General features: G+C 34.7%; 2 protein-coding genes across 8 annotated transcripts; both read right to left on the bottom strand.

The window, feature by feature from the left end:
* Positions 1 to 5,607: 5,607 nt before the first annotated feature.
* On the bottom strand, positions 5,608 to 43,512 carry LOC142337771 (uncharacterized). Of its 7 annotated transcripts, none has more exons than XM_075387273.1 (3): positions 42,904 to 43,512; positions 10,670 to 11,404; positions 5,608 to 7,144 (listed from the first exon to the last, which is right to left on the bottom strand). In XM_075387273.1, exons 2-3 carry the CDS (start codon positions 11,369 to 11,371, stop codon positions 5,783 to 5,785), a joined length of 2,064 nt encoding a protein of 687 aa, XP_075243388.1. In that variant the 5' UTR covers positions 11,372 to 11,404; positions 42,904 to 43,512; the 3' UTR covers positions 5,608 to 5,782. The 7 variants fall into 7 exon arrangements, with proteins under 7 accessions (XP_075243388.1, XP_075243393.1, XP_075243390.1 ...); XM_075387278.1 differs by lacking the exon at positions 42,904 to 43,512 and adding an exon at positions 33,315 to 33,581; XM_075387275.1 differs by lacking the exon at positions 42,904 to 43,512 and adding an exon at positions 25,391 to 26,119.
* Positions 43,513 to 44,232: 720 nt separating this feature from the next.
* On the bottom strand, positions 44,233 to 54,308 carry LOC142338526 (sister chromatid cohesion protein DCC1-like). Its single transcript, XM_075388311.1, has 3 exons — positions 53,911 to 54,308; positions 47,975 to 48,722; positions 44,233 to 44,861 (listed from the first exon to the last, which is right to left on the bottom strand). The coding sequence occupies exons 1-3, from the start codon at positions 54,278 to 54,280 to the stop codon at positions 44,636 to 44,638; spliced, it is 1,344 nt and encodes a 447-aa protein (XP_075244426.1). The 5' UTR covers positions 54,281 to 54,308; the 3' UTR covers positions 44,233 to 44,635.
* Between the last annotated feature and the right edge of the window lie 11,552 nt (positions 54,309 to 65,860).

Here is a 65,860-nt window from a genome sequence, read left to right as displayed (position 1 = left end):
ACTACAACAAAAAGCATCATAAGTGGTTTCAAACGCACCCTAGAGTCGAATCACAGGGCACTCCAAAGCTTCGTCTGATAAAGCTAGGGTGTGCTCAAAGGATACACCTCATATAACACCACCACAGGGCAAAGAGACCTTTGATCAGACGAATAATAGACAATTGTACAGATTAAAATGCGGCCCAAATTTTTCACACCCAGTTAAATTCAAGAGCAGAATGCACAAATATGCGCTGGAAGAAGGTCTGATCAGAAGTCAATTCGATCGCACCATCATGAACTTTGGGGGGGGGAGGTTGAATGTGTAAAAAAATATCACCAGTATCATACAAAGTGAACGTTAAAATCGCTAAAATCACTGCTAAAAAAACATTATTTTCTTTATCTTAGTTTTTCATTGTTGTTTTAAGTTGTAAGGAAACTTTCCTGATAGTGACTATCATCGTCGCAAGTGTGATTTTGCCTCACATTCTTTGATACAATTTGAAACATTGGATAGAATTTAAGGCAAAAATACTATTTCTTAACGTTGACTACTTCTAGAATTGGGGCATTCGCCTTCCAAACACAACCAAAATCACAGACAAGAAGTTCAAATCAACAAAAAGAATAATTTTTTAAAGTGGGGGATTCCTAAAACTCGATCAAAAAGTAGAACTCAGAAATGAAAAGGTTCAATTAAAGCTGAAAACCAAAAAAATCAAGCTACTGTTTGAATAAAGAAATGTATCCTTCCCTAATTGTATCCTCCACCGTGTGTATGTGTTTAAGCGTATGTGTAAGCCTGTGAGTGTGTACGTGCATGTGTGTGGGGAGAGTGTGTGTGTGTGAGCTTGTGTGTGTATGTGTGCTTGTGCGCGTACATGTGTTTGTGAGTGCGGATTGTGTTTGTTTGTGTGCGTACATGAGTGCACATGTATTTGAAACGCCATTTGAAACGTTTAATTGAAACACCTCTACTCCAGCGCACACTTGCCAAGAAGTAACATTTCAGGTATTAAAAAAACAGTTCCAAATATCCAATAAAATTTCCAAAATTAAAAATAAATCTTCGAAAAAATATCCGTGTTTCTATATCCCTTTTTACTTCGTTTTGGCCATCTTCATTTTGAGAGCATTCTGGGGATTAGTTGAGCAAGTAGATAAATTTAATTTTTTTCTGGTTGAGAAAAGGTTGTTTTACTGTTGCTATTGGCTCGGGTTTTAACAATAGTACCAATCCACTCCCTTGCGTTGCTTATTTCTTTGCTCCTGTAGATGTTCAAGCAATCACGAGCAGCACACACTCCAAATTTACTGAAAAACAACCCAATTGAAAAGAATTAAATAGTTTATAACAGATATTTTTCTTTAAAATTAACAGTTATGATAATAATTAGGTGATAGCAAATGACTAAAATCGCTAAAATCACTGCTAAAAAAACATTATTTTCTTTATCTTAGTTTTTCATTGTTGTTTTAAGTTGTAAGGAAACTTTCCTGATAGTGACTATCATCGTCGCAAGTGTGATTTTGCCTCACATTCTTTGATACAATTTGAAACATTGGATAGAATTTAAGGCAAAAATACTATTTCTTAACGTTGACTACTTCTAGAATTGGGGCATTCGCCTTCCAAACACAACCAAAATCACAGACAAGAAGTTCGAATCAACAAAAAGAATAATTTTTTAAAGTGGGGGATTCCTAAAACTCGATCAAAAAGTAGAACTCAGAAATGAAAAGGTTCAATTAAAGCTGAAAACCAAAAAAATCAAGCTACTGTTTGAATAAAGAAATGTATCCTTCCCTAATTGTATCCTCCACCGTGTGTATGTGTTTAAGCGTATGTGTAAGCCTGTGAGTGTGTACGTGCATGTGTGTGGGGAGAGTGTGTGTGTGTGAGCTTGTGTGTGTATGTGTGCTTGTGCGCGTACATGTGTTTGTGAGTGCGGATTGTGTTTGTTTGTGTGCGTACATGAGTGCACATGTATTTGAAACGCCATTTGAAACGTTTAATTGAAACACCTCTACTCCAGCGCACACTTGCCAAGAAGTAAGATTTCAGGTATTAAAAAAACAGTTCCAAATATCCAATAAAATTTCCAAAATTAAAAATAAATCTTCGAAAAAATATCCGTGTTTCTATATCCCTTTTTACTTCGTTTTGGCCATCTTCATTTTGAGAGCATTCTGGGGATTAGTTGAGCAAGTAGATAAATTTAATTTTTTTCTGGTTGAGAAAAGGTTGTTTTACTGTTGCTATTGGCTCGGGTTTTAACAATAGTACCAATCCACTCCCTTGCGTTGCTTATTTCTTTGCTCCTGTAGATGTTCAAGCAATCACGAGCAGCACACACTCCAAATTTACTGAAAAACAACCCAATTGAAAAGAATTAAATAGTTTATAACAGATATTTTTCTTTAAAATTAACAGTTATGATAATAATTAGGTGATAGCAAATGACTAAAATCGCTAAAATCACTGCTAAAAAAACATTATTTTCTTTATCTTAGTTTTTCATTGTTGTTTTAAGTTGTAAGGAAACTTTCCTGATAGTGACTATCATCGTCGCAAGTGTGATTTTGCCTCACATTCTTTGATACAATTTGAAACATTGGATAGAATTTAAGGCAAAAATACTATTTCTTAACGTTGACTACTTCTAGAATTGGGGCATTCGCCTTCCAAACACAACCAAAATCACAGACAAGAAGTTCAAATCAACAAAAAGAATAATTTTCTAAAGTGGCGGATTTTTAAAACTCGATCGAAAAGTAGAAATCAGAAATAAAAAGGTTCTATTAAAGCTAAAAACCAAAAAAATCAAGATACTGCTTGAATAAAGAATCGTATCCTTCCCCATTTGTATCCTTCCCCGTGGATGTGCGTGTGTATGCATTTGCGCGTGTGTGTGTGTGAGTAAGCCTGTGTGTACGCGCGTGAGAGAGAGAGAGTGCGTGCGTGTGTGTGTGCTTGTGTGTTTTATGTGTGCGTGTGCGCATACACGTGTGTGAGTGCGTGTCGTATGTGAGTGTGTGTGCATGCATGAGTGTGCATGTATTTGAAACGCCATTTGAAACGTCCAATTGAAACACCTCTACTCCATTTGCCACTAAGAAACAATTCAGGTATTCAAAAATAAACATTTCCAAATATCCCTGAGAAATTCCGAAAATAAATACAAATTTCCGAATGAATTTCCGTTTTACTTAATATCCCCTTTTACTTAATTTTGGCAGTCTTCAGCAGTGTCGCTATAGTTGATATTCTATTCTACTCATTTTGAGAGCATTCTGGAGATTAGTTGAGCAAGTAGATATATTTAAGTCTATTTCTGGCTGAAAAAAATTGTTTTCTGTTGTTATTGGCTAGGGTTTTAACAATAGTATCAATCGACTCTCCCTTTCGTTGCTTATATATTTTTTGCTCCTATAGAAGTTCAAGCAATCACGAGTAGCACACACTCCAAATCGCTGAAAAACAAATTTTTTTTTAAAATTAACAGTTATGATAATAATTAGGTAATTGCAAAGGATGTATAAGCAAATTTTGCTGAGTTATTGAAACTGAGATAGTTTAATGCTGCAGTATTAATCCCCTCAGCAGGAAACTATATTGGAGCTTTTATTAGTTTTGGTATTTCCAGAAAACTGCAACATTTACCTTTTAAACAGCAAAGCCTTTTCAATTAGGTGTTTCAGAAAACCCGGACAGAAAGGGCATGCCCGCTGACTACGGTAAAAACGTTAGTTAACTTTAGAAGCCCGCAAATAATTTTCAAGCAACAAAAACGACATCTAATAATCCTTTTCCTGTACCTATATTTTGACAATGGCGATGTTTGCTCTAGAAGAGGTCCAGAAGGACAAAACTGGATTGAGCAAAAGTTCTGCAAACTGGATGGAGCAGAACTTTTATACCGACTGTTTCCGTAGAGCATTTTCTGTGCCATTTTTGTCGAGCCTTTTATGGTCGATGTTAGGTGTTAGTGTGAGCCTGTATGTGCGTGTGTGGTGTGTGCGTTTGTGTGATCATATCCCATGACGCATATAGCGTGATTTTTAAATTTGCTTCTCAAGTACTGCGAACCCGTACTGTATCGGTCCATTTTATCAACCTTAGTAGGTGTATTTTATTTTCATGACAATGATCATAGCTTTTTATGAAAAAAGACCCAAAGCTAAAAATAAAAAATTCAGCTACTGCTTGAATAAAGAATTGTATCCCTCCCTGAATTGTATCGTTCCACGTGTGTGCGTGTGAGGGTGCTCGCATGTGTGTGTGCGTACGTTTGCGCGCGTGTGTGTGCCCACGTGTGTGTATGTCTGTTTGTTCTTGCTTACGCCTGTGCGGAAGTGTGAGCGCGCGCGTGCGTTTTTTCGTGCGTGTGCGCACGCGTTTGTTCGTGTATGTGCGTCGTGCGTGTGTGTGTGTTTGTTCGTGAATGTGTGAGTGCTTGTATGCGTGTGTGTCTGGGTTTAGTTAGCCTCCGCATATCTTAAATTTGTTATTAAGATCTTCAAATTAAAACAAGGTGTTTCGAAGGTTTGGATACGACGAGTGTTTCAACAAGGAGTAATTAAGAATTTTATAAAAGAATATCCATTGTTCTTCGCTGCCCATCATAATTTTTTCTCAGATTTTTTTGGTTTACATATTTATGAAGCGTTTTTTTACACGCATTTATTGTACTTCCGCGAAAGTCACAAAAAAATAACAGAAGACAAATAACCGCAAAAAAATGATAGCTCTAAATACCAATAACAGATATCAATCCAAATTTGTTTTTTTTTTAAAAAAAACATCATGAGACTAAAATAGCTTCATATCGCTTCATGGTTACTGGGACCCGTGAATGCTGAAAGTGGTAATATAATGGGCTATAATTTAACAACAAATTTAAAATGGCCATTAATACATACAACTTCTCGAAAAAAGATGCTTGTTTAAGTTAAACTCTACGCTTCAATTGCTTTCTAGTGATACCACACATAACTCTCTACGCTAAATATATCGATCGGCAAAAATTGACTGAAACAAACTACTTGAGCATATAGCTTCTCCCCCCACAAGTGGGTTCGGAACAACTAGTTCTTTGTTTTGGACATGTTTTATAGGGATGCACTCATTGTCTTTGTATACAATTTCTGCCATGTATTTTGTATGATTATTGGTGGGGAAACTCAACCTATATAGTTACGCACACGACAATTAAGTCTGTTGTATTTGCCTGATAATGTTCACGCTTCTGAAAGCGGCCAAATTTTTTATAGCTTATGTACTCTTCGAAGAAGACAAAGCCGATCAATAATAATATTTATCAAAACAAAACATCAATAAATTGTTTACAAATTATTGCCAATATCAACATCAATATCATAATTCAAATTAAAACACTCAATGTTATAAACATGAATGAAACCATAGCTAAAGTTAAATTAGGTTTTTCTACAAAATTACCTTTTTCTTGATTGTATTTCAGATTATCCAAAGGCACCTTTTAGATTGAAATAATTAACTTCTTCATCATTATCAGATTTTGTTGACAATATATTTAATTGGCACCGTTAATAGCTGCTAGCAACCATCAATTTGTTTATTGTATTAATCACCCCCCCCCCCTTACGAATAACAATCAATATCAATTTGTATGCCGTTAGATTGCGGTTGAACGGCAAAAACTATAACCAATTATTTTTATAATTAAGTTTTTTTAGGGATCAGTTTTATTTGTCACCAAAATCGAAATTATATTTTAAATTACTGAGTGTTTTTAATTTTAAGTAGTTGGGTTGAATCATTTGGCATTTGGCGAATATACACAAGTAGTTTGAGGACTGTAATTTATAGGGCTCGACTTAGCGGAACTGGTGTCGAAAACCGAGTTATTACTGTTCGAGTAAAGCTTTGTGTATTCATTAAGTTTCATCTTTTTCGCCATGAAATTCCCGGCGGCGCGTTTTGGTTTTGGTTTGTATTTATAACTCGGGTATTTTTCTAGATGCTGTTTCGCAAGCCGAGCTTGTTCGTCGTAATAGGGCTGCTTTTCTTGCGGGTTCATATTTTTCCATCTTGCGCCCAAAATTTTGCTTATTGCAGAATTGTGCATATCGGGGTTGCTTGCCAGAATTTTCCTTCGCTCAGCTTTCGCCCAAACCATGAAAGCATTCATAGGTCGTTTTATGTGACTAAGTGCCTCGGCTGAAAGCGGCGGGCTCTCTGAACTTTGGTATTCGCCCGAACAATTCGAAATCAATTGTTGCTGTTGTTGGTCAAAATTATTTTCATGTGGTTCATGTTTCGGCACGCTGGGTTCATCACATTTTTGATCGAATTTCTGACTTTCAATGTTTGAACGAATAACTTGTTCAGTTGCAATTTTGCTGGCGATATTGTTCACGGTCTTAGCAATTGGTTCAGTTTGCATTCGAACTGTATTCTCGTAAGTTTTGAAGTCATTATTGTAGAAATTGACCTCTTTTTCCTTTTCAACTTGAACCGAAGGTTGTCGTTTTGCTTTCATTTCTTCTAAGTAGATGGCCGGATCGGGCATTGTTTTTGCAGCTAAAACATTCGCTTTTGTACTGCTTAAGTTTTGCTCATTTTGGCTGTAAGTAGTTGTGTTAACATGACCTGAGAGGCTATTTGGCGAAATTGAAGTTAAGTTTTGAATTATTTGCTGGAGAGGGTTGCTCGAGTTTGTCGAGGTGTTTCCAGAATTAGCCAGAATCTGGATTTGCTGCGCTGGCAACAGTAAACTGGCTGCTAAACTTGCGGCCGCCGCGTGCTGTTGTGCTTGATTAGGCGTTACCTGTGACTGATTAACAGAAGCAACCTTGCTAGCTTCTGAAATCAATTTTTGTTCGTGAAGATTCAAGCCGTTACCAATTTTGGATCCCAAAATGTTTCCATTGTCGGGCAAGTTGAAGCCGTTTGCTGAATTTATTGTACTGAAAAGCGGCAGCATTTGCAACAACGGAAGCTGTGACGTCATTGAAGTGATCACGTGGTTCAGCTGGGTTTGGAGTGAACTGAACTTTTGCTGTTGGAGAAATATCTGCTGTTGCATCAAGCACAGTTGTTGCTCACTTTGTTTCTTCAGTTCCAAGAATTGGTGTTCTTGTTGTAGCTGACATCTCCGCACGTGATTTACTTCTTCCTAGAAAACAAAAGTTAATCAGTTTTCATGAGGACGGGTATAAAATTATGTCCTGAATGATGCGCACAAGTGATATGTTCTACTAATGCTATTTTAACGAGCTTATTTTGTTAAAACTTTTGTTCCCGCTGATTGGCAGCTCAGTTCGGTCACTTAACTATTCCCATTATTCACTGAAATTGTTATCTATATATTGAGGCCAAACAACGCGAGAGATCCGACAAAAATTATTACCAAACGAGAGAAAAAAATGTTTCGTAACATTGTTTTGGTTGTAAATGAAAAGCGAATATTACATAGCACCAACCAAATCCATCATTTTTTTTCTGTCTCAATTCTTTATTTCTTGGCAGTAGCTTCACAAGCAGTGATATAATAAAATTCTTTGAAGAAAAATTATCGACGCAATTATGGTGGCTGGTGCGTTATACTCAGTTGAGTTATAATCAGTTATACTTATCTGTACTAAGGGATTGAAAATAACAATGTTTTGACAAAGCATCTTTATAGAGCAATTTTAAAGCATCAAAATAACTTCTAAAGCAACAAAATAAATAAAGTTATGAATCTAAAATCAACGCAATCAAAAACTACCTGTTTGAGCTAAGTATATAAAATGCATAAGCAAGACTTTAAGGTGCCAAACAAGTTTAACAAAGAGTTTGCCTCCAAAACACCAGATTCAGATTTTCCTGAAAGAATAACTTTCTACTGATATCAATGACCTAGTTTCAGTCCGTATTCAGTTGCCAAGTTTATTCCGAAGTTATTACAATTGCCATATCTGCAAATAATACGCCATGAAAATTAATTTTTAGGCTGAATGAAGTGTGTGTGGCAAAGAAGTTCCAAAAAGTTATCGTGATAGATTGAATTGATCACTCAAAAAAGTTCAGTCAAATTTAATCTGATTCTGAACAACTCGGTATGTTCACGTCACCTCAAACATTTGAATACGAGACATGAAAGCACTGGTATGCTCTGCCCATAAAATCTCAGAATTTAAACAGAACATTTGTTAACACACCAGAATTTGATTAATATTTTTTCAACTAATAGTTGCTCGTTGTTTGATTAAACATTTAATGCTTAACATTTATCGAAGATCTGCATAAAAAGTTTGTCACTCATCAAGATAAATCAAATATTCATCGTGAGACCTAGAACAAATTATAAAAACAATTATCAAAAACCTTAATCAGGCTGTCTCAGGTGGTTCAAACCCTTCTTTCTGAAAAGTTTGGCAAATATAACTCAAACAACATGAACCGCTGCTTCGAGCACTAGTTTATTAACTGGCGATTAAAACTAAACAGCGCTACTGCAGAAAAGTTAAGAAAACATAGCCAGTAGAATACCGGAAACGACTCAAAGAGTCGTGCAATAAAAACTTTTACCAAATCCAACCAAATTTAGAAGTAACAAAAAAGCAAACACGAATAATTACTACATAGTTAGAAAAAACAACCCTTTTTAGTTAGGAATCTGGGTCAGTGGCAGGTGTAGATGGTAGGCGGTTGGGGAAGTAGTTGGAGGGGGGTAGATTGGTGCTGGTGGGGGTAGATTTTTTGGGTGAGGTGGTAAGGCATGGGGTAGATAGGTTCCCGGGGGTAGGTAGCTAGGGGGTAAGTGCTGGGCGTGATAGCTGGGGGGCGGAATAGGTCGGGGTAGCTTAGATAGGTAGGAAAGACTGACCTTTGCCTAAGCTACTGTTAAAGTCCAATCTTCGAAAACAGAAGTCAATGTTCGAAATTCAAGTCATGAAAAAACTTGCGTCAACTAAAAAACACAACCAGTAGATTATCGGAAACAAGAGTCGTGCAAAATAATTATTAACATAACTTTACCTAGAAAAAAGAAATATCAAATAAAAGAGATAATGAAGAAATTAACAGCCCAATTAAACTGAAGGCTGGTTATAAAAAATGAGGACACAGTTTTTAGTTTAGGGGTCTGGATAGGTGGGGTGTAGGTGGGAGGGGGAAGTTTCTTTTTTGGGTGGGGGTAGGTGGGTTGTGGGTTAGTTGCGGAGAGTTCAGTAGGTTGGGGGGGGGGGGGGGGTGGGTGGGTTGTGTCTGTAGTTTGAATTGGAAGAAGAGGCTGTTATGGGAAGAAAGCTTCGGATAATGAACTGTTCAACTTAAGTAATGCCAGTAGCTGCTAATTTCTATGTATTAGTACCTAAGCTATTGTTTAAGTCCAATGTTCGAAAACAGAAGCCAACTTTCTAAAACAGAAGTCAATGATCGAAAAAGTTCAGGTCATGAACAAATTTGCGACAGCTTAAAAAACCTGTAGAATCTCAATACTCCTCTTCGAGTCGTAAAAACGTGTAGAATATCAATACTCCTCTTCGATTCCTAAAAACATGTAGAATACCAATAATCATCTTAGAGTTGTAAAAAACCTGTAGAATACCAATACTTCTCTTCGCGTCGTAAAAGCAAAAATGATTTCTAACAACGTCTTAGTTTGAATAATTAAATTAACTAGGGTGCACATTTGACATTTTATTTTCATACTAAATTGGTGCCCATCAAGCAAAACAATTGTCGTTAATTGTTTTAAATCTTAAGAAGTCAACATCAGACACACGAAAATCGAAAACACATGTTTGTGTTGAAATAACAAATGTTGAAAACACATGTTTGTGTCGGAAAAATGACAACCAATTTCTTTAAATTTTCCTCGTAAATTACTCGACGTAAATTACTCACTATATCAGCAAAAAATGATTGTGACTAAAATTCTGGTTTTCCTGCAATTGGTCCTATAAAATGTGTATGCAGATGTTTATAATATTATAACTGCTTTTACGTCAATGCATTGTTTATTTTTCTTGCTTCCCTTTGAAGCTTGAGTTTTTTTATGCTTCACCTTGAGAAGCTGCATTCACGAGATTTTGTTTTCTTTTGGAAGCATTTGAACACTTGATCATAGTCGATAATTGTCACTCACTCAATCTATGTCCACGGAGGACGATAACTGTTGAAAATTTCTGTGCCACGCACAGACTTGCACTAGTCGTCTAGTTGAACAATTTACACTTTGCGCAAATTTTGCGTGATCAAACTTGATTACTGTCTCCGGTGAAATTTGATTAGCAAAGCCTAAAGCGAGTACAAATCATTACCTTTGAGTGAAACCTCCGTCAAGGTATTTCATTATCAGTAATTGTCTCTAATAATCACAAATAAAAAACATTGCCTAACTCTTGTTCAGGAGACGAATTTCCATCAACATAGTTTGACTTTAGGGCTGATGGGCATTTCCGAAAAGATTAAATAGTGATTACCATTCAAAAATAATGCGAGGCTGCCGTGTTTGCGCAAAAAAAGAAGCACGAGAAAAAATTTTTGCTTGAGGCACGAAATGAAGTACAAGAATTAACAGAACTCATCAATTCTGTGAGTTCTTTAAGCCCGGTTTCATTAATCATTGGCAAAAATACATAAACATTTTGGTTCGTTTGAAGGTCACCGTAAAACAGTCCAGAAAATTTCCTCATCAACGTAGATCTATTACCTGTAGAATTGCAATCTTGCGCAGACATTCACTGTTGACACATCTACTTGCGTCACCATCATCAACCAAACCAACGTCCATTGCAATTGCGTCATCAGTAGAACCTTGATCAACAACCAGAGCACCGCAAGGCTCGTAATCTGAAGTGCAATCATTGCAGAGATCTTCTTGTTTCACTTCTTGAGGTTCGGGGGTCACTTGAACAAGTTGTCTACGAGGTGAACATGGTCTTTTATTGCTGATCAGACTCATATCGAGAGATCCGGCTTCGTTGCTTTGTTTCTCGACGTTTCGGATCATTGCTAGTTCCTGGTTGCTGTTTTCTGCATTATTTACAAAACTGTTTAATTTTGCAGCTGAATGTGTAATTAGAATTTGGACCCCAGGTGGAGGCGAAATTGTTGTTGTTTTTAATTCAAGGTCTTCAAATTGTTGACGTCTGTTCATTTCGTTCACTTTTGCCTCCTCTTTTGAATTGTCCAAAAATGCATCAGAAGTCACACGTGTATTTTCACTTGTACTTTCTTTAGTTTCCAAAAGATCACCCTTTAAATCCATTACAGGATCATTTTGGGTTTCGAGTGCGGGAAAAGGAGGTACACCTTCGTTTCGGGGCTCAATTTTGGGAGATTGAGATTCGGAATTGTCGGTCGTTAGAATCGATTCTGAGTCGTTCACACTATTTGATTGTTCATTTGACATCACTGAAGGTTGCTTTTATGTAGTTATATGGAGCTAAAACAGAAACAAAGGGCTAGTTCCCAAATTTACCAAAGAATATTAAGTTCTTTTTAGTAAAGCTAGTTGTATGAGAAAGTGCAAAAACACCGGTTGGCATTCTGCTATGTTTTGAAGAGTGCTTGCTGTGCCCTAAATCAGACCTCAAAAATACCCAAAATTTCTTGTGGGGGAATTAACATTGACAAACAATTCGCAATCCAAATTTCTAGATTGAGCTAAGCATATTTACAGAGAGGCATTGCATGTGCTTAGCAAGCCATTCTTTGATGATTCAATCCCTTGAAGCAGTCTATGTGAGGTTGAACTCTAAATTAACCAAAGCTTCAGGTCAACCACAGCCTGAATAATCTCGGCTGGTATCAGTGAACGTTTTATACTCAAAAAAGTGGCCGCAGTCGCCATAAAATAGCAATGATTCCCAAAAAGTACACTCTAAATTGTGGGAAATGACAGAAAGAAACAGCTGAAAAAAGGCTTCTGTTAATCTTCCATGAGTGAAAAAAGCCTAATGCTGTTCGGCTGCAACTACCAAGAAACAAAGCAATTTATAATTAAGAAAGTATTTTAATGAGTCGAGTAAAAACTAAAGTTGGCGGAGGTCGAACAAAAAACCAATAGTTTTGTACAACGGAAGCTGAAATACGGTTCTAGATGCCAAGAAAAATTCAATATGTTTCTTGAGGACCTGTTAGCTTTCAACAATAAAAAAATCAATTTGGCTAGAGTGGACTGAATGAGAAGCAACATTTAGGAAACTCTCCATCAGTCACACTCGTAGAAAATGCTTTAAAATTTGGTTTTTAAGACCGCAAAATTTGGGTCTGAAAGCTTTAGAATGTTGCCCGCCCAGTGTTTACAGACGCGTTCCTTATAATCACTGATAATTTAAAAGCTTTGACAAATCTTTACACCTTTGTGTGATTCAAAATAATGTCATTTTCTTATGTCATTTTAAAAAATATATAAGAAACAAAGCATCTAAGGCAACAATTAGACAAAGTCAATTTCCACATCAAGGCCACAAATTTCAAAATAAGTGAGTACGGGATAAACTCACTCTGGGTGAACTCTATGACAACAATTTTATCACAATGAGGATAAACTGCGCATAAAATTTAAAATACACTTGGTATTCAATGTATCAGGATTGAATTTTAGTTTCATTGATGATCTATGCTGGTTCAGCGCTGAAATGCTCTGAGACTCAGGGTAAAATTCAGGGTAAAGTCAGGGCAAAATTATTTTGCCGAAAACAAAATTTTGAGGTCCGGCCGATTGTTTTGCTGATTCGATGCATTTTTCACAGCAAACATACTTCATACACTTTGTTGTAGGCCTATCCTGTGTTGTGAGCGTTAAGAGGGAGGGAGAAGAAACAAATGTTAATTGTGGGTAATATAATCCTGTCATAGCCCGACAAGAATCTCTACTTGTTCAACTTAAATTTGGCAGCATAGATGCGCCTCGAGGGGCAAGAAAGAACAAAAGAATGAGATAAAAAGCTTGAATTTCAGAGCTAAAGACCACTTGATGTAATGGTTAGCAAGCTCAGCTAACAAGTGAGAGCTACTGGTTCCAATGCAGTTTTGGTCCGTGTTCGCAGTATTTCCGCTTACTTAAACTCCCCGAAGAAACAAAAAAGCAAAAAAACTAACCTTAAATTGATTTCGAATCCTTTAAATCAGATAGCATTTTTCGTGGCGTGTCGGACACAGCAATCAAATTAGTAAATGACGTTTTGTCAATGCTAGGGAGAAAATTTGAAAATGTTTGCGAGGTAGCGAGACATTGTGAACAATTGATAATGCATTATTGTGTGTGTGGCGCTTTTTGGTCGCAAACAAAGGGCGTTTTTGATTGGAATTGAATGGAACAAAAGGAATCAAATTGACTATTGTCCCTCTAACTAAAGCCTCATGCGCTGTTGTCTCTACACACAACCATCATATCTTACTCTTGTTAATACTACTCCCTGTATTACAATACACTTTTGTATTAGATTAGGTACCTACAAGCATACACAATACTTAATTGCAAGAAAGACTGAGCCTATAATTTATAACTAACTCTCAAAGGTCCAAGTTTCTGCATTAACAGCTGCGTTTTCTAGGAAACAGTTTTCCAGGAAATGAAAATTGAATGAGATACTGAAGGTAGTAAGATTCAAGTTTGTTTATTAACAGCAGAGACGTTTTTCAATTTTAAAACATGTGAAACTTTTTGAATGGGAAACATAATTTGAAAGAACTTTGAATAATTGGGTATTTACTTTTTTATGAACAAATCCATAAATACATATTGAGCTTTATACTATATTATGTAAAGTGAGCAATTATAGATCAAATGCAAATAGAAAAATGCCCCTTAACTTCGAGGACTTTTCTAAGGAGTTGTTTTTCAAATCGCGCTGGCTAACCATTATTGGAGCTAACCATTATTTAACCATTATTGGAGCTTCTCAGAAATAAACTTGGTCTGAAAAGAATCGGCTAATTTACGTGTTCGGCTAATTAGATGTGAATTGTGAGTTAGAACAAAGAATTGTACGGAAACAAAGAGCAAAGGGGGTTTAGATCTAGAAGAAAAGAATAAGACATATAGAACAGATATAAAGATAGGAAAGAAAGAACGAATTGATAGTGGTCCATAGAAGGAACAAAAGAACACAAATTGTATTGTGCAATTTTCAATTGAGAATTAGGAACCTTAATGACAAAAGACGAACAATTGACTCAAATACAATAATGCCAAAACGGGTTTCTTTTGTTCCACCTAATCAAACCCCAGCTCCCTCCCCCAAACAAGGCCATGAACACTGTAATATTAAGATCATAGCTCTTTTTAGGAAAATAATAATTTCATAAAGCTGGATGAATAACGTCATGTTATTTTGAGCGGGTCTTGCCCACGGGCAAAAAATGTGGCTGACTACATTGCAGTTGAAAACGTAATATTTACTCTAAAATACTGTAGCGAGTGTTCAAATTTAAAAACCTGAAACCACATCAGATCAAGATTTTTGGGGAAAGTCCCACCAACAATTTTTCTGTTACACAGAACCCACTTTCGAAATACCGTCTGGGAAAATTATGCTACCGTTATTTCCTTCTGAGCAAGTCTAATCAACTCCGGGATATTAATGTCATATATATAACGTGCTTTATAGTATGATCCGTGAATGACTTTAACGAAATCATAAATGATCGTTATGGCAGTTCACCAGAGAAAAACATTCGCAAAAGCTTATTATAATGAGACATAATAGCATTTTCATGATGTGACTTGTGTGAAACCATTTGTAATCACTGTCTGATTACTAAAGAAATCACATATGATTTTTTTATGACCTCTAAAAATATGCTTCCTTAGTAGTCATACAAAGATCCTATAGGACTACTGTATGACTATCACGATATGATATTTGTATCACTACTGAGAAGTCATGAATGCTGTTAAATAAGCCATACAATAGATTCTTCAATCGAAAACAGACAAGTTCGGAAAGTATGCGATCAAATTTCGGAATTTTTTTTTTCGAGTAACTACTGAGGTCTAATACTAATGAAGAGAACTAATGATGAACGGTAAGGCATATCTTTAGAAGCCTAGAAGAAAAAAATAAACAAAAGATGCTTACAAAAGATGTGTTACATTAAAACAAAAACTTAATTTGTACACTTTTTTTTGCAAAAGACAGGTCACTTTATTTTGCCGTAAAAACAGAACTGATAGATTATTTGTATAACTACTGAGTTAATTCATATAACTTTCGAGATTAATTTGATAACCTTTCCCGATAACATAATCCCGGAAACCCATGTTTACTCGATCTAATTTATTGCATTTTAGATGTTTCGAGGCAAAACAGTACAACCAAGCAATTTTAGCCTGGCTTAATATTTTAAATGCGCAGCTACTTTTTGTTTTTTGGAACCAACTTAAAAACTTTCCATGATGTAGGAAAACCTCAATTGAAAAGATAAAAACAATTATCTTAAAACCAAACTATAGAAAACCTGAAAACGAAAGAATTATTCATAATAAAAGCGACAATCAAATTGATGTTAATATTGAAAACGTTATACAAACGCTATAATATAACACAATTGATAAATTTTGAAGTCTTTATTGTCCAAAATTTTTGACAAAATAAAACCTTTACGAACTTTTTAGATTTTTGCGATAAAATGCTTATTTTCCAAAGATGAGTTTAATGAAATTTTATCGCCTTTGTTTTGACGAGCTTAACTAGCTGTCCGTCCCCTTACCAGCTTTGTGTTTTTATAAGGAAACCAAACGCTCAAGGGAGATAGGTAAATTTTTAATCTCAGCAAAATTAAAACGACACTAATTCGAAAATGTTTGCTCAGGAAAAAATCAATTTATTGAGTGTCCAATTCTAGCGTGATACAAATTACCACAATAAAAACTTAACAAGGACGCTCGGTAAGGTAAATTTGCACCTAAAGTTCCGACACCGCTCATCCACATTTTTGGCATAAATGTCTACTAAATGAGGAACAGATAGAAAACCCCCAAAAAATCAAGGATTTGCTCAAAAGCAAAAATGTGTATGAACAAAAGATCGACTCCAACGCAAAAAACTCAGCGGAGTAAAACATGCCGCATTAGATTGGTTACATCATTAGTTACATCCAAAACTGTGTCAATTTAAAAAAACTTCTAACAAGGTCAAAATAGCGTCAGAAAAAACTGAAACTAAACAAAATAACTTATTTTTTAATAGAAAAGATACGGTACCACTCAATAAGTAAGCTCGCTAACAATAAGATAAAAACGAACAAAAAACAGCAATAAAAAATTAGCTTCTATTTTTAAAAACAACTGATTTCAAAGTAATGACAACCATTAGATGGCAATTGAGAACATCCATCATGTTAATGAGTGTTAATGAGCCCATACGCCTCTATATGAGGTTACTCCGAACTGTCATTATTCAAGTTTTTAAGCGGTAACAAAAAGAACAATAAATAGAGACAACAAACAAAAATAAAATTAAAACATGCGATAAAACGCTGTCGAAGCATTAAAGCCAAATTTCGCCACTGAAAAAATGTTCAATTGAGACTTCCCTAAACACCAGTAATGTGGTATGCCTCTCATTAAGGTGAATAGATATCAAGCAGAAGCAAAAACAGAAAAAAACGGCAACAATAAGTAATACTTTTGTATTTATCGAAAACAATTCTTTAAGTCATGAAGGCCATTAGATATAAAACAATTAAATAAAATGAAATATTGGCCCAAAAGAAGCGTTTGAGAACACTAATTATTCAGAATATGTCTTCCGTCTACAAAAAGAACATCAAATATAGACAAAAAACAGTTTAATTTTTTGCGAAAAACCCGTGTCGAAGCCAGTAAATTCTAAAAGAATTCTTTTAAAACATTAGATTTTGTACATTTGCAGCTTTCCTCGACAACAATAACCTCATATGTGACCTGTAATTAACAAGACTAGGTCGCAAATATGCAGAAAAGAACAAAATGCGAAGTTAAAAAGTGTAAGACAGTCTCATACATCTGTCTTTTTCCAGGAAAATTCATACTGCTAAAAAAAACAAAGTAAAAACAACAGTTAAAGACAAATGTAGAACTTTGAATTAAGTTCTTCGAGAAATGATTGTCGAAGCCGTTCAAACCATAACCTATGCCTTTAAAGGCTTTTGTATGTTCAATTGTGCCTTATGTTGAACGTTAATAATGTAATTTCTTAACTGTCAATATTATGATAATAAGACAAAACGAGAAAAAGAGCGAAAAATGAGCAGATGTCAATTAAAAAAAATTGTGAAATGTAGTACCATCAAAGCCAGAAAACCAGTTTAAAGCGTATAGCAGAGAGAAAGATTAAATCAATTGATTAGAAAGAAGAGGAAGAAGAAGCATTCTTTCTTCGCTGAAACTAAGCTACAAGTTGACCAAATTAAAAGAAAAATAGTGGCCAAGTTCAATTAGCCATTGTTTACTTAAAAATCAAACACTTTTAAAAATCAAAACGAGCAGAATCTTTCGAGTGAAGAAACTAAATACCTTAATCTTGAACTCATTGGAAAGCCAATTGGACGTATCAACAGTGAGCTTCGATGTGAATTGTTTTGTTTATTAATTAACCTATAAAAAAATTGATTTTTTTTAAAAAAAGACCGACTGATTACAATCTGAATTATTTGTTGATTGTAACATTCCAGTATTGGACCAAAACCATCCCTGCTACTGCTGTTTGTCTATTAGGAACACTCCATTTTTTCGAACGTTATCGATCTAGATAAATTGCTAGTTGAAAGATCAAAAATAATTGCCGCGTTTTTGATAATCATAGAGTATAGTTAGCAAAAAACGGCTAAATTTTAATTCCAAACTATTCTCAATGGAACTGAAAGTAAGACTAGCTCCCTTTGTAGTTTGCAAAGATTGAGTTAGCTGGTTTTGAGTGCGTACTTCCAAAAAATTTAATCAAAGTGGACTAAAAAATTCTTATTTCGGGAAATTTTGATGAAAAAGGCTGAACTTTGAAATATTTAGCCAAAATTTTAGTAAAAAAATTAATTTAAAATAGTCAACATTACTTTTCCGTCTCTAAAAAATTCAACAGTACTATTAAAACATACATTTTTTACATAAATTAGCAAAATTGACGAAACTTTAGGCAAAAATTCCCGAAAATGTGAATAAAAATAAAGCAAATCGGTCTAATATTCACAAAAATTTTAACAACAATAACTCGGTCTAGAAAACAAAATTCAAAAACTTTTTTTAACTCTATATTCTACGATGGACGGGCTTTTTAATGATAACGCCCACAACTCTCTACGATGAATATAACGATCGGTCAAAATTGACTGAACAAAAAAAATCCATTTGAGCATATAGTTCCCCCCTCAAGAGGGGTCGGAACAAATAGTTTTGCATCTTACAATGAGAAGTACATCAGATTGAGTTCCCAGCTAAAAAAACAACAAAACAAAAAGACAAGTGTGTATAAATTATTTTTCTGAATATTGACAGTTAATCACTGGGTTTCGAAAGTGCAATGCACATTTGTAATCAAGAGATGCAATAATGAATAGTTAATATCTAATTGACAAGAATTGCAAAATGCGGTCTGAAATAAATGAAAACGCTTACCCAATTAAGTTCAAATAGAGCTACGAACAATAGTGTTGTAGGGGTGAATACCCAATAATGGAAAACCTTAACTAGCTCTCACCAAGAAAAAGAAAGAGGAGAAAAAGAATGGAATAAAAGAATAAAAGTTGTGAAATTGAAGTAATGAGAGTTGGTGGGAAAAGTAATGGAAAAAGTCCAATTTAAAAGCTCAATTTACGCTCCAATGACTTATTATTTGGGCCTCTTTACCGCCGCTACTTTAGGGCCACCACAAAAGCGACACAACTACGAGTTCGGGTGAGCTCATGTTCCGGGCTGACGGGGGGAGGGGGGTTAAAGATAAGAACCGCGGTGGCTGTGCGTATGTAAGCTTTACCACAAAACTGTGGTAACAATAATCGGCGCACACAATAGCCGTTGTTTGCTCGCTATTGTTGGTTGAACGAAAAATAACATTTACCAGAGAAAAAGGTTAAATAATACACTTCAGTCAAAGCAGCCGAATGAAGTAATGAAAGAATGAAATAGGTGTTAAAAAAGTGAAAAACAAATTACAAATAAGAGTGAAAATTGAGCGAGAGCAACGAGAAAAAAGAAAAAAAAAACAGTTAAAAATCGCCGGTTAAAAGAAAGGGACTTAGAATAATACTAATAAACGACAATAGCTCTCGCTATATGGCAATCTAGCACAATGAAAAAAGGCTTAAAATAAGTAAAGGCGCTCGCAGAGTATGAAGGGCTTGAAAAGACGGAGGCGAACAACTCTATAACTAACTAAGAGAGTGTGCTCTTGTGTAGTCTAGATGTATTTTATTGTTCACTTTTTATTTCTCTTTTATTTCACTCCGCGTTTCGCTATTATTCTTTTTTGTTCACATTTTTTTCGCTCTTTGTTCATCAGTCTTTTTGTCTTCAGCCTACTTTGTTCTTAAGTAGTCTAATGTCCTAGCTACAATAGCTCTTTCCCCCTCTTCCCTAATGCGGAATAAAGGGGAAAAGGCTGCATTATAGGGACTCGCTTTTGTAATTAGCACCGCGTTGGGGAAACCCTCACAAGCACAAAACAAAATGGCCCCTTTTGTTCTCTCTTTACTTTCTTTCCATTTGTCAATGACAAATAAATTCCTTTTAAGCAAACTTTTTAATACTGATTGCATTCCAAAAATATTAGACTTTGAATGATAAAACATAAATCTGATGAAAAAGAATTTTTGCTGGACTGAATTCTTTAGACACCGGTACGGGAGTACAATTAACGCCATATTTTCAGTTCTCGAAATGTTAATTGCTCTCAAACGAACTTTTTTGCAAATATCCCAGAAATACTTTTTCAAAGTTTTGAACATTTGCCTGAAATTAAGAATGAGTGTTTTTCGAAGAAACCTCATTTTTGCGTAATCAAAGTCACTCTTAATCAAAATTTTTAACAGCTCAGTTCCATTGCGCGCTATAAGTGAACAAATATCCCACAGAAAGTAATTTTTGTGAAATGTCAGCACCTGTGCCTTATCGTACTTCATAACCCATTTTCTACAGAAATTAAAGGTAGTTAATCATAAAAATATCACAATTTTGCCGATTTTAAGCCCCTATTTCCAAGATAGACTAAAATTTATTCCTTTCCTTGCCAAATCACTGAGAAAGTAATCTAAAATCTTTGTCCAAATAAAAATTGTCTTAAGTCTCATCTGAAATTTGAGATATTTTGTGAAAAAAAAATTCGTCACGCGAAATGCGTCATGCTATATTATCTTCTCACCAGGTTATTTGTACAAAAACTTAGAGCTGTCAAAAAAAAGAAAATAAAACAGAATTATTTACGTAAACTACATGAAATCGATGCTCCAAAAATATATTTAATGAATATCAAAATAAACTTTCAGTTCATTGCCGGGCAACTGCTAACCTTGTTTCAAATCTATAAAGATTTCCTTTCCTTTCCTTTCCTTTCCAAATTTCCTTTCTAAAATTTCCATTCCTTACAAAATCAATCAGAAAGTAATCTATTCATTGTCGAAAATAAAATTGTTTTACATCTCATTTGAAATTTGAGATATTTTGTGAAAAAAAAATTCGTCGCACGAAATGCGTCATGCTATATTATCTTCTCACGGGGTTATTTGTACAAAAACTTAGAACTGTCAAAAAAAAGAAAACAGAATTATTTACGTAAACTACATTACATCAATGCTCCAAAAAACATATTTAATGAATATCAAAATAAACGTTCAGTTCATTGCCGGGCAACTGCTAACCTTGTTTCAAATCTATTAAGATTTCCTTTCCTTTCCAAATTTCCTTTCTATAATTTCCATTCCTTACAAAATCAATAAGAAAGTAATTCATTGTCGAAATTAAAATTGTTTTACATCTCATTTGAAATTTGAGATACTTTGTGAAAAGTAAATTTGTCAAACAAAATGTGTCAAGCTATACTATCTTCTCACGAGGTTTTTTGTGCAAAAACATAGAATTGTTGAAAATAAATTTAATTTATATATTTAAACTAATGCTAACCTTGTTTGAAATATTTTAAATTTGTTATCAGCTGAACTGAACAATACTGAACCTGAAAAAAGTGAGGGTAATTTTACCAGTCAGCATCGGCATAAAAATGATAAAAAATGAAGCGTAATAAAAAGAGTCACATGCAAAAAATTAAAGCTGTTTCAATTTATGAAAGTTCAACACTTCTCCGAAAGTCAGTTGGAGTTTTTCTAAAACTTAAAAAATTGATTGAATTACAGTTTGACAAGTTAACTAAAAATGTTTGTAAAAAGCAGCTCGTTCTATATTGCTAGTTGGTTTTATACCTTTTTCTTTATTTTATTGCAATGATTTATAATTGAAGAAAATGACACCACTCAAATTTGCTCCAAAAAATTTGTTCTCAAACTTTTAAATAGGTCATTTCTAGATTTTACTTCACTGGGGCTGTTGTTTCTTGCGCTAAAAATGTTACTCGCTTTGGATGTTTATGTAGAGAGGTGATAAATACAAAAATTGCGATGAAAGAATTTACCAACAGTTTCTTTTCGGTTTCGCCTCATTCTGAACAGCATTAGGATTTCATGTTTTCTCCTAATTTCTCAAAAAAGAAAATAGTTGCACGTGTAGTTTTTCTTTACGCAAAAATTTAAAAGAAGTCACCATGTTGTACCTGAAAATTGTCCTTGAGTGCAAACGTGAGTCACCACAAGAGAAGTTCTGAGTTTCATGTCGGTGCACGAATTAATAAAAAATTCCAATGGTTTTCATCCAAAATTTTTTTTCTGATTTGAAGAGCTCTTCAAAACAATTTGCTCATCAAAATGGCAATCACGCAACATTTTTTAAAAATTTTCATTATAGCAGCTATTTAGTTTTGTTGTTTACAATCTCATGCCAAACATTAATTCAAGTCCCAAATCTTAAAATGAAGATGTAAATAATCTAATTAATTGTATACCGGAAAAAGAAAAAATTACTTACCCAAGTTACATTTGCTACTGAGATTGCTATTGTTACCGTATATCTATCTATACGTAGCAAAGTGAGCTTAATTATCTAATTGTGTCTGATATTTCCAGCTTAGCTGACAAAATAAACAAACGCCAGTCAATAATCTGCTTTTTAAAACTTCATAAGCTGAATACAGTTTCTATTAGCAGGTAGCTGCTTTTAATGGTTTGAACAATGAAGCTGTATAATAATGTTTAAATTGCCTCTTTTAGTTGTATTTGTTGTTCCATAGCGTGGAAAAACAACAAAAAATTTTGCGACTAAATTACATTTTATGGGAATAATTTTTGTTTGGTGTTTGAAAAATTACAACTTCCGCTGGTGCCCAATGGATTGAGTAAGAGAACAAAACAAATTGTTTATTAATTCATCTTTGAAGCCTGAAAACAAACAACAAACAAAAACAGCTACATTATGTTGTACATTTGCCTCACATTTTTTTCATCATAGGTAGTGAAAGATAGAATTTTAAGTGAACGACTTTTTTTAAGTTTTCATTTCGCTTCATTAATTTAAAATCATGAACAATAAAACAATCGCGTGTACAAGTAATTCCATATCCTGTAACGACTGCTTCTGGTCCACGCTCATTTATTTGTTTACTCTTGTTTGTTTGTTTACCTCTTTGTTGTCTTTTTCGATTTGTTGTTTTCCAAAAGTACAAGACAACAAGAACGCGCCAATAAAACTCCTTTGAGGAGACAAATCAATTGGTGTAGCTCCATGCCATTTGTTCTCTCTTATTTTTAATGAGGCGTTTAAATAATAAATTGAACTAAATATGAAATCTGTTCAAATCAAGAATGAAAAATGAAGTGATATCAGAGAAAAATAGGAGGAATAGAAAACAAAAAAAAAAAACGTTCACAAAGAGCAAAACGTAATCCAAGTAAGCCATAAACAAAAATCTTCAGAAAAGATATTGCCAACTATTCTAAAGTCAGTAACTATCTCGTACCAGGATCTGATCGGTCGGTCAAAAGAGCAATTGTCAACTGAACAGACTGCGTCGATTGAACAGTGATTCGATAGGCTATTTGGAGTCTGATCTTATGAAACTTGATAGGAACAAATTTTCAGAAATCATCCAACAATTTACAAATCAATTCCGAAAAAGTTTTAAAAAAACACAAGCATTGATTGTAATTTGATCTCAAAACGCAATTACAATTATTATGCCAAAAGAAATTATTAGATAGAATTATTTCACACTTCGAAACAAAATTTCTAATTCAAAATCCAGAATATTTCATTATGTGAAATATACAACAAATTCCGTTACCAAACTGAATTTCAAAAATATTTCACTATTTGCTCTAAAAAAAATTAAATGAATAAACTATCAGAATAAAACCATAAATTTCATCAGAAGTTTACATTCTCTGACCTATTTATATTACGAGTGAAATAGGCTGCACATTAAAAATCTTGATACATGGACTCTGTATCAGCCGAAGAAGCTTGAACTCTATTTCGGCCAAAATTTCGAGGCTCAAAATAGTGTCAGACGTCCAGGTTCTCCAGTTTCTCTATTTGAACATATAGTCTGACCACACCATAGTTTTTCTGATCTGTGATCAGCTGACTGTTGAAAAATATCTATTTTAATTTTTGTGCCAGTTGAACAAGTGCTGCATTTTGTTTTATTGCTAAACTTCAGGAATAGGAATAAAACAATTTATATGAAAGTTATATTTGCTATTCCCAAGTATGCAAATTGCTCAAATTTCAAATTACTCAAACTGAATTGTAAAACATTTGCACCAAACAAGAATTTGTGTGAAGGTAGACGGGAACAAGATAGATGCAAAAACTGAAAAACAACTAGGAGCAAATTGGCTCTCTCAGCTGTAAGCAAATTTCATTTTCTATGTAAATGCATGCATTCTTAATTACCCTTGTGAAATAATGCTACTTTCCCCGATTTGGAAGGATTGGCGATTTGAGGTGGTTTATTTGAAAAACTCCAGCATTGTTCACAGTACTATAATAAGAAATGCGATTACCAATTCACGCAAGCCGAGTTCAAGATTTGAATGTATGCACGATTAGTAAGTACTTTTCACAAAATACGCTTACAACAATAGCAAGTACAGTTCATATTGACATAGGTATTAATCACAGCACCCTGTAAAGAGCAAAAATAGCAAAATTGCATGCTTGGTCGTCATCTGTACTGTGATGATCTAATTTGAATAGAAAAGTTTGATTCAGTAATTCGTTTTGGTGCTTTTTTAAAAAAAATTAAAACACCAATTAAACAATTTAATTCTGTACAACTAAAGACTTTCAGGAGAACGCTGTCTATTTTCGAGAGTATTAATATCTCAAAGCACTAAAATTGTTTAGCAGGGTTGAATCTATTGAGTTTAAATCAATAAAATGTTAAATCAGCAACAGTCCACTCAATTAAGCAATTTATCTCTTATGACGCACTATTGGTATAGATCTCATTAGATGTCGAAATCTACAAATATATTTCTTTGTATGACAATTCATGGGTATTGCTGGTTTAAAAAAAGAGTTTTTCTGCTAGCTTTTCCCCAAATCCGTCTTCAGTTCCACTGTATATCTTAAATCTTTCTCTAGACAACTTTCTCCAAAATAAGTGGAATTTTAGCTTCACAACAGTAAAATTTTAAGCATAACACACACTGAATACTAAATGTCAGAAATACTATCATTTAAACAAGTTCCGAATTCACCATTTCTTATTGTTGCTGTATGATAAAGAAACACGTGTACGCTACCATTGACACAAACAAAATCTGATTAAGATATTTGAAACCTTAAATACGTGGGGGGCGAAGAACTTCAACTCAAGTACCGGTTGTTTGGGGGGGGGGGGGGGGGGGGGGGGGGGAGTGTTCACGTAAAGTCTGAATATACTTACCAGAGCAGACCTGGGTTTGTCGTTGATTTGTTGCTTTTTATCCAAAATATACAGAAAGTTTTTCCAACTTGAGAATTGAACTCATAGGAGTAAATGAAAATCTGCGCAAGAATGGAAAATGCTCAAATTTCAAACTTCACTATTCTGATTTCTTCTTTAATTATATCAACTATTCTATTGTGTGATTCAAAACTAACAAATAAGACAAAAATTGAAAAACTCTTGAATTAATTTTGTCACGCCGATAACTAAACAATGATGTTCATTTCAATTCAATACAGAAACAATAGCAACATTCTGATTAAAGCAGATCAAATTTGCTTTGTTTATTTCAAGTCCTAATATTTCTACTTGTCTTTGTATTTGAGAGTTGAGATAACACTGGGATATTGTTGATTGATGAACAAGAATAAACAATTTGTTTTGAAATGATGAGTGGTATTGGAATATCTTACCAGATTAGCCAAGTTTTTGTTCAGCCGGGTGTATGATCAACAAAATTGCCAACAGCTCAATTATTTTTAATGAAGAGTTGATTTGCAACAATAAATGCGTGATCAGAAAATGTACTCAGCGCAAAAGTTGTCAAGTTTTATCAAAATGAAGTTATTAACATGCCTCATATCACTTAATATTACTAGTTAAAAACTTTTCATAATTAAAAACTAAAATCTAAATAGCGCTTGAAGCTAGAAATTAACATAGGCTGTAAAGGTTGTTCTTGCATATAGGTCGTCTTTCATTTGAAAACATTGCGACAATGATGAAATAGATTTAGGAAAGATTTTTGAAAGAAAAAGTTCCTGACATCTTATTTTAAATAAACCGCTCGTTGTCAATCGGTAACCGCATAGTTGTAAAAGTTTGACAAATTAGAATAAAAGTTTTTTCCTGCAAGAATTAATTGAAAATATTGAAAGCGAGGCCGCCGTGAAAGTAACAGAAGCGTAAAAAATGCCAATCAGTATCGATTATACTATCATATAGTACTTCAAGAAGGTCGGTTCATTTTTATGTTCGGACTTAATTAAAAGAGACCATTGTCTGTAAGAAAACTTTGATGTTGTTTTGTAATAACAATAGCTAGTTTCGATTGTAAACAACAACAAAAATGCGATGATACTCATGGTGTTACTGTACGATTCATTAACAATGAGATGCTAAAACGCAATTATAGTTGAATTACAAAAGCAATTATTGTAAGATTCTTTATGTTTTAAGACTACAATAAAACTAATCTGATCGGCAAAAGGAGCATTGTTATTTGTTCTTTCAACTTTTGTTTCATTTTTTGCCATCTCTTGTTTTCTTCAGTTTTAACGAAGTCCCTTTTATGACAAGCCGCACCTGAAATTACACATATTATCATCACAGAATTGAGTACCATAAAACGAACTATTTTTGTTCGTTAAAGCTTAAAATTACTGGAATTTTTGATTAATGATGAGTATAATTGAAGACTTCAGTTGAAAAACAAAACAAACCAGAACAAAATAACAAAAGGTACAGGAAGAAGAGGGAAAAGGTTTAATCGTTGTTAGGTAGATGATAATCAAAAGGGCCATTTTTCAAGGGTTTATAACAAAACCATATTCAAATCTAGAGCAATCACCGTCTCCAGCTATAGATTTTTGGCAACTGAAAAGCATTACGCAAAAAAAAGCTGCCCATGGATCACAGCATGTCGTGATTTAGCCTCTAAGAAAATAAATTCCCAACAATAAGGCTTGGTAATATGCGTTCGCACATAATGTTCCGACCCAATTCATCCACATTCTTGACTTAATTCGCTACCAAATGAGGGAAAGATGGAAAAAATTCAAAAACATACATATCGCTCAACAAACTACTAATGGAATAAAATTATACCACTCTTGAGGGCCGATGAAACTTGCTGATAGGACTACTAGAAAAGACCATCACAAAAATCAAATAACAAACATTAATTACGAAAAAAAACTCGATGTCTGTTTTTTTTAAAAAGTAAAATTCAATTCGCATCAGATAAAACCTAAACAAAACAAACCATCCTATACTTCATTATCAAAGATATTGGACCTGTCCGCAATGCAACTGGGTAACAGGGAGACAAAGAAGAGCAAAGAGGGGCGCCGTTCAAAAATACGTTTTCATTTTTGAAAACAATTAATTTCCAAGTGACTAAAATCCTTATACTTTACCTGAAATCACTAAAACGTTCATTTATATCTTATAGGAAATAATTGAGACCTATCTTTATCCAGTTTATGTCATAAGGCTACAAAAAGAAGGACAAAGACCACAAAATTGAAAAATTCAATTTTTGCGCGAAAGAGGCAGCGAAGCCGTTAAAAACATAATTTTTTCAATTGAACATTTAAAAAACATTGCGCAATTGCACAATAAAAAGGTTCAATTGCACAACTTTTCTAAGCCAATGAGACCTATCATTCATGTTATATTTAAAAAAGAAAAAAACAATCCTAAAAAATGTACAAATGGGTAAAAACCGCAAATATATTTATGAAATCTCGTATTAACAATGCCTAGAAAAAAAAGGTTGAAACCACAACAGTCACAAAATTAAACTAAAGCTCACTGAAAACGGGTTGTGACCTGTTTTTACAGAGACTAAGCCAGAAATCGCCAGAAAAAAAATTTCAAAACTGGTGAAGCTGAAAAATCCAAATATGTTTTCAAAAGTCATAACAGACATAGGAATTCAACTAAAAGGAATGGATTAGCGTGAAATATCTCAGGGAGCTAACTGCGCCTGTTAATAACGAAAAAAAGTTTGCAAGACTACAAAATATTAACAAAAACAGGCAGAAGCCAAAACTTCTAAAACAATTCTACGACATCACAGTGTTGAAGGCACTATGATCAATTATAAAATGCAAGAACTATCAGCAAGAACTGAAAATCATCCATTGCAACTCATCTGAATATCAGAGGGTCTTCCTTATAAAAGGACTACAAGGAAATGACAACAAAAAAATCGAAAAATTAAACAGTATTGAAAACTCGAAAATTTGTTTTGAAATTAAATGATCGACGCCATAAGTTAAAAAATATCAGCACCAGAGAAATTATAGTTTGAATCAACAAAAATAGTCCAGACTTCTCATTAACGAGGTTGAGTTACAGGATGACAAAATTTAGAGCAAAAAGGGGACAGTTGAAAAAATCTTTTATTTCAAAATTCTGTTCAAAGTCATTAAAACAATTAGCTGAAAACTGAAACCGTTAAATAGGTTCAATTTCAAGTCATGGAGAAGCAATTGGAACTTATCGTTATTAGGTCGATGTCGTACACCATCAAAAAGTATGACAAACAGGCAAAATATAAAAATCGACAAAAATTTGCAAGAGAACTGTCTCAGCCCATAAAGCATAAACTAATTCACCAAAACTATTGACATATCGAGTTGCCACCTTTTCAAAGCTCGGCATGCATTCCTCCAAAACTGCATTCTTTCAATCGGACTGGTAAAAAAGTGACCGTTTGACAACGAAACAAAATAAACCTAGAAAATTATAGGTCAAATTTTAAAACCAAATTCTTTTTCTCTGAAAACTCGCAGTGTCGAAACCAACCGACCATTAATTAAATTTACAACCGTTACAAACATTTTTCACAACTCTTGGCAAATGCGTTTTGGCCTTTCTTTACTGAGAGTACGCCAGTAGTTCAGAGAGCTAAGATAAAATATTGGCACAGTTCAAAAATTCAACGACATTTTCTTAAAACAAATATAATCAAAGTCATCTGAGAAAATAGATAACAACTTAAAGCATTGTCTAGGCTAACCTGTAGCTCATAAGGAAGCCAATTGGACCCTTGATTGGGGAGGCTAAGTCATTCGACTACAAAAATTATAACAAATGAAAGCAAAACATAAGAAGCCCGAAAAATTTTAGGAAAACATTAGCTCAAAGTGAAAAAAACCATGAACTCAACTCTTAATTCATAATAAGTTCATTGGGCCTCATCTTTTTAATAAATATTATCTGTCAATAATTGAGCCATTATTTGAAATTCGCGTTAGTAATGAACATAAAAAACTACTAATGCTGAAAAATTTCAAAGAAGGCCGGGCCCAAATACAACCTCAACAGTTTTTACTGTAAGGATCCATGGTGAGATCAAGATTAGCCATGATATTGCTGCCTGTCTATGGAAACACCTAAGTGTTCAAAACGTTGCGAAGTACATCAGTTTTTAAACAAAATTTTTTTTTAGTATTCCAAAAATAAATAATGCATTTATTATAATTGTCGAGTTTATATTTGCAAAAAAAACAGGCAAAATTTTATATCCAGAAGCTCCTGAAGCCAGCGAGAGTACAACTACCTCTCTGCGTTTGCGTACAAAGGATATCTACGCAGTTTTTGGGTGTCTACATTCAGCAAGTTTAAAGAAATTGGGCTAAGAATGCATATTTGAATGCCCATTTTTGGCCAAAAAACTCAAATTTGGCATGAAATATTTGGCATGGGATATAACCCAAGAACTCGGATCAAACAAGTCAGCAACCCTCCTTTATGTTTGAGGATAACAACAATAACACTACCTGGCAATTTTAACTAATTTTTTTGCAAAATTGGCGAAAATTTGGTCAAAAAATACGGAAAATGTGAATAAAAACATCGTAATTCCGTCTACTATTCACAAAACTTAAAATCTCGATAACTCTCTGTAAAAAAACAAAATTCAGAAAAAACTTTTTAATTCCATATTCTACATTGGACGGGCGTTCTAATGATACTACTCACAAATCTCTACGATAATTATATCGATCGGCAAAATTTGACTGAACAAAAAAAACGCATTTGAGTATATAATTCCTCCCCCCAATAAAGTGGGCCGGAACAAATTAAGAAGGGCACAATACTCATCACTGACTTCTAACTTACAAAGAACGTGACTGACTTACAGCTATTACTCATGGATAATGTGGAAAGCATTATAATTATGTATGTGAACATATTGCATAAAACTAATTGAGGCGCCAACTGAAGGGATCAAGCAAAACTTAATTACCTGCAACCGTTTCAATGTACAGAAATTGGAAAAAGTGGAAAAGAGAAATCTACATGTCCATACAGAATCAATCAAGTGCACATGATCGTCAAAATTGCAATTTCATCAGCAAACTGGAATGGAACTCAGTTAAAACTTTGGTGGACAAAAAGTTGGTAAACAAACCCCAGAGATAGGACTAAATCCTTATCTACTAGTACTGATTCTACTAAAAAAAAGAGTAAAATTATAATATACTCTGAACGATCAGCGTTTGGTATTACAGGAAATTTTTATAAATTCCACGAGCAGTTGAGACATGTTTGTGGTGAATAAATAATATCACTTAAGTATGATTATGTTTTGAGAGGTTTTACATCAGTTTCAACGACTATGTAAAATATTGGGGCAATTTTTGGCACGTTGACATAATTGGTAATTGGCACAGATTTTTCCCTGACACAAGTACGTTTTACAGAGGTCAAATATTCTTGATAATTATTAAGAACGCAACAAAAAGAAGTACACCCAACAACTACATTGCGACCATGACATAATAAAAAGTTGAAATGAACGTCTGTTTGAAAATATATGATTTGAAAACTCATAAGAGGTTCTATGAGAAGATTGCGTCTTGAATCAATATCTTATAATTTGTTTGAAGCAATAAAATTCCAAAGCCAGAAAAATAACAATCACCTTATCATTGAGCTGTTAATTTTATTTTAAAAAGAAGGATTAGCTCAAGCAACAGCACCGCTTAAATACAATGCAGACCATCTATTAATAAAAAATCAGGAAAACAATCCATTTCAAAAACTCTGGTAAAGCACGGTCCTTCCACGAACCATTAGTTATTTGTCAATGAAACGGGATCAGGATTAAGAAAGCATCCAAATTTATTTGTGGAACCCTTGACTGGGTTCATTTTAATTTATTGATCAATCAGAATCAGCTAACAAAACAAGCTACACAATTATCTGATGGCTCTAAATTGGCGCTCCGTAAAGTTGTTCGTCGTTGTCTCCTAATTTCCCGGTATTTGGTCAATTAGAAAAATCCTGTGCATCGAGCGAAGCTAAATAAAAATTTAAACGTTTGTATTTTCACTGAATTAAAAAAATTAATTGAATATTAATTATTAAATGGAATTTGAGGTACGACTTTTGCTGACATTTAACACACTGAGTAAGCGATAATACGATATACCTTTACACAAAGCAATACGAGGTCAGATAGCCCTCTGCGACAGTTGCTCTGCAAAAACTGTTAAACCTAATTCATAGCCAACGAACTTAAACTTACGTCTCTGTTTTTTCACCTGAATGAAATCATCCGATAGCTTATTATCAACTCTGCGTGTGAGGCACCTTTTACTTAATATACTATACTTTTCAGATCTTGATTATTTTTGAAACTTATTATTGCTAAATTTACTCGTTGTTATGGCAAGTTTCAACCGTGACTTCTGCTTATAGTATACAGTGCTCAAATGGAACCACCAATTTCTTTTCAAAAACGTTTATGAATATCTTCTTTACTGCCTAAATACCTTCTTAAAACTTTAGCTCCTAAAAAAACCGATCAAGTTAAATTGGGTTTAAGAAAAACACAACTCTTCAACCTTTCAGAACAAATCATTAAATCATTACAAGCTTGGGCTCTTTTCTGTTATTGCCCCCCCCCAGCCTTATATAGCCAGTCTATTTGCACCCCCCAAATATGTTCTTTTTGGTCCTTAGAGATCCTTTATTTTATTCATAATAAATTGCCGGTACCGGTAGACGAATGGATGAATTTTTGTTTCCGGTTGTCAAAAAAATTAGTACCATAGAGCTATTCCTGCAAAAGAAAGGCGAAAAAATATTAAAAACACGATTATTCTTTGTCTGCTTACATTATAAGCAAAATTTGATTACCGTATACGTCTTAATTTCAAAACTTGGCTGCACAATTGAATTGAAAATGCCGTTTGTATATAATTGTATATGTTAGTGTATGAAATGAAACCAATATGCTATAACATGTATAAGTGGGGGTGCAAACGGACGTGGGGGGGGCAATAACAGAAAAGAGCCCAAGCTTGTACCGGTGCGTTTTTTGGGTAAATTTATACTCGCTAAATCCCCCTCAATTGGTATTTGAATTTTTTTATTCGTTAGAATTCCACTGTAAGATTGGTATCTAAGCCTCGGCAACTTTTTATGCAGGTAGGTTCAATCTTGTACCGGTGCGATCTTGTATTGATTTTAATATTTGATAGGGATCTTTTCCGCTAGCGCCCCCCCAGTCCTATATAGCCGAAATTTAGGCACCCCCCAAAAATTAATGTTTTGCTCCCTTCTGAAAAATTTATTTATTTTCATAATATCGTTCCTAGTATAGTACATCAACAACCATATATGTAGCAGTTTTTAAGAAAGTTATAGTTTTTAACCCCTTTACAAAGCTCGTAATTACTAAAAATGCAATAACAACAAGTTTTTGGTTGATGCTTACATTATATGCAGTGACTTATTGCTATACACATATTATTTTCAAACCTCCGCTCTAATAGTATTTTCTAAATGCCTATTCATACGTATACGTAATAACTCAAATGTATACATAATGTTTAAACATATACAAATGGGGGGTGCCTAATTTACTGGGGGGGGGGGCGCTAGCGGAAAAGATCCTTTGATAGATTATGAGAGAAATATTAACAGTAGCGATGCAGGTGTAGACAAGAATTTCTGAAATTTGCCAAAAAAAACAGCTATCGCTGACCCATATCCATCTATATTCCCATCAGGAAATACAAATTGTAAGATAAAATAATTGTTGCCACATTTTCGTGAGATTGTGATTTGCTTTTTTCAAATTACAATTAAAATGAAAGCACTATTTAAGCGAAAATTTTTATTTTTCGATATACTTGACCTTTTCCGAAAGTATGCGATTAACTTTTTCAATATTAACTACCATAGTTATGAGGTTAATTTCAACAACAACTTAAATCGGAAATGAAACACCGGCAATTAATTTTAGATTACTGAGCAGTAACTTGAAATTGTCCATTGTTTTCAGTTCTTGAATATTTAAAGTTACCAAAATTTGCAGATATGAGAAACGACTCCAAATATCGTTTACACGTTCATATCAATCATAAGGAACAAATACTCTTTTCCCCATTAAATTAGGTTAAATGATTGTTTGTAATTCATTCTTTACCGTAATAATACTTAGAATGGTTGCCAATAACTTGCAGATGTAGTTTAGTTTTTTTTTTAAATTGCGACAGCTTTGGAACAAATATTGGTCGAGAGGGAAAAGTTTCCAACAAAATTCTAATAAAATTAGGCACAAAATAAGTGTGAATGAAAAATACAACTCACCTTTAAAGTTTCTTCAGTCAAATATTTGCGAAGTTGGACCAATTTACAATTTTGTTTTTTGTTATCTGCTATGTAGCACTGTTTATCAGTTTACTGAAATTTGTTCACTCTCCGTTATTTGCAAGTCTTTGTTAGATTTCAATAGAAATATTGGTAACATTTTGTGTAAGAACAATGGTAGAAGCAAGAAATGGACAAAAGCGCAAAAAATGAACAGTGGATTGTCATTTTTAAATAAAAACAACATTATTTAAGAAATATGAGAATGCTGAGATAATAGGAACAGTATGTTTGACAATACAGGGGGTCCTTTTTGTACTTTTGCTATCCACAAGAAGGCTGAAAAACAAAAGAGTATGAAAATATGTTGCAAATTTTTAACAAAAGACTTTTGAAATTAACAGATGCGTGAAAGGGAAAATAGCGCGTTGTTTGTAAACAATAGTAACAATTACTGCAAGGGGAATTCGCAACAAAACCCTATTTAGCCTCAGGAGCTCATAGGATAGCTAGGCAGCTAAATGGACAAACAATTGCTTTTTGTTCACTGTTTTTTCACATTTGGTTCCTTTTTCACATCTCGGAGCAGCAGGTTTTGTCAACTTGGTAAACAAAATAGCACCAAACTTTTTATTCATAAAAAAAAATCTTGCTGGCCAATGGTTATTTGGGACAAAATTTTGACCACACGGTGAATTCTAGGATTTTTCTCGCTACTTGATCTACTGCAATAAAAAAATGGAATGTCTTGAATGCTCATTCCTCGCAAAGTGCCAAGGTAAAGCAGTTTTAAGCACTAATTTTAAGCAATTACGATTAATTTGGAGTGCTAAAACTAAATTGTAAAAAATCTAGGCTCGGTTCCTAGTTTGCAATTATAGTATAGCGAACCTGGATCACCAGGAACTAACGAAAACTTTAATGAATTGTATACTTAATGAGTTTAAAGCACAAAGATATGTTCAAAAACCATTCAATCCAATTAAGAAATCAGGTAAAGGGAGTTTTTCAGGCACAAGAGAACTAGTTTGGTTCATTCAATATGGCTTACAAATTTTTCAGCTTTTCGCATTAAAGCTTGTTGTTTCCATATCTGCACTTCGAAGTGCCAATTTCATCGTCAACATACAATAATGACCCTATAGAACTATAATTTTTTTGTTTGTTTATGTACGTAGGATACAGTAGCATTCAGAGGTCATGGTATCAAGTATAAAAATCGAAGACAAGTCAAATCGTTCTTAATGAAACGGAAATACATATGTCATGATTTTTATGTAATCACGTTTTAGCTTCATAAGCTTTGTTGATCGTCTTTATTAAGCTGATTTCTCCATTTGCTTCCATTACAATAAAAAAATATGTACTCATTGTTTTAAAGGGGAAGGCGTATTTAAATATTAAGTTAGTATTTCCCAACTCCTACAATGGTGACCCTTAACTGTTAATATACTTAATACGGAACCTAAATACCTTTTTTCCATCACGCTAATCAAACTTCGTTCTATTACAAAAAAATTGAGGCAACTTTTACCGTTGCTCAAACTTCATAAATTTTTTTCTTTTCCGGGGCCCCGTTATTTTTCCCATTACTGGCTTTACGGTGATGGATGGTTCGAGGGGTAACCCAGTAGGTACAGGTTTGAGTACGGTAGGTTTGGGTTCGGTTTCCGTAGGCACTGTTCAGGGTTTGCTAGGTACTCGACAAGTTTTGGTAGATACAGGTTCGGGTAAGGTCATAACAGGCATTGGTATGGCGGGTACAGGTATACGTACAGGTGACGCTTCAGGTTCGGTAGGTTCAGGTATTGGGGGACAATTTCCATTAGGATCCCAAATTCTAGCTGGAGCAATAGATCCAAAACTATTGCTCGCTCAAAGACATTTATATTCAAGTGGCTACGTTGGAAGACTTTCTGTTAAACCTCCTGTTGTCTATAGGTCAAATCCTGGAACATGGCTCCATTAATGGGAATCCCAAATTTTCCTTTCCAGTATAACAAATGATGAGATAAAATTTCATCACATACTTGCTGCAATTGTTGAAGACGTTGCGATCAACCTTCCAATGGGCATAGACAATTATAGAGACACTAAAGATCATATCTGCGGCATCTTCCAGAAGTAAAAACAAGCAACGTCCGAAGAAGCCCTGGGAATGATTGGGCGGTCAAAAACTTTCATCATGCTTGACGAGAAATCAACGAATGCCAATTGTGATTTGACGTTAGATCACGATGTAATAAAGCGCAGGTTAAAGCAAGCAAAGCCAGTTTCTGTAAAAACGGTGCTCTCATCTCACCTAGAACCTCCTTTTGAACAATTTGAGAAATTGGCTGACACAATTTACAGCTACTATAACACAGTAGTTGCCACAAGTCCTCAAAATGTATCTTCAGACTCTACAGCAGATGCCAACAAGACCATTCTACAATCAGCATTCAACGAAAAACAACCGATCAGTGAACCAATCAAAATCAAACAGATCAGTCAAGATTACACGCCTTTCACAGCATGTCAAAGACCAAAAAATAATCAAGCAAAATCATGTAAAGTAATTTGTCAGTGGCCCGGACAAAAGCCCAAAACTAAATTAGTAAGAATAAGTCAGGAGACTGCAAAAAACATTCAGGCAAATTAGGATTCGATTTAGTTTACAAATACAATTTGCAAAGCAATAAAAACAATGAGCTGATCCTGAAAACTTGATATATATATGAGATCATTCTCGCCCGTAACATAACAATAAAAATTAAGATAATTTTTTGAAACGAGAGTACACCCAAATACAAAACAAAACTTTTTGTGACTTAAGAGTTCATGAAGTGAACACAACTAGCCCTGATATAATTCCCCAATTCGCGAAATAGATAATTTGGCATAGGATATATTTCAAAATATCCAAATAAATGATGCATTTTGAATACATATCAGTTAAATTATCAAAAAACGGACGATGTTTTAATTCAAGCGGAACTTAAACTAACCCTCTTTCGTATCTTAGAAAATTTTTGTCAGCAGTTTTCTGATCTCTTTTTTGGGCAAGTTCAAACAAAATGGGTAAAAAATGGATATTTATAGCCATTTTTGCTGGAAAAGCCGAATTATTCGAAAAAAAATTAGCAAAAAAATTACCCAAAAAATACGGAAAAAACCTTTATCTTTATCTTTTATATCTATCTTTAAAGGTCAAGCTAATAACACTGTTGTAAACAATTTTAACAAATTTTAGCAAAATTGATAATAATTTGTTAAAAAATTATGGAAAATGTGAATAAAAACAACGGAGAGCAGTGTACTATTCACAAAACTTTGTAAACTTGAAAAATCATTGTAAAAAACAAACTTCAAAAAATTCTTTTCAATTATATATTCTACGCTGGGTGGGCTTTGTACAGACAGCACTCACAACTCTCTATGATGAGTATATCCATCGGCCAAAATTGACTGCACAACAAAAACGAACCCGTTTGACTATATAGTTCCTTAGTTCCTTCCTTCCTTCCTCCCCCCCCCACTTAAGTGCGGTCGGAACGAATAATTTTCAAACTCGTTACTGTCTGGTGTCTAAAACATTAGATAGAACTTGTGTAGAGTTTAGCCCTTGTGTAGAATAATATTATTAACTTCTACGAACTGCAGTTCTATCAAGCTATCATTCCATTTAAATGATTGAAAAATATGACTGCATAAAAAAAATATTTTATCAAGTGTCAACAAAGATTTCTGAGCGTCAGTAAAACCTCCAAAAAGTAATCAGCGAAATTAAATATAAAAGCAAACGACTAAGTTCTCGAAATCTAAAATTATAATAAAATGAGAAGCAAAAAATTATCATGGGCCGAAAATGTTTTTTATTGAGCTGAAACATTAAAAGGTCATTAATTTCAAATAAAAGTGAAAAAAAAATTCGAAAAATTTTATGTAAAATTCACACCGGTTTTAAGAGTTTCACAGCCTGTAGTTTCGAAAAACGCGGCCGCGCAAAACGAAATATTCGAATGAGTTTGTTATTTTAAGCACCACTCCAAAAAATCAGTTACGCTAATGCGCAAAGAAATGCGTATTTGTTTACTGTAAAGCTCACAATTTATTCAAAAAATTTATCTAATCAGCTATCTTTTTAAAGAAAATAATTTCTATGAATTTCCATTACATCACAATTTTATGAGATGTTACTGGCCTTTGCTGAACCTCATTAGTTTCATTTACCATTACACATTCAAAAACTTTCAAATAGAGTTTAATTTAACAATTTTTTGCGCCATCTTTAGAAAACTGCTGAAAGTGCAGCTAGAAGTCACATTTTTGCATGCTCGGGGGACGAAGAGGTACCTAAAAACGGCTATTAAAATTAGGTTTCAAATCCCTGCTGATAGTTGATTTCCCACTCCCTCCCAACACGGGAAGGAACGAATGAAGTGTCAGAAACCAGAATAGATGCTTATTACATTTTTTCAAAATTTATGATTAGGAAATTTTTTCAAAAAAATCTATCATTTCTTCTTTCAGTTTAAACAAACATTATATTCAGAAAGGTCATGGTTTCATACTGAAGCTCATTAAGCATAAAACTCAAACCAAAAACTACACACATAAATATCCCAGCTTAATGTTGAAAACGCATTCTTTGAAAGTTCTTTTAGCTAATTTTGACAAAACTGTAATATAATGAAAAAACCAGAAAAGAAACAAAATTACGACAAAAATAAATTGATCACGAATGGAAAAGAGACAAATAACAAATTCATCTTTCATACTCCTATTGAACTTGGACAAAACATTTATTTGCTCTCACCCTTAAAATAAATTGCCTTTCAAAAAAACTAGCAAATAGCGGCAGTTTTTCTTACAATTTTGCGCCGAAATAAACGTTGTTTGTTCAACATAGATAATGATTTTTAATTGAATCAATACCCAGCTCACTAACATTTTTAACCATGACAAAGACAAATGTAAAATAATTCTTCCAAAATTGCTTTAAAAGTTTTTAGTTTCGTTGATCTTTTTCAGTACTTTTTTTAATACTGCGAACGCATCCAAAATTACCAGGGTGAAGCAGTCATGTTTTGAACTCTTGTTTTACAAAAACTCTGAATACTCACTGTACACGAGAAAATTAAATTTCTACATAGAAGTTGTGAGCCTATGATAACTAACACACCAAAAGGATTATCAAAAAATAACCAAAAGCTGACAAACGTCGGATGAATTGCTTTCAAATGACAGACTTAAGATGACATGAATGACATGACTTGACATAAGAGGTGACACGTTGCTTAAAAATGTTCAAACCCGGACCTCCCCGTTGGCAGCACCATCTCTCATCAACTTAGCTACAAAGGCTTTGCTTTCCTTCCACTCTTTTACCAACAAACTTCATTTCAGAACGCGAGCAACTTAGATCACTAAAAAAGAAGAACTAAAGTCTGAAAAAGTCACTAAAGAAGTCGAAAAATGTTCTAGAAAAAAGCGTCAAGCAATAATTTTGCATAAAAAGCCAAAAACGTTTACAATAATTGCTTCAAACTTCGTCCGGGAGCAATTAACAATCTTCATGGTCAGAACAGATCTTGTTCTCAATGGAGTCAAATTTTTCAAAAACTTTGAGAGTGAACTAATGTTGCAAATGAATAACGCAAAAGGCACATCAACGATAGCAATCTTTTAAGAATTTGGACAACAAATGAAGAGAAGCCGAGGAGAGCAATGGAACTAGTATCACCTTTCTTGCTTTAAAATGTCGTTCTGATAATTCCTAACTTCTCAGTAATGTCTTATTTCAACTAACTTTGTTTTGTTTTCTTTTCGTCGACGGACTATGCTAGAAGTTTGTGCTTCTAGCAGACTCACATGAGCCATACCTTCTTCCACAAATCCTGATCTCTCATCTAGCCGCATTTAATTTTGAATTCTAAAAACTTTTTATTCAATCTGCATTTGAAAATATCTGGTTTACATAGGTTGTTTGCGTGTTATTTTATATGACAATCCTTTCAAGCTTCAAAACTCGCCTTAAATGTATTGTTAAATTGAGTATCACTCTCGCGTCTAATTCTAACCGATTTTACAGAAACATCAACAAAGCTAGAAATTAAGAAATTGTTCATTTAAGCAATCAATGATAAATTAATATAAATAACTCAACTGCACAGCATCGCATAATTTATCTAAGGACTGAGCACTTTTCTGTTGAATGGATGAATAGCTACACACAGAACAAAAACTTGTTACAAGCTTTCATAAGTACAGCAACAATGTACAATTTAACTCAAGTTTGAAGACGTTTCAGTTTTAAAATCAATTGATATTCTTAAAAGTAGACAGAAGCTTGTTAAAAGTAATAAAAAGTTGTAACAAAGAAATTATAGCCGCTCTTTTTTTTAAAAGTTTGACTATAACAAAGCGGTATAAAATGAGTAATGATGAAAGAGTTTCCAATTGTTTAACTGTTTTGACAATTTAACGAGAACAATTTATGGAAAGTTACCTTAAAAATTGCCTCACCGCGAAAACTGCACGTTTGAAGAAGGCAAAACCATTTTGTTAAAATTGAGCTGTCGAAATTAGAATAACGAAATTAAACAATAGATATTAATATGCAATATACTACCCTTGTGATCGATACATTCAAATCATGCAAGATTATTGCAAGATGATTGAGATGAGATTGCAAGATTACATTGAGATTCCGTATTAGGAAGGATCTTCTGAGGTTGAAAAAAACTGAAAAACGGTAAAATCTTGCGAGGCTTAATGCAAAGTGTTAAAACCCTGTGCAAAAAGAATAAAAAAACATATTGTAGGCATGAAAAAATTTACAATAGAGAAAAATTTTGGTCTTGAGATTCCCTATTTTTAAAATTTTATCCAAAAATCATGATTCTCGAATTAAAAAGAAAAACAATTGAGAAACAACGAATATTTGCTGGATGCAAAAATTTTCATAGTCATTCAAATTTATACAGTCGTATTTATTTTTAAAAATTGACACAAATAAAAAATTAAAACACTTCTGAAAAGAAATGTTGCATCTGTGATCATTGCTATTGCTCTACAAGGCAATTGCCATTGAGCAACTGCTTAACACGCCTTTCTTATGATCTGCTGTCATGCTGCCAGCCTTCACCACTTTTTCTCGCAGGAAAACTTTATATTAAAATGATAAAATTGATTTCCAATTGTTAGCTATTGAGGTTGTGCGTTTTAATAAAACTACTGAAAAAAGCAGGGCAACTCTTCAAATTCTCATATTAGTAAGAAAGCCAAAAAAGCAAACGTGCAAAGTATCAACCGAACCGGTCTGTTCTCCAAATACGTTTATCATTCAGTATCGCAGAGGTTGGAACAAAATGTGCACCCGTGAAAGGCAAACAATGCACTATACCCAATTCCTCAGTAAGAAACGATGTTTGTCTGATCCTTTGTTTTAAGATCGATTCGGGAATGCAATTCTGTTTAAAAAAAGAACAAAAGAAAACTTCTCATGTCTAATTAATACTGCGTTCTTTCTATGAACAGCATTTTTGATTTAGTACGTATTAATTTATTGGCCAAAAATTCAATTACGAAATTCTTCCCTCAATAAAAACTTAAGACGAATGATCGTCTTCGCTAAGATGGTATGGAGCCTCAGCATTTGAGATATCACCTAAGAGCCCTTCTAGATTAAATTTTAAACATAGCAGACTAATTGTGGGGCAAATGCTCTCAAACAACTGACGAGAAATTGGCGGCTCTCAAACAACTGACGAGAAAGTAGTTGCGGCTCAGGGAGCCCCTAGCTTAGAGAGGAGGTTGAGCATGCGGGAGGGGGAGGGTTGCTCGACAAGCGCGGATGGGGGCAAGGTTTCGGGGTGGAATGAGCTGTAAGTGGGGCGGGGGTTAAGAGGGGGGGCTATTAACGGGAGGTGAAGAGGAAGTTAAGTGAGAGGAGAGGGTCAAACTTTAAGAACCACCCTCGACACCATGGAATCATGTATCGTAAACAGCGTCAGTGAATCGCACACTTAGAATCTAGTGATTCATAAGGCTGCAAGAGAACTGAATGCCTTGCAAGCTTTACCTGCTCATCGTTTTTGAGGTCGATAAGTCAAATGTTCAAACGAAAAAAAAACGATCAGATGAGAAGTCGGTAGAATGAAAAATAAACCAATTATAGCCGGATACAAGAGGGGGGATTTGAAGGGGTCATAGCTTAAAATAGTTATGTCCGCAAAAATCCGCCCCCACAAGGGTTCGAACTGGCAATATCCGTGATGTGTCTGCCATCTTAAGCTATTCGGGCTGTAATATCGCTTTTTATTTTAGCAACAAACTTTTTTCGGAATGAGAGCAATTAAAATCACACAATTAAGAAGTCAAGAGCGAAAAAGTCACTTGAAAGCCAATATTATTCCAGAACAAAAAGCGCACAAACGGTCAAGCGAAAATTTTGCATAAAAAGGCACACACGTTTACGATAGTTGCTACGAAGTTAGTTTGAGAGCATGTAATATATCCACTATTTCCCGCTGTTTTTACTGCTGCTAACCTTTAGAATGAGAAGAATATTATCGAGAACGAATTAGACGCACAAGAGACAGAACTTTGTTATTTAGTAACCGAGCCAATTCTTGGCTCGAAAACAGCATCCTTTGTTTAAGTAACCTGAACTTTATTGCTATTTGGCGATCTGATATGATCAAAGGAATATTCAAAAAATTTATTGACTCAAAGGAGTAAATACGGGTTAAGGACTTAGCTTCACATAGTCGACTCACAAGTACTATAGGATATTAAAATTTTCCTAATTTTGCTTTTCTAAATTTCCTCATGTTTTTATTAATAATGTAGTTGTGGGAGAGACCAAGTCGCATGTGATATTTAACAGTCCCCTAGTCGCAGCCGTTTGTGATGTAATCCATCAACACATTGCTGACCTTGACATCCTAAATTGTGTAGACTGATAAGTTAAATTTCTGTCTTAAAACTTTGTCACGTTGATTTGGTTGATTCGTCTTCTAAGAATTTTATTTTAGCTGGGTTTTAGTTGACGTTCAGTAAAGTTATTTTGTTCGATCAATTTGACAATATTTTTTCACTTTTTTAAATCTGGATTCTTAATTACGAGTCATACATCAGCAAGTACTATCCCGCGTTTGAAATTTGAATATCTCATGTGTAGCAGCTACCCAATATGCAATTTCAAGAATTGGCTAAAAATTATTTTTAAAAGTAAATTTTACACAAATGGAAGTGAATGTGGATAAACGGTTAATATGCTATCGCAATTGAGAGTGAATTTGAGCTGCCTCTGAAGGGTATGAGAGTGGCTGAAGTGAGAGGCTGGCCTATACGTTCACAACATCCATTCAACTGTGGTTCTCACAAAATGTCACTACCAACGCATTTAAAAGCCGCATGTTAAAAATAAAATATTCAAGAATGTTAAAGAAATGAAAGTCACAAACGGGGCATTTGACATGCTCCGCCAACAGCCTTGTCTTGCTTCTTCGGCATTTCCCAAACAGCGATATCATCTGTTGACAGTACCATTACATCATCACAAAAGAAACTTCCATCCCTCTTTTCAACGTTTTTGGCTTACCTTTAACGATGACGTTTGCAACAATGGTAAAATAAGTTTAAAAACAAGTCTGCTGATAAGCTTTCGAGTTTGGATTTATGGGGAGCAATATTAGTCTAAGGCAACTCGATATTAGCTGGCAAAATGGGTTATTATAATAATTTATTGAGGTTACAAGGAGAATTAAGTTAGTGTCCTCTTTGTGTTAATTTGTTATTTTTCTTTCGGGCATTGTACCTCGTGAACAATTTCAGTGAGTTAATTTGATAAGACAAGGAAAACTTGTTTACAATTGCAAGTCAAGAAGGAAAGGAAAGGGTTGAAACGAAAAAGGAAAAGCCAGTGAGTCTAAATGTTCCACTTTAGGCAATAAAAGAACGACATACTTTCATATTGTTTCTTGAACAACAAGCAGTTGCCTTATTGTTATTATTATCTGGGCTCAGGCCAGAATAATTGTATTTGTATTATATTGTTATATTGTAAGAAGTTATGGGAATGTTAAGAGTTGAGTTTATTTAGTGGTTTATAGACTTGTTTTGCACCTACATTTGAACAAGTCGAGATAATGGACAAAGAAAAACGCCCGGAGAAATACCTTCACAACTCTACAGTACAACAGGGGTAGAAACAGCCCGTGACTTTCTTCATTTCTTTCTTTCTTTATTCGGGTCCTAGTTGTCTTATCAGTATGGTAGGAACAAATCAATGTTGAACCCTTTCTTTCTTCTACTATTAGCAATAACTTTTCTTCAAGTCAAGTCAAACTCTTTCTTTCGCCCTCTTTATTTTCCTTGTTTTCCTAAAGCTTACCTTCTCAGCTGAAACTATTCCAGTTGTCTCTTTAGCTTTTGTTCATTGTATAATATAAACTCTTCTCTCGTAAACTTCACCAAATTTCAACAATAAACTTGAAGCCGATGTTAAACTATGCACACACAAAATCAAGTTACTCGAGCCTTGATTTCAGGCATCATAAAATATTTCAATTGATTCCCGTTTAAAGTTGATGTTTATATCTTGTTAAAATGTTACGTAAGCATCCTTAAAACCCATAATTGTACAATTCGGTCTGATTGACATTCGGCTAAGAGAGGGCAATTTGAATTGACAGTGGCTAACAATTCTGACATTTTTCGTGTTTCTTTAAGGCAAGGTTCTGTTGGTTTTGTTCATGAAACTTGATTATTGGATCAGCTTTTGTGCTGAACAAGTCTTGAACAGTTAAATTGTTCCGCTTTCACCCACATGTGAAGTAAATCAAACTTAAGTCCCTCCAATTTAAAAGGATTTCTCAAACTTCGTCCAAAATCGGCACAATGAAATATTGCAATTCAAATTGAAAAGTGATTCATTTCAAACAAGTCAATTCTAATGCAAAAACACAATGAAACAATCTTCACTCACAAATATCAATTGAAAATTTCAAACTTGAAAGAACAAAGTTATTCACAGAAAGTCCACTTTAAAATTTCCCATATATCTCCATATTGATTCTTCAACAAACACCACATCAAACGAGAGACTAGCGTATATTGAATCCTTTAAACGAACCATTTAGGTTGCATCCAAATAATTTTCATTCATACATAAAGGCACCACACCAAATCAATCGGACTTTCCTTTTTAACGGCGAGCGAGCTCAAAATCAGCTCCTGACTTTTTCGCTGTCCTGGTCCAAAACAAATTACATTTCTAGGAGCTATTTATGCCGTCCAAATTCTGAAATAAGTTAATTTGGGCGTTGATCTGATTAATATCTCTTCGTAAACACTTTCTGCCCCGTTGCTGAATCATTGGAGCTTTTGGCGAATTTGGTTAATAGACTGGTGACTGCCTGCTGCTTATTTCCTACAGCAGGGAGGAGAAATGGCGTCAGTTCCTTTAAAGTCCACTTGCTATTAGCCCCTTTGGCTGACCACAACTCGGTTAGTCGTTTTTCAGGCAGATCGTCTGGCAGCTCCCATTCTGGGAAGTACCTACAAACAAACAAACATGACAGAACCGCTCATTAGAATAGCTCAGATACAGCTTTACTTGAATGATCTAAGCATCGATAATTAGTCGCCTAAATGTCTCAACATTAAATAATTTTGTCCCATTGAATTGCTAACACATTGAGTTCGTGTGGTAGACGTTCAGTTACCGAGAAGCTTGGTATTGTTCAATTAGGCATCCAAATAAGACATGTTCAACGGCAATGTTATTGCCAAACAACAGATGAAACAAAGTTTTTTTGTAAGACAACATCACAATGAACATTACAAAAGCTATCCAAAAGTCAACATTTAATTTATGCTTCATGCAAGGAAAACTACCATAAAAACGCAACCAGCTTTGTAAACCAGGACTTTTTTCACTCATATCTCCATTTTTGTAGACTGGATTGATTTCAAGAAAAAATGAGATTGAAACTTGACAGATGGCCATTTAAACATAACCGAGTGTCGTCGAGCGAATAACTCCCAAACAACTGGCGGTTGACTGGTCAATTGCAATTAATATCTTGGTCGGCTTCAGTCAAAGGGGCATGCCTTACATCAAGGGCTTCAAATGACAGGTGAGTGGTTGGCTTTGCTAGTAGCCAGCTGCTGCTTAGGGATGCTAGCATTAGGGGGTAGGGTTGTGATGGCTAAACGAGAGGGGAGGGGGTGTAAAATCCCAACGTGGGTGCCACCCTTCACATCATGAAATTCTCTCCACAAAACGGTTTCGGTGAAACGCATACTTACTGACTAGTAAGGCGCAAGACTCACAGAGAGCTTCTCAGTTACTTAACGACCTCCGGGCTTAACCTGTTTATCCCGTTCTCGAGGTCCAAAGTTAAAAGATTCAGACGAAAAATCAGTAAAGCCAAAAATTGCCCAAAAAGGCCAAAGGACTAAACTAATTGTTACAAAATGTCGTTTAAAAACAGTCAATCAAATTTGGCACTTTTGATTCGACTCTACAGTAAAGTGCCGCCAATTGAATACAACTGCTTAAAAATTCGAATGAGAGCGAAGTTCAGATCACGCTCAACTCAAAAAGATAAGGAACTAAAAGGCTATCGAGTTAAAACCGTCAACCAAAATTTTTCTCAAAGACACACGAGTAACAAAAAAATTGCTTAAACTTCGTACAAAAGCAATTAAAAACCATACATCTGAATTCGTAGATATCAAAAATCGACAGCCCAACTGATATTTGTAAGCACTATTCAATGTGACCGTTAAGTAAATCTTGCACAGTGATAGAAAATGGCAAAGTTTATTGACACTGTGAGCATTCAATATTGATTAAAAATAGAATTAGTAAATTGATTTACAAAATAACTTCAAACCATATCTTCAACGCAGTAATTGCAGCTATACGCAGTAATTGCAGCTATACGCAGTAATTGCAGCTATATGAAGAGCTTCTTTCGGTCATAAAATTTGTCATCCAGTTCAGCGATAGGATTAATAAGTCGTTAATGATCAAACCTATTCGGGAAAAAAAACTAGCTCAAATGAAAGAGCAAAATAAGTTAAGCACCAAAAATAAATTAGAATTTTACTGCTTTGAATTCTGAAAGGTAAACGAAAAAATAAAGAGACCAAATAATAGCTGGATATCAGCAGCTATCAAAAGAAAATCCATGAGTTCAATTTGTTTATACTAAATCATATCCTGAATATTTCCAAAATCAATTTTTATTAAATAATTTTAAAACGTGAACAGAGTTGCAAGAGCATCGAAAACACTTAATCTTAACAGAAATTAACTAATGAAAACATCGACCAGTTTATCTGTCTACACAACTGATTAATTTTGAAAAAATCCATTTAGCGAATTGTGCACTGTTGTAAGCCAAGCAGCCAAATATAACCTACTGTTATCGAAATTACTCTAAAACAACTGACGCAATTTGGCGTTGTTAGGAGCCAACTTAAGCGTACGGATGCTAGCCTCCCTGTTGGGTGGCAAAAAATTTTGCCTCGCATGGCATGATTTCTGCCATGATTTAGTAGTGATTCACTAAAACTACAAAAAGACCCGACAAAAGCTCTTTATATAGCTGCACTTGGACTTAATTCCTACAAGTTTTACCACTTTTTCCCGCATTAAGTCTAATCAGTCTAAAGGATTAGAGCAACTTGTTACGACTCGAAGAGTAATGGTGATCTATTTTTCTTAATCAGTTACTTCTAAATTAGAGGATGTGTTTTAGCGGAAGTCAAATGCTGCACATGAAAAGAAGTGTTTAGTCCAATTTGCTGAACAAAAGTCAAAAGCAGAGAGAGAATTTAGAGTAGTCTCCGTTCATGCATTAAAGAGCTTCGTCTGACAGAGAGCAAGAAAAGGTGTAAATAATTTTTGCTGAGCGAGTGAATTTTTTCATAATGGGGAGTTTGTTTGGTTGCAATTAGTTATATTAGTGGTTTAGTTGGTATTTCGGTTAATTAAATTTTAATTTTGAATTGTGTTTTTAAAAAATTGGGGTAATTGTAATCAAATTTTTGCCCATTTAGGTCTTATTTTTTGCCTATTTGTTCTGAATCAAGCTTTTGAAAATAGCTTTGTTGTTAGCTATTCAATCTAGAGCTATTATATAGATATTGTTACAAAGCCTTTAACAGTTCAAGGTTTCATACATTGCAATTTTTACTAAAACAAATTATAAAATTATAGAAATTTCTAATTTTTCGTTGTTTGCCTTTGTTTTATCGTTGTCTAGTGTTTCTCTGACAGGAATTGCGTAGTGCACTGATCGAGCCGAATGATTTATCAAATAACAATCAACAGGTAGCATTTTAAACTTTTTTGCAACAACTTTTTTTTTCTTTTCATCTTTCCTCGGTTTTGTCTGTATGTAGCGTTTTCTCTTTTTTAAATAAAAACGTCTTCTATTATTTAATGCAAATTATTTGTGTTGCGAGATGTTTTGGCAATAGTGGTTTCGGTGGCGCAGCTTGGGAAGCAGTTTTATTAGGTACTTTTCCAGATATCTTTTTTTCCTGTTAACTTTCCTCTGTTATTGTTTCAAAATGGTTAGCCGGAGTCTTCAGGCTATGTTTATATTTCCGGACGATGCACGACAGCTCAATTCATAATTTAAATCTTAACGTACTTAACATAAGTGACGATCTCCCGATTTTTCTGTGGCGCCTCAAGTGTGATCAGGCAGTCATTCACATGCTCATAATTCCATGTGACACCTTCAGGCAGACTCTCACGCACAATTTGCTCAAATTGCTCTGAAGACATCTTGTCAAACTGTGACAGAAGATAATATGCGAATAAACGACAAACACTTTTGTCATTTAATCTGTAGCAATTACTATTGTTGTCACAGCCAGTTCGGGACTCAGATACTTTCTCCGTCTGAGCATCTTCGCTCAAATCCGACGCGGATTCAGATTGGCCAAAAAGTTTACCAAATACAAATTGTAGTACATCTAACGGCTCCAATGTTTGTAAACATTCGATACATTCATCTTTCGGAACTTTGCCCACTTCATAAGACTCTTCCTCGAGTCGTCTTAATATCATCATCGCAACATGTGCAAAATAAGAATCGTCGAGAAGTTTCAACTCCAAACAATCATCGTCAACATGCATCACATTTCTGTCTCTCAGATAGGCTCTCAATTCTTGATCGCTTGCATGGACGGCTTGGCTTAATTCGTGAAATGTATATGAATTAATTTTCGCTTCTGTGAGAGAATTGTCCGACTTCATCTTTACTGCCGAGGGTTTGAGGAGTTGCAACGCCTTGGCTAAACGAGGACGTCCGTCTGTTATCTCATAGTATATCTGAGACGAGCATTCTACTGATGTTGTGATTACGTTAGTCTCTGCTGGAACTCTTGGAGCACCTATAGAAATGTTATTGCTATATAACCTTTATTGTTAACATAAAGTTGTCTTCGTTGCGTTGCAGAACTTGAAGACCAAATAAGACGAGAAAATTGAGAAATTAATCTAACAAAAATAAAACCAACAAAGGGTTTTATTTCTGCCTCCTCTCATAGGAAACCCTACAGCTCCAACTTGTAGCTAATAGAGCAGAGAGGGAAAAATTTTGAAATAGGACAGGCTATTTCACTTCAACAAAAATTCAGTAACTTCAACACCGAAATAATAAAAAACACATTTATAGGATACCAAAAGTTCGAAAATTGTTCCACATTGAGTGTATTTAAGGTCCCTGTTTGGAACGCTTTTTCTTAAATTATAAACGTAAATCACATACTTCGAGAAAAACCAACAAGATAGCTGGCAGATTGCCAGAAAATAGCCGCAATAGCTTTGTAGATCTGCAGTCTAAAAAAAAACAGTAAAAAAGACAGACCAAAAAAATTCGTCTTTTCATTGAAGGCCGATGTTATATTTTGATTAAAAATCTGTATAAGTTTTTGCTGCCTCTATTAGCTGCTCTCAAATAACCTTCATTTAGAGTGACACACATCCATTTGACCTTATCTCTTTGAATTAAAGAAAATAAAAGTAAGCAACTTCAAAGCGAGGAAGTCATTTTTGAGAGTGAGATAAGCCAAGTGTGACCAAAAATTTAATCACGCGAATGAACAAAAAACTCGCTCCACTAAGAGCGAAAAAAGATGTCACACACGCACTTCAGTTGAAATTGCATAACGAATAAAAAAAGCGGATTTGAAGTGATTGTGACGTCATATGGTCTTAACAAAAATCGCGATGACGATATAAAAGAAACATAGCAGGACAAGTCCTGACGTACACTTCAAAGAATTTTCATAGACTAAACAAAAAACTAGACCTAAAACGGACTTTGAGTGAATTGGGAAAACCATTTTTTTTAAATCAGATAAGAAACAGAAGAAAACAGAAAATCAATTTTGTTATTAAATGGCAAGATTATTTATGCAAAATTAATTGATTGGATAGTTGACAATTTTAGCCGTCAACTGAGCATACTAAGCAAAAAATTTATGGTTCTTTTGAAGACAGTGGGTCCTGTAAGCAATGCCACTAAGCAATAAGAATCCATAAATAACAGCATTTGAAGCCAAAACTCAAAATGTTTGAAGAATTAAAGTGTCAAATCCATTGGCTAAGAACAAAAAAAACATAGCAGGACAAGTCCTGACACACAATTCAACGAATTTTCAATCACTAAACAGAAAACTAGACCTAGAACGGACTATAAATGGATTGGGAAAACCATTTAGAAACAAATCCGATCCAAAATAATCGAAAAAGCATTAAAAATCGAAGTGAAATTGCCGCATGTGAACAAAACACCACTAGCAAATTTTTTTGTTCAAACACCGTTTTCTCACTCTACTTTAAATTTAGAGCGAAAAAATTTCACGCCGCATAACCACTCGCTTTTTCGCTCCACTTCCTGTTTCGGCGTGACCAAAATCACTACTCCAAATTGACTTCAAAAATCATGAAAATGTGTGAACAGATCTTTAAAAAAAAGACAGCGCCCCAATACCATTCAAATTCTTTGTTCTTTTAATTGTAAAAAAAAACCAAGAGAAGGCCAATAAAAGACCAAGCTATCGCTGTGCGGCTATTAAACATAATGGCATGAGATTTATAAAAAACGTACCTGAATCCAATTGGCATATATCGAACTTTTTCAGAAACCCTCGTTGTAGGTTTGAAAACAGGCTCCAAAAATTATATGGGATCTACGTCTCAAAGGTGGCGAAAATTTGCCGAAAAACAAACGTTAATGACAACAAATATTGAATTACAAACAGTCGTTATTGAAGTTTCATATCTTCAACATGGTGTCAAAAACCCGCTCCGAATCAATGACGACAAAAATGCAAAATGGTGCACAGAATTTTACTGCGCCAATTGAGAAAATACACATTTGAAAAAAACTATGCCGATCTTGTCGTTTGTTAATATTTTCCTTTTAAAAACAAGTATCTTTTTGTTCCAAAATTACATCTAAAGGGTAATATATTAGAGCCCGTCCTTTTGATCCAGTCAATTAAAAACTGCTACTCATTCTAGAATGAGAAGAGTGGTACCATTAGAAAGCTCATTGAGTGTAGAATTCATATCCAAAAAAATTAGAGCGTTACGTTTACTCTCTCCAAATACCCCTCTCTATATCTTCTCATCTATGAGACAAGCACACCAACAAATAAACAAACAAACAAGCGCACACACACACACAACCACTCACACCACTATCATAGCCAAACTCCACCATTGTAAAATTTTTGCTTTCTTAAACTTTTATTTGATCTCCACTCACAGTTCGTCAATGCTCATCTGTGTCCCTTTCTTTAACAGCAATTTGAGGTACCGGCTCTTTAAGAAATGTTTGCTAAAAATTTTGAACAAAAAACAGTGAAATTTGCAATTTTTTCAAATTATTTTTAGAAACTTTGATGACATTCAAGACTGATAGGTCAATTGAACTGCATTAGATCTGCAGATGTATGAAAAACTTTTTAACGGCAACATAGTTCTTGCTAGGATATCAATGCTCTTTGAGCGAATTTCAACTCATTTTGCAAATTCTTGCACTGTTTGTATTTATTGTCTATGGTTGTGTCCTGTCTGTCAACCAAATTTTCTATTGGCCTCTCATTTGTTAGCTTCGTAGCGTCTGATAAAAAAAATGATTTGATGAAGTTTTCTTCGAAAGATGTGAAAAAAGCTTTAGTGAAAATAGCCATTTTGTACATAAGATACTTTAACCACTTTTTCTCTAACTGTGTTTTGACCTGAATGTCTCAGCAAGGCTTATAAGAAGTTCGTGATATGTGTATATCGCTAATGTAAAATCCACCAACAAAAATCTAGTCAATTTTGAAACATTTTCAAATTCAATTGAAAATTTGTATATTTTTTCAAACATTAGGAGGCTAAAGAAATGTCTCTAAAGATTATAAACGAAATTAGCTTGTAAACGAAAAAAACTTGAAAATAGAAATGCTATGCAATGTTTTGTCTATGTTTGTGTCCGATGTATCGATCGATATTTCGGCTAGCTTATGAATTGATTGTACCATATTGATTGGCAACCATAAAGAAGTTTTGAGGGGACATTGCCAAGAAAATGAGCAAAATTGGAATTTAAAAAATCTTTTCTTCTAATCAAATTTCTTGATTGCAAGGGACAACTAAATACTTTTCAAGCTTCAGATTGATCTCCTTATTTTATATGTCTCAAGCAAGAAGGTTGCTTTAGTTGATTCCCAGTTCTCTTTTCTTGTGTTTACTTTGGCGTTTAATACCGTAACCCCAGACGTACACGCAATTGAACGTTTTTTTTTCAGTTACTATTTCAGATTAGTTTTTGCCTGCTTGGCTCCCAACTGTCAATTGGTCTGCTATTCGCGTCAACATTTTGCAGGTCTTTCAGTCAATTCTTTTAATTTAGTTTTGCACGAGAGAGCACATTTGGCTCTCTGTTTCGCACGAGAGAGCTGTCTTGTTTAAAATTCTAATTTTTTTTTTGCCAAACTGAAATATGAACGTCGCCGCTTCGCAAGGAACTGGAAGTCCAGCAAACCATGTCATTACTTACATGTCATTAGCTGCAAATATAGTTTTCAAATTTTAGCTCAATTAAGGCAAAAACAGTTAACCTTGATAACATGTTAATTTATAGTAATTCAAAGTGACGCTTTTCAATTTATTTAATAAACATGATCCATTTTTCATGCCCTTAAAAGATTCCATGTGAAGGAACTGGAAGTCCAGCAAACCATGTCATTACTTGCAATTCGCATGTGTAAATAATATTTAGTGTCACTTTTAGCTGCAAATATAGTTTTAAAATTTTAGCTCAATTAAAGCAAAAACAGTTAACCTTGATAACATGTTAATTTATTGTAATTCAAAGTGATGCTTTTCAATTTATTTACTAAACATGATCCATTTTTCATGCCCTTAAAAGATTCCATGCGATACAGGGCAAACAATTCATAGACGGCCAGATTAGCCAAAAAACTATCAGTCTTAGATTAAAAACAGAAAATAATTTTAAATACATTAAACCTCAATAGCATCTCGAAAAATACTGAAATATTCTAAGCTTTAAAATTATTTTACAACTGCAGGCCAAATTTGGCGGTGTAAATGACCGAAATTTCACATCTCGACAACTCTACAAAAAGCGAAGAGCCTTCAGACACATGATACTCAGTCTTTAAATGCAAACTTCTTAAGAATTTAAATATAATGAATAATGATCATATAATAAATCGAATAATTACATAAATATAATGATCAGCGAATAATGATAGAAAAACATGAACCAACTAACGTCAGATGAATTGCACTCAAACGGCAAGCAAGGCAATTTAACTTATGTAGGTAGTGTTGCTTATAATTTTTTATAGTTGCAAAAATCCGGAGTTCACAGGTATCAAAACCCGCAACCTACAGGAGAACAGTCTGACAACTTAACCATTGAACTCTATTGCTTTTGCAACTTCAACGCTGAGATCGCTTTTATGTTGGCTTAAAACTTTCTGCTGAATGAAAGCAATTGAGATCGTGACAAAATTCAGAAGTTAAGCGTGAAAAAGTCACTTGAGAGAGATGAAAGTTCTAGAGCAAAAGCAGTAAAACGTTCAGGCAAAAAAAATGCGTAAAAAAGACACAAATGTTTACAATAATTGCCTCAGACGTCTTTCCAGAGCAATTAAAAAAGTGGCATCAGGACACTACTTTGGTCTGATGAAAGTACTGCATTGAATTTAATTTATTAGATAGCCTTGCACTACAGCTGTAAATTTGATAGAGATTTTCAATTCTGTTGAACTTTTGTTGTTAACAATATGAGTTTAACGTTTTGCTCTGAGAAAATGATCTACCAGAAAGCAAATTCAAACGGCTTAATTAAAATCAAATAGGCGAAAATTGCTTAAACTTAAAACCTCGATAACTACGAAAAAAGAACAGAATTCAAAAATTCCTCCAATTACAAATATTCTACACTTGCCGGTCTTTCTTAAGCTACCACTAACAATTTTCTGCGACAAATACCTTAATTCAAGCATTCCGATATTTTTGCAAACATTTTTCGAGAGAAATTCGATTTACCTGAAGTTGGTACTTTCACATCAGATACAAACAGCAGTGTATTTGACGTTTCCCCGCTTCGAAGAGTGAAAGAACTGTCTTTGGAGAAAATAGAGCAATGTTCGTTTTCTGACCCCTTGATGGTAAAACACTCTCCATTTGATAGCAGCATTTGGGTTTGCTGTTCAGTAAGTTGAAATATTTTAATATCTTCATCAAAATTTTCATCGCTTTCTTCTGAAGCTACATTGTTGTTTGTTTTGTCCGGTTTAAGGTTTTGCTGAACAGGACAAATAACTGAATATACAATAGGATTTGTGTTTTGTAATTTTGCGTTTTGTAGTTCCAATTCAATGTCGCTTCTATCACGAAAAGCGTTCAACGAAGTCATGGTGTCTATAAGAATAGAGGTGCTAATATGGAAATTCAATTGACACGTCTACGAAAACAGGTTTCCTTTTTCGATCGACCTCTTAACAAACTACCGAGCAAAACTACCGAGCTCATTAATTGCGGTCAGGCTAAATAGTTAATATCAACTCGCGCCACCTGTGGCTGCTATTTCTATTTTCCATCAGAATTTCTCCACCCACGCGCAATAATGATATCTTGGAAAGTGCTATGAGAGAACTCGAGTAGTTGTTCCCTGTCTTCGTAGATAAATACTTGAGACGGTTAAAGACACTGAAAGACCATTTGTGCCTTTGACGGAGGTAAGTGAGAACCAACCCCACCCCATCTCCCAAATGTAATACTCTCCTCTATAAATCATCCCCCTCAACCACTTTTGTTATGCTAAGCAGTGCATAAATGGAGGGTGCTCCAAACCAAAAAATGGCTCTCAAACATTAGTAACTAACAAAAATTCCACCAAAAATTTTTTCACATTAGACATATTAACATACATTTGATACAACTTTTACAAATATTTACGTTATGTACATAAATTGGACTTTAAATGGTGGATAATCAGCTCTTCAACAGTATGAAACTGATAGAGGCTGATAATCATACTTATAGATAGTTCCAGGTTGATCTAATAAATTCGCAAAAAAAAATTTAAACTGATTGAGCGAAGCATCACAGTCATATGCCACAAAATGCTGACGTATCTTTCAATATGATATGATGTTCTATCTATCAAAACCGATACTGTTCAACAAGACAAAAATGGCTTTTAGGCACGTGGGCAGACCTTTAGATAAAAAATGATATCTATTACAACGCTTTAAAATATTGATACAACAGTTACGCGTACCGTTTATCATACCGCCCCTATAGCAATTTCAATTGTTCGGTGGATGCATTTGTAAAGGTGCTCTGGAACAGAACATTAGCTAAGCAATTTTTCTCGAAGTCAAAATTACAACAAAATCAACCAAAAACAGCAATTGTTTCCAGCCAACGAACCCAAAATAGAGATATGAACTCAATACGCAGGGGGCAACAAAGTTGTTCAAGAATCAAAATACAATAAACACCTCGGAATTCATTTAAGCGAGTATTTAAATTTAAAAAAATCCAAGCGTTTCCTGAAGAACATGGCTGGCATGTGGTATATAACTATATACGCACTTCGTATCCGCATTCAATAACCATTGCTGAACAATATTTTCAACGCTTTCGTTTTCGGTATTGTGTTCTCTTCTGAAATATTAAACAGTCGATAGTTACAGAATATTTTAATCTGTTTAGAAAAACAACTGAACTGGAGCATACGAGTTTGCTAGGTAGAAGAAGGATGGAATCAATTAGAGATCTGGAGAGCAAGTACTCCTCCATTGTTTCAATTGTTTAAATGCTGAAAAAGGTGGATCTATTTCAGGAAAAAAAACGACTGCAAGTTTTTCAACCATTAAACAGAACAAAACTTCCCAGCTTGCATGTCACCGAGAAGAACTGAGAAATTAAAATTCCAATGTCCGAAAATTCAAAAATCGCTGCTGAAATAAGCCCTAAAAGAATTAAATAAGCTACACGAAGAGTTTGAAGGATACAGTAGTATTAAGAGGTCATTGTATCAAGTATAATCATGAAGTCGAATTGTTCAAAATGAAATCGGGAATGCAGAAGTCATAATTTGGATTGAACCACGTTTTAGCTTCATAAGCTTTGTTGAGTCTTTATTACAGGTGTGTCACGCCCCTATCTCGTGCCTCATAGTTACGTGATGTCTTTCCTATAAATATCCATAACAAGTGCTATAATTTAGTTCATGTACGGAGGACCAATACAACTCAAGGTACAGCGCTGCGGAACCCACGATCACCAGAACACAGGATAACCAGCCTGAAAACCAGTTAACCAAAATCTCTTAAAACTTGATAGAACTTGAAAATTTCTTATTAATAATTGTTGATTAATTCTTACTGAAATAATTAAAGATTGAACTGGAAAATCTTCATAAAATGATAAGTTAAGGCTTCCTTAGAGCTAAATTTCGACCGAATAAAGCCTTGAAATACAATGCAAATTAGTGGATATATCACGCATCTGAACCGCTCAATAAAAGGCTATTACTAGCTAGTTTTATTCAAAATATATCTGCTAAAAACCGCACTGTAAAACATCAAAATAAGTCCTTGTAAAATGATAATTATTAACATTATTCGCTTCAAATATTAACAACAATAACACCTCGAGAAACATATTAAAGTCAGTGCGTAAAATGGTGACAGGATTTAATTTTTCCTAGTTTAACGGACCGAAATTCCGAGTAATTCCTTGAAAAATTTGGCATTTTTTCTTCTTTTGATATTTCCTTTATTTTCCACTTCATTACCTTAAGAAGCTTCAGCAAGCATCCAGTACACATTTTCCGAGCAAGACGATAATTCAAAAAGCGGTTACAAAGGAAAAAATGGGTGGAAAATGTGTGTGTCTTTGTGGACTAAATGCAACAATAATTCAAAAGGGCTTGAGTGGACAACAATTGGAACAAACTCAAACACAGCCGTCACAACGAAAAAAAAAACATCACAGGGTATTTGAAAACGAGGATATTGCGAGTAAATGAATTTGTAAATTTAATTGTGGTGCTTTATTTATGTCAATTTATAAATAACAAATTCTCCGCGCTATTAATAATTGTCGCGCTTGCCCCGATTTTGTTGAACATATTGAAGGAAATAACATTAACTATACACAGAACAGCAATAAAACACAAGCTCAGATAGTATCTGCTTTCTCCTCTTCAGTTTACAAGTCCATCGTAATTTATGCGCTAGATAAAGATGACAAACGTGTTGCAATTTATTAGACAGCAAAAAGCATAAATCATAAAGTACGCAAATTTGGACTTATCCGAAACAAACTTCAATCAGATAGTGATATTAATCTAGATAACATCATTACTGACTATCAGATAACATCAAAAAAAGCTAAAAACCATAATCTAAACATTAATTAAAACAGGGCAAACGCAAAATTTATACAGAAAAATAAAACATTTATATTTAATTTCCCCACCCAGCTCCGGAGGTTAATGAATCAAACAGTGACTTATGCTGTTGCCGGTCATTATGCTGTTGCCTATCTGAGTGCAGCTTCCACAAGGCGTTTGCGGTCGTGGTCCCCACGAATTGTCCTAGACTATGGGGCACTCTTTAATGGTGAGACTTCGGCGGCCCATACGGCTTCAACGTTAACAGTCTGACGATTCGATCGGAGCTTTAGGCATAGACGATTCGACCGGAGCTTTAGGCATTTCATAAGTAGCCCATCTTTATTATTTTCGGAACAAATGCTTTCAGTAGTTTCTTTTCCTGATATCTTGTGCTACTCATTCAACTTCTTTTACCTCCATTAAGCAATTAATCTCCCCAATAAGTTAAGTGTGCTATTTAATACTTTAGAACGAAATAAGACTGATTGCACGATAAGTACATAATCTAAACGGGTAAAAAGCAAAATGGCACAGGCGCAAATCGACATCACACCCTTCTCTGGATCAGAAACGGACAATTTTAAAGAGTTTGAGCAGTTAATAACGGGTGCAATCGGAGTCGCAGCAATTGCAGGTGCGCAACAAGCGAATTTTCTGCAATTACACTTAAAAGGAGATGCTTTAAGATACTTCATAACCCTACCAGAGGATACCAGACTAGTTTATGCGGATAGTATAACAGCTCTCAGAAATAGACTCACACAAGACGACTTGAGAGAAATCAGAATAATAAAGTTAGAGAACCAAAAGTTTACTTCGAAGACAGATAAAACAAATTTCTTAGTAAAGTTAAGAACAGAAGCAAATAAAGCATATCCACCACCTGAAATAGCAGTAGAACCAGCAGGAGAAGGTGATGCTGAAGCCCGTACATTTGAAAGAGACAGCAGCAAGAGATTCTGCCCTTGAAATGTCAGAAAATAGAGAACACGAACAAATAACGCGCTTCTTCATTAAGTCTATGCCAAAGTGGCTTAAGCCTAAGCTGTTAGAAAGGCCAGATACAGACACAACAGATCAGTTATGTACCTTAGCTAACCAACAGATTGCAATAAGGGAGATGTGTAACAGAGAAGAGTATTTTGATAACGGATTTAACGAAATAACCGAATCAAACACAGATAAAATGTTAAATGAGCCATCAGAACAAGGCCCAGTAAAAATTTCTACACCACATTACCCACAACAAGTCTACAGACAAAGATAGACAAAATTTCCGTCCGCAATATCAAAATTATCAGCCAAATTACCGCCAATATCAGAATAATTATTGTCAATTCCAGCCAAACTATCGGCCTCAGCAACAGCACGCCCCCTTTCAAATCATTACAGAGAGCTTAGACCACAATTTAACACTCCCAGACCAATTCAATACAATAAACAGCCATAAACTCGGAATTATTGGACCGAACCTTCAGATAGCTCCCCATTTGTTCATCCAGCCTATGTTAATAGACCAATTTATCGGTTCCCAACAAAAAATACCCCATCAAACCTTCTTCGACAGGAAATAAAAATGATAGCCAAACAGCAGCACAAGACCGTTATGGTATGCAAAAAGCAAAAGAGCTAAGTCGCGCAGGTGCACTTCAGAACAGAAATATGAGAGGTATGAATTGCCCATTTAATCAACAAAAAACTAATAAAGCCACCCGATCTAAAAAACCAAAATAAAACTTATAAAAACTCCCTTAATTATTATAAAGAAAGCACGTCTAGTCCTAATTTAGATAAAGTAACAGAACCAGTTTATAACGAAAACAATAAAAAGCGTAGAGAACGAAAAAGAAACAGTAATAAAAATTAAGTGAACAAATCTGCGCAATTCCCAACACAAGTACCTCGGCACGTACCAAAGCCAGTAACACAAGTTCAGCAATTATTCAGCATTGTCCCACTTTTAGGCAGAACATTATCCTATGTAAAAGTTTAATGGAAAATTAGATAGACGAGCACTAATTGATACATGAGCTTTTGCAAACGTGATAAGCCGCGAGTTTTACAAGGAACTTACTAACACATATTATTTCAATAACAGAAATAAAAAAACCTGATCCAGATGAAGTTAAAATGGCAAACGGAAATATAGTTATAATTGATAAAGCAATTAAAGTTATTTTTAAATTGGGCACACAAACATTCACTGAAGACTTCCTTGTATTAATTGTCACAACTCCTGTAATATTAGGCAACCCCTTCCATAAAGTTAAACATAAAGTTAGCATCTGCCAAGGACAAAGCTACATTAAATTCCCTGTTCAAACTCTACAAATAAATGAAATAAAGCCAGAAAAACAACCCAGAAGGGTAGTAAAGCAGAAAAAATTTAACAGTTTATGGAGTATAAGAGTTTATACACAGAAAAAGCAAGTACTAAAACCAAATCAACAAGCAATTCTAGAATGCAAGCTTCAGTACAAACTGAATTCATTCACTGATCTTTGTGGAGTAATAATTTCAAACGAAATCTTCGAAAAATATAGCCAAATAATATTCCGTCTTCCTTAAGTAACGTTGCCGAAAATAATATTCATTATATCTATGTTCTGAACATAACTGAACACCCAGTTACCATAAATAAAGGCAAGGAAAAAGGCAAATTCTCCTTAACATCAGACCAAGCTGAAAAGTTGTTAGAAGTAGATCCCCAGTTAATAAATGTTGCAAAAATGAGCGAAAATTACTTAACAGAAATAAATCAGCTAATCCAAGTCACAGATACCCCACAAAGAAAAACCCAACCAGCAAAACCGGCCCCAGAATATGCAAAATTGTGGTTACCAACGCCTGAAACGTGCCCTGATCCGACAAATTTGCCACCAGAGAGAAATCTTTGAGCAATTGCTGAAACTGCAAAAAATGGAAAAATTAGACCCAAAGGGCAACCATCAGGATAAAATTACGTTTCTAAGCAAATTTCCGTGTGAAAAATCGGCCCCCAATGACGACCAAAAAGCTGAAGTAGGTGAATTACTAGTTGAATTTAGTGATATCTTTGCAAAACACAGATTTGACGTCGGATATAATACAGGTTTGAAAATAAAGTTAACTCCAGAAAGAAGCAAACCAATTTATGGACAAGGCCCACCAACGCCTATCCACTTGAGAATTGAGCTGCAAGTAGAATTAGCATTAGTGCATTACTACGGACTGATAACAACTTTGTCTCAATCAAGATATAGTATTCCCCTTTTGGCACAACGAAAGAATTCAGGAAGACTTACTGTTAATTGACTTGAGAAATGTAAATCATATGCTGAAAAATGATTATGTGAAAACGAATTTCCCGAATTCAAATATGAGCGATGCAATAAACCACTTTGCCGGGAAAAAGTTTACGAAAGTCGATTGTTCCCAAGCATACCACTGCGTGCAAATGGCAGACGATATTTTAGTGCAATTGCTATCATTTAACTTTGCTTCGAGAACTTATGCATATAAATGCCTTGCTCAAGGATTAAATAGGTCAGTAACCGGATTTAGCTCCTTCATTACTTGGACCCATGCTTTGCCTCAGGAAATTGTACCCAGTTTATGGATGATTTTGGAAATGCAGTAACGAATTTTGAACAATTGGTACCCTCTTTACGAGAAATATTTATCTGTATACGTCAATCAGGACTGAAATTGTCACCCGAAAAGTGTGAAATAGCAAGTGATACAATGAAATTTCTTGAAAACAACATTAGTGCAGAAGGAATATCACCAGAAAATTATAAAACCACTAAATTCCTTGCTAAATTCAAAATGCCGAAAACAACAAAGCAAATAAAGAGATTAATATGCTTCACATAATTTTTCCGTAATTACATATCTAATCTAGGCGAGAAACTAATATCATTTTACAAGCTCGTGAAGAAAGATGTCGTTATAGAAACCACAGAAGAACACGTAAAAGCATTAGAAGTTATAAAGGACCTAATGGAAGCAACAAATGTAACATTGCGACTACCAAAACCAGGTTTAAAGAATGTAATTCTTTGTGATGCTAGTTACCACAGTGCAGGTGCATACGCTCCCTTGTCGTTTGGATCGCCTCTGTTTAACGCAACGCAATTAAAATTCTAAATCTATTACAAAGAGTTCCTAGCTCTACTACGCGCTGGACTACTTTTCACACAACATTTGGGGATCAAGCAAATAAGTAAGCATACTCACTGACAACAAAAACCTTACACAATTCTGTCAATCAAAAGTAATACCGCCATCTCTTTGGAATTGTTTAGACAGAATACTTGCCTTTAACATAGTAATTGCTCACATTCCTGGACGTGCTAATTACGCAGCAGATTTCCTCTCTAGAATGGAGAATGACAAAACAGCAACAAGGTCTTTGAAGTCAACAGATAGAATCCCAGTTAGAGAAACTGAAATTGATACAGAAGCAAAAAAACCCTGACGTTGAATTAAATGTGTTATTTGATACTTAAAATTTTGGAGATGAAATCAATAGTGACAAGTTGACGCCATTAAACAGCTCGGGCTATACGAAGTTTACAATAAAACAGAATAATTTACCCATATCAGAAAAACAAGGGCTAGTTAAACTAAAAAGAAAACAAGAAATAAATTCAATTCAGTATCCAAATCCATTAGATGAGTTTCCAGATCTTACAGACAACTTAATTAGCCGCAATTTAGCAGAGGAGCAGCGAAAAGATGCAGATATTAGGAAAGTAATAGGCTGGGTACAGCAAAACATTCACCAACTAGACCTAAAGTATGCCTCAACAAACTTAAAAAAGTATTACAAACACCTATAATTACTATACACATATGAATTAGAATATAATTACCTTTCAACAGCAGCCTGCAAACCACCCTGAGAGCGAGGAAAGAAGAACCCAGCAGCCTTTAGTCGACCGATCTGAGTCCTCACACGAGTCGTGTGCTCTGCTGAAGCATTGAACCCGTCATGAAGAGGAGCTAATTCCTGAGTCACCATCTGCTGAGTTGGAATTTCCTTCTCCTGAACCACAAAAACACCGTCCACCTTCACTCCAACCTGATACATCAAAACCGCACGATTCAACGCCAACTCTGCGGTCCCCACGTTCTTTGTCCCCAGTCTCAAGTGCTCTGCTCTTGCTCGATAAGCTTTACGATCTTCAGACGATTTAACAAACGCTGGATACGTCAATTCAGTCTAGGGCAACGATTTGCTTCGCAAGAACGACAGAAAATCGTCATACTGGGCAACACCCATGATTAACAACAAAGATCTGAAAGTCCGAAAACTGAGTTAAACTAGTATTCAAACAAGCTAAAAGTTCAAGTGAAACGTGCAAAATGAACAAACAACCGAATGAAATCACACAAATTGAACACGTTAAACAATTAATGCCAAGGACGTTTTAGTACTATGCTATAATGACCGCTAATTGCAAAAACACATGCTGCAGAACACTACAACAACGACGTGAACACAAAATTACGCCTTCAACTGACATTCACTTAATCACTAAGACTCACTAATTCTCCTTTTATCCCCTACCCACGCCCTCATTCCCCCCAAAAACAAGGGTAATATGAACTAATGACTACGATATTAGTACAACCTTATTAAATATTAATAGCACCAAGTTTATTAGTCGGTATATTAAAACAAACTAACCCGTAATTCAACTAAGTATAGACAACTAAAATCAGTCAAGGAGTTAAATAAATAAATACAAATAACTAGTTACACTGTCGTTTCCACCATTTCAACTCCTCCCTTACACTTCATCTCAATCTCTTCCCTCTCCTCGCTCCTTCTCATACTTCTTCCTCTCCTTCTCCTCCTCCACATCCCAATAATCCCGAATAATATCAATAATAATAGGAATACTAATAATAATATTGTGTCCCAGTCCCAACCTTCTCCTCCATCTTCTACACTATTAACTATTACTGTACTAGTATCTGTACTAATTTTACACTCTGGATGAAAAAGACGGGACCAGCGAACCCCGTTCCCTGACACATACCTGGTCCAGTTGTTGCAACAACCCAGAGTGATATTATGCGGGCCGACAAGGATATTAAGACACATTTTGGACTCAAATAATCTAAAACTCGAAAAAACATGTAAACACTGCAAAATTCGACACCCCAACCACTATTCCCATAACCACACACTTACCGTTCAGTTAAAAAAACTACACTACAACACCAAAAAACAACATATTTAGTAGTAATATCAATAAACACATACATTAACACACATGACAACAAATAAATACCACAAACATGTGCCAAATTGATAGAATTAGAACCAGAAGCCTGAGTACATTAAATTATGGAGCAAATAAACACCTCAAAGCCAAATAAACACCAGTAGAACAACCAGAAGAGCCACATCTGCAGAAGATTGTCCTGAAACATAGTTGTTATTGAAACACGAAAATGTTACTTAAATTTGTCGTAAATCTCGTACTTTTCTGGCCCACTTTTGAGACTCCGATTAACACAGAAGAAGCGTTAGCCCAAGGAATTATCTTTCATAAGGAAGGAAAGATCCTTATAACTGAGAAATTCATTAATGCCGAGTTTTTAGTTCCGTTTCCCCGATATAACTTTACAGTACGACAACAAGTAGAGACTCTACTTCACGAACTCTCAACAAAATGGGTTACACAATCACCTTTTTGTAAATTTACATACAGTACCACTTACAAAAACAAAAGAGATGTTTTCGATGTTGACTGGCTCTACACGAAAATCCTCAACGAAACAGTTGCAGCAGAAATCGAAGTCTTCAAACTGAGGAACTAGACCGGAAACCTCCTAACCAGAGTCGAAGAAGATCCCGGACATCGACAAAAGAGAGCCGCCCCCATTGCAATAGCAGCAGCAGTCGCCGGAATTGGACTCTTCGGCCCCGAAATAGCTATGAGCAGCGGAGGATGCCGTGCAATTACAGGAATTTTCGGCTCTTGCCAGCGAACGTCTCAAAATGCCGGAAATATCGATAGATTAGCGAACAGTTTTAATAGCCTTAACAACTATGTCATGGAAATCAGCGCCCAATCAGATGAGAAATTCTTTCTAGTTGCTGACGAACTTGCAAAAGTTTACAAAGTTCAAAACGAAATGCAAGAAAACCAGAACAGAAACTGGAAACTCGTTGAGAAACAATTTGCAATTGTAGGCCATAACTTTAACGGAATAGCAACCTGCATGGAAATGAAAGCAATACAACAAGAACTTAACTTCAACTTTGACACAGCAGCATCGTTACTTCTCACGCTTTATGCAGATATTAAAAGTTATCGAGCAGCCTTATACTCATTCAGAATTAATGTTATAAATGCTATTCCAACTTTGCTTGACAAACGCCTTCAAATCTCTTTAGTACCACGTAAATCTTTGATCAAGATCCTCGATGCAGTCCATGATAGCCAAAATAACGCCCGAGATTGTCTAACTTTGGCAATACCCATGACTGATATACTTTCGTATTATGATGCGAAACTTGTACAAGAGATTTCAACAGTAGAAGACGGACTTTTACTGACACTAGCCATTCCCCTAGCCTCTGGCCAGACAATATTTGCAGTTTATCGTGCAAACGTAATCCCTATGCCCCAGAAGGACTCTGTTGATGCCTTACAATGGGTAATTGAGGGAGAATACCTAGCAATCTCAGGTCAGATGGAAACAACAGTACTGACTAGATCTCAGTATGACAACTGCCTTGGATCGCCACGATACCGAATCTGTCACGAGACAATGGAAACCCACCGGGGACTCTCCTGGTGTCTAGCAACCCTCAAGTTTCATCATGCCATTACAGCATTAAAAGTATGTGACACAGAGAAGGTAGTGCTCCCTAATCCAGAACGAGCACAGAACCTTGGATACGGAATTTGGCTACTAACATCAGCTTCAAGTGATTTTACCTTTAGTGAGATTGGTATGGACGAGAATGGCCGACAAACCAACATTCCTCATAAAGGTTGTAACGTCTGTTTAATTACATTAAAATGTGGTCATACAAAATTCGGTGACCACATTGAAATAAGAGCTGATTTACAAAGTTGTCAGTACCTCCCAGCAAAGAGAATAAAAGTAAAATTGTCTGATCAACTAGCACATTTAATTGATTCAGTACCCAATATTGACGAACTACTGAAATATGAAAGAAGCACTGAAGCGAATCTTGATTTATTGAAGAAAGTTAAAACTGAATTCATTTATTCAAACCGAAAGTTATCAACCGAATCACTAGACGACATAGCAAAGCCAATTACCAACGAAATGAAGTCTTTCGAGCCAGCAATAATTGAGAAACTCGAATCTTACGTACCCAACAAGCTTTCTCTCTCACTAACGATCATTGTCTTTATTGGAAACTTAGCCTTAGATATCCTCTTCATGTATTTATACCATAAAGCAGCTTTTGTACGACGAATGATGCCAAACTTCATGAAGATAAATGGAACAAATGTACCACTCAATCCAGTAGTTTCCGTGCCAAAACATTTGAAAGCAGATGTAGTGGCAAACCTCACAAAACAACTAAAGATGCCTCCCACAGCTATA

The sequence above is a fragment of the Convolutriloba macropyga genome, chromosome 4 (assembly GCF_964194025.1).
Source record: "Convolutriloba macropyga chromosome 4, txConMacr16.3, whole genome shotgun sequence".
Lineage (NCBI taxonomy): Eukaryota > Metazoa > Xenacoelomorpha > Acoela > Convolutidae > Convolutriloba > Convolutriloba macropyga.
This window is presented reverse-complemented; position numbering and strand designations above follow the sequence as displayed.

Excerpts from the sequence above, each read along its gene's own strand:
- LOC142337771 (XM_075387273.1), bottom strand. The coding sequence starts at position 11,371 with ATGTCAAATGAACAATCAAATAGTGTGAACGACTCAGAATCGATTCTA. Across the intron at positions 7,145-10,669 it reads GCAAGATTGCAATTCTACAG|GAAGAAGTAAATCACGTGCG; the intron begins GTAATAGATCTA and ends TTTGTTTTCTAG.
- LOC142338526 (XM_075388311.1), bottom strand. The coding sequence starts at position 54,280 with ATGACTTCGTTGAACGCTTTTCGTGATAGAAGCGACATTGAATTGGAA. Across the intron at positions 48,723-53,910 it reads TGTGAAAGTACCAACTTCAG|GTGCTCCAAGAGTTCCAGCA; the intron begins GTAAATCGAATT and ends ACATTTCTATAG. Across the intron at positions 44,862-47,974 it reads GAGATCGTCACTTATGTTAA|GTACTTCCCAGAATGGGAGC; the intron begins GTACGTTAAGAT and ends GTTTGTTTGTAG.